Source organism: Triticum aestivum, chromosome 7A (genome assembly GCF_018294505.1).
Source record: "Triticum aestivum cultivar Chinese Spring chromosome 7A, IWGSC CS RefSeq v2.1, whole genome shotgun sequence".
In the NCBI taxonomy this organism is placed as follows: Eukaryota; Viridiplantae; Streptophyta; class Magnoliopsida; order Poales; family Poaceae; genus Triticum; species Triticum aestivum.
This window is the reverse complement of record NC_057812.1, coordinates 19,230,374-19,302,462: the sequence shown is the minus strand read 5'-3', so window position 1 is coordinate 19,302,462 and position 72,089 is coordinate 19,230,374. Positions and strand designations below refer to the sequence as shown.

The following is a 72,089-nucleotide window of genomic DNA, read 5'->3' as shown; positions in this document are numbered from 1 at the left end:
GGGTTTAACAGACAAAGATCTCAGACCGTCTAATACGGTGTTCCATGGTGTGGTGCCTGGCAAATCTGCATATCCTGTTGGTAAGATAGCCCTGGACGTGGCTTTTGGGGACGAGCACGACTCCCGGTCGGAAAAACTAACATTTGAGGTGGTGAAGATCCAGAGCCCATATCATGCCTTGTTTGGCCGGCCGGCTTACGCCAAGTTCATGGCGCGGCCTTGTTATATCTACTTGCAGCTCAAGATGCCGGGTTACAAGGGGACAATAACGGTTCATGGGAGCCGTAGGGTCGCTTTGGAATGTGAGGAAGGTGATGCGGCTTATGCAGAGTCGGTCTGTGCCACGGAGGAGTTGAAGTACTATAAGGACAATGTTGATCCAGCGGATATGACTCCTTTGAAGAAGCCAACTACAGAGCATGATTCGGATCTGAAGTTCAAATCGGCAGCTGAGACCAAGCTTGTTGACTTCGTGCCCGGCGATTCGTCCAAGCAGTTCACTGTCAGTGCCAATTTGGATCCCAAATAGGAAAGCGCGCTCATCGAGTTCATCCGTGAGAATCGGGACATCTTCGCATGGAAACCATCCGACATGCCAGGTGTACCGAGGGAACTCGCTGAGCACACTCTTAATGTGGATCCTAGGTATAAACCGGTGAAGCAATTCCTCCGCCGGTTTAACGAAGAAAGGCGAAAGGCCATTGGAGAGGAAGTGGCCAGGCTTTTGGCAGCTGGCTTTATCATTGAGGTGTTCCATCCAGAGTGGCTTGCTAATCCGGTGCTGGTTCTTAAGAAAAATGGCACTTGGCGTATGTGTGTGGATTACACAGATCTTAACAGGGCCTGTCCAGCGGATCCTTTTGCCCTCCCCCGCATTGACCAGATCATTGATGCCACGGCGGGTTGTGAGCGTTTGAGTTTTTTGGATGCATACTCTGGATATCATCAGATCAAAATGGCGGTTAAGGACCAGGAGAAAACAGCGTTTATTACTCCCTTTGGAGCCTTCTGCTATGTATCTATGCCCTTCGGACTCAAGAGTGCCCAAGCCACCTATCAACGGTGTGTACAGAATTGCCTGCATAAACAGATCGGCCGCAATGTGCACGCCTATGTGGATGATATTGTAGTAAAATCAAGGCAGAAGGAGACGCTGGTGGATGACTTGAAGGAAACCTTTGACAACTTGCGGGTTTACAAGATGATGCTTAATCCGGCCAAGTGTGTCTTTGGTGTTCCGGCAGGCAAGTTACTAGGTTTCCTGGTGTCTAATAGAGGAATTGAGGCTAATCCGGAGAAGATTACAGCTATCACCTCCCTGGCTAAACCGAAGTGCATCAATGATGTTCAGCGCTTGGCGGGCCGAATCGCCGCACTAAGCCGGTTTATCAGCCGCCTCGGAGAAAAGGCCATTCCTTTGTACCAAATGCTGAGGAAGACAGACCATTTCATTTGGAGTCCGACTGCTGATGAAGCATTTGAGGACTTGAAGCGGCAGTTAGCCAATCCGCCTGTCCTTGCAGCTCCGGTCGACAAGGAGCCACTATTATTATACGTAGCAGCCAATGCTCGGGCAGTTAGCGTGGCTATTGTGGTGGAACGCAAGGAGGCAGGCAAGGAGTATCCGGTTCAGCGGCCGGTTTATTATATCAGCGAAGTGCTTATTGAATCCAAGCAAAGGTATCCGCATTGGCAGAAGCTGGTCTATGGTGTTTTCATGGCCAGTCGGAAGTTGAAGCAGTATTTTCAAGGGCACCCCATCACAGTGGTCAGTTCAGCTCCCTTGGGTGACATCATACAGAACCGGGAGGCGACTGGCCGGATTGCCAAGTGGGCTATAGAGCTTGGGCCACACGGACTGAAGTATGTACCTCGGACGGCGGTGAAGTCTCAAGCACTTGTTGATTTCATCAATGATTGGACGGAGTTACAAGCACCAGAGGAGAAGCCGGATCACACATATTGGACTATTCATTTTGATGGATCCAGGCAACTGGAAGGCTCGGGGGCTGGAGTCGTATTAACTTCCCCACGAGGTGATAAGTTTTGTTATGTTCTCCGCTTAATGTTCCCTTGTACTAATAATGCAGCTGAGTACGAAGCCTTGCTCCATGGTCTCCGGATGGCTAAAGAGATGAACTTAAGCCGGGTTAAGTGCTTCGGTGACTCGGACCTCGTGGCTCAACAGGTGTCTGGCACTTGGGATTCTAAGGACCCGCTCATGGCTGCATATCGTCGGGAGGTGGATAATATTGCGGGTTGTTTCAAGGGTTATCAAGTGGATCATGTGGACCGTCGGAAGAATGAAGCGGCGGACGCTTTAAGCCGGTTGGGTTCTCAGCGCAAACCGGTCCCGCCTAATGTCTTTCTGGACGTGTTGCACAACCCGTCAGTCCAGCTCCCAGGTGAAGCGGATTTGGCTATTCCTGATCCAGAGGCTCAATTGGTGGCAGCACTGCATGCTATTCCGGATTGGACGGTTCCTTATCTTACGTACATGAACCGGGGGGAGTTACCAGAGGATGAGATTCTAGCCAGGCAGATAGTCCGGCGATCCAAGTCTATGACGATTGTTAATGGTGAATTGCATCATTGCAGTGTATCAGGGGCGTTTCAACGTTGTGTTTCTCCTGAGGAAGGCTGTGAAATATTAAGAGAAATCCATGAAGGGGATTGTGGACATCACGCCGGTTCAAAGTCTCTGGTAGCAAAGGCGTTTCGTCACGGGTTCTACTGGTTGACAGCGCATGCTGACGCGGAGGACTTGGTTAAACGGTGTGATGGATGTCAGAAATTTTCAAGGCGTGCTCATGTGCCGGCTCAAGAATTGAGGATGATCCCAATAACGTGGCCGTTTGCAACTTGGGGGCTGGATATGGTCGGACCTTTTAAAAGATCCAAGGATAAGAAAACCCACCTTTTGGTGGCAGTTGACAAATTTACCAAGTGGGTTGAAGCGGAGCCTGTCAGCAAGTGTGATGCAGCAACAGCGGTGCAGTTCATCAAAAAGGTGATTTTCCGGTTTGGTTTTCCACACAGTATCATTACTGACAATGGTACCAATTTATCCAAGGGCGCTATGAAGGAGTTCTGTGAACGTGAGCACATCCGACTTGACGTGTCGTCAGTGGCACACCCCCAGTCCAATGGACAGGCAGAACGAGCTAATCAGGAAATCTTGCGAGGCATCAAACCCCGGCTTATGGTCCCATTGCAAAGAACACCAGGATGTTGGGTTGAAGAGCTACCATCTGTGTTATGGAGTATCAATACTACGCCAAACCGGTCCACAGGATACACACCATTTTTCATGGTCTATGGAGCAGAGGCAGTTCTCCCTAGTGATATCCGGCACGATTCGCCTCGTGTGGCAGCTTATGTTGAAGCGGACAATGAGACAGCACGGCAAGACGCTTTGGACCTATTGGACGAGGAGCGTGATATAGCGGCTGCCCGTTCGGCGATTTACCAGCAAGATCTTCGTCGCTATCACAGTCGCCGGGTTAGAACCAGAACTTTTCAAGAAGGAGATTTGGTGCTTCGACTCATCCAAGATCAGACGGATATGCACAAGTTATCCCCACCTTGGGAGGGACCTTTCGTGGTCAGCAAGAATTTGCACAACGGGTCGTACTATCTGATTGATATTCGAGAGCATAAAGACTCACGTACATCAGAGGAGGAGACCAACAGGCCGTGGAATATAGCTCATCTTCGGCCTTACTACACTTGAGCCATCGGCTCTATCTATGTACATATCATGACAGTGTATATATTATCTTTGATATAATAAAACCGGAGCCTCAGCTAAAGCGGGGTCTCTGTCTTTCTTATCATGCGTGGTTACCTGGAGTGGTTCTGTTTTTAAAGCGGCCTCCGGTTTTCCCCTTGACATTTGCTTTTTATATATCACTTGGGGCCTTGGTCGTGTCCGAACCAACGCGACACCTTTTGATAGGCGACAGCCACCAGATCACTTGGGGACATGGTCACGTCTGAACCAGTCACGCCTCTTGATCGGCCTAAGGCCACAAAATCACTTGGGGGCTTGGTCGAACCCGAACCATTGCCACGCCTCTTGATCTGGCATATATGCCACGAATCATTTGGGGACCTGGCTGACTTGAATCATTGTCACTCCTATTGGGGGCTTGGTCCTGTCCGACCATGGTAACACCATCTGATCAGCTCAGTATAGCATATTTTTTGCAAATGGTTTTTATCATTGCCTTTGCTTCCATGTTATTTTCATGGTTTGTTTGTTCTTTGTTTTTGTTGGATTTCTTTTATGTCAGCAAACACCCTTTTTCCGGTTCAGCCGATGGATTTGATTCCCCTTTAATCCGGAGAAGTATGCCCGGTTTACCTTTTCTTTTACGGGAGCTGTTTTCTCCCCCCTTATTGACGGTAATGGTTTATAAAACCTCCGCTTCAAGCTTGGCTAAGCCAGCTTCATGCCCAGACATGGCAGGAAATATGAATTGAAGTTTTTCGAACAAAAGCTTCAGTACTTATGCGCGAAGGCATATTCAAGGCAGAAGTATTAACTATTCTATTACAAGGCAGCACGGTGCCCAAATAAGATCGTTGTTCTTTTGGAAAGATGCCAAAGACAGCTATCCAAACCGGCTTCCGGTTCAAGCCTGCTCCTCATCATCCGCCACTTCAGCTTCCTCGTCTCTACCCATTGGCTGGAAATCAACAGTGGTCCAGTCGATTCCCATTAAAGCTTGGAAAACAGCCTCTTCATGGATTAGGGAAGACGGTTCAATATCAGGAGCGTAAGTGTGCTTACGGATTGGAGGGATCAGATTCTCCGCTTCAAGAGTTGGGGCAGGCACTCGCTTGTTCTGGTCATTGTATTGTGCTTGATAATGCGTCAAGTCTGCCTCTTCAGCTAGCTGACAAGCCAGAGGGCGCACTGCACGGTTTATTGCCCTTAAATCCTCTTCGTTAAATTCAGAGCCATCTTCCTTCAGGCTGGGATAGCCTTGAGATGCTTCCACAGGGTCGAAATCTGGCACCCATGCCTTTGCCCGGATCAAAGCGTTAATAGCTCCGGTTCGAGCAGCAGATTTCTTCAGCTCCTCCATCCGGGCCGGAAGCATCGACAACCTGTTAAGAGTGTCCTGGATTAAAGAAGGTGCCGGGTTGTTATGAGAGGCTGTGGTGATGATCCGCTGGGCTCCGGTATATAATTGTTCCACTAAGGTGTAGGCAGCCTTCAGTTTCTTCCGCACATCATTTCCTAAGTGCCCAATGCGTGTGCCTACAACAATACAGGGACGGTCTCACACCGGATTTACATTACAGCAGGTTCAAATTATCACAGAAGTTAAAAGGAGCTTACCAAAGATTGCAGCGGTCATGGAGTGTATTTGCTGCTTTACGGCCGTAAGTTCATCCACCACCGGTTTAAGGGCAGCTTCAGCATTTTCCGCTCTTTTGGTTAAAGCGGCCTTCTCAGTGGCCCAATCAGCCCGCTCTTTCTTGAAGCCCTTCTTCAGCTGTTCAGCGGTGCTCAAGGCGCTGGTTAGTTCTTCCTTTGCCTTGTCTGTTTCAGCCTGTTGGGTTTTCAAGGCCTCCTGCAAATCGGCAATCCGGTCCTCCTTGATTCTCACCTCAGCCTGCATACAGACAGCATTTAGCTTTCAACAAACGGTCCAAAGAAATTGAAGTATCAACCACATAAACAAAGTTATACGCCTGATACTTGGGGGCTAATGCACCTTCAATTTTCATCAAGTTATTAGATTGCGAAGTCCCAAGCTCAATACAGGTATTCAACTTGGCACTTGGGGGCTAATGGCTATTTGATCAAATTATGTTCTAAGGATAGTTTTTCTGTCCGAGCCCCGGTCTAATTCTGCTAAGTTAAACCGGCCCTTGGGGGCTATATTAATGGATTTCAAAAGTGTTGAGGATCATATTCAAGTCCCGGTTTGACGAAAGCTACAAACCGACCCTTGGGGGCTAGGAGGATTGGTGCAAAGGCAGGCAGTAAAGAAGTAAGTTACCTCAAATTTATCCCTCATCATTTTTACCAGACCAGCTTCACAGTCACGGCTAGTATAAAGCCGGTTTAGATAGCCGGAATGAAGATCTTGGGCGCTCAGAGCAGCATATGTCTCCAGTTCAACATCCCATTTTTCTTTATTCAGAGCGGAAAAATCCTCTTTTATGGTATGCTTGGTTAAGGTGACAGGATTCCCGGGTTCAAAGCGGCCTACACCGGTAATCACAACATCATCATCTTTGGACTCGCCGGTTTGTGTTAGTGTGATCGGTTTGTCAACAGGACTGTGGGATTTCTCAATCCGGACGGAGCTGACAGGCGGGTCAGCAGAGACTGAAGTATTAATAGGCCTCTCTTCGGGAATAGCATCGTCTTGTAAAGGAGGATCATTGGGAATATCCTCAGGAGCAAATGCCTCAAGATCTGGCGTTTTGTCATGTTCTTGGGCTACATCCTCTTCGGCCGCTTTATCCAGGCGGGCTTTCTTGCTCGGTTTAGGTTTGGCCCTGAAAGAAAACCAAAGAGTCAAGGAAAAGCATAAGCCATTACACAGTGTACTGGAAGCATATGTTCAGCTTAGCTTACCCAAGAACCGTTTTTAACGGTGGCAGCTGAGTGGCCGACGATTCACCAGAAGATGAATGAGAAGTAACCTGATAATTGGAGTCGGATGGGTTAAGAGGTTGACGGAAGAAACCCGCTTTAGGATGTAAATCAACAAAAAGGTCAGAGACCTCGGAGCGGCGTTTTCGAACCGGACTGTTTGGTAAACCGGTGGAGGTAACTACCTGGCCACTGTGCCGGGTTGTGCGGCGAACTTCATGTTGCTGAATCTTCATATGAAATTTAGGATCCAAATAAGCAAGAGGATGAGAAAATTTAACTTTCCGGTTTGCCTGTCGAAGTTTTGGCAAAGGCAAGATTTCTGAATCGGAAGAGAGAATAGTTACCTCAACGAATTCCGCATTGCTGGCTTCAGCGTCATCCTGACAAGCATCATCATCAATAAGGCGTGTAAAAAATAAGCCAAGCGAGTCAAGTTCTACCTCAAGGTCCGGGTTACCCACATCATCATCAATAGCTGGATCAGATGAAGCGGTGGTTTTTCTCTTATGAGCTGGCTTCTTAATAACCTTGGTCTTGGGACGGATTGGCCGCCCTGCTTTCTCCGTTTTGTCTTGAGGAAGTTTCTTGCTCCAAAACGGATTATCGCCCTGGATCAGCAGTAATTAAATGTCAAACATATAAAGCAGTAACCGGTTCAACAATAGAGCAATTAAAATATTACCGCTGGCGGTTTGTTGGTGGTGCAGTAAGGAGGCAGACCGGTTTGAGCACAGAGGTGCTCCGGTTCATTCAGCATCTTTTTCACAGATTCTGTGACTTCGTCATCGGGGAGTTGGATTTTAGTGTGTCGGAGTGGGTCATCGACACTATCAGTATACTTGCACATCAAATTGGAGCGCCGGCTCAGAGGCAGTATGCTCCATGATATCCAACAGCGTGCAAGATCTATTCCCGTTAAGCCGTTGGCCATAAAAGCTCGGAGCTTGGACAGTTGCGGAGCGTATTTAATTCTTTCCTTGGCGCTTAGTCTTTGTGGAAAAGGGTGCGTGTTGCTGAGCCGTTCCGGACGGAAACCAGGCAAGGGATTTTCATTGTCAGGGGAGGTATCCTTGCAATAAAACCAAGTTGCATTCCACTCCTTGGGGTGAGTATGGAGTTTGACGTGGGGATAAGTGATTTCCTTCCTCTTCTGAATGGCCATACCGCCCAATTCAGTGTTGGGGCCATCGGTGAATTCAGTGCGACGGTTTAAATGAAAGAGGTCTCTAAACAATTCGACTGAAGGCTCCTCTTGAAAGTATACCTCAGAGAGCACTTGAAAGTGGCATAGATTGGTAACAGAGTTGGGGCCAATATCCTGTGGACGGAGCTGAAAATTGGCTAACACATCCCGGTAAAATTTAGAGCCGGGCGGTTTGAAGCCCCGGGCCAAGTGATCTGCGAAGACCACAACCTCTCCTTCCTGGGGGGTAGGTGGACATTCATTTCCAGGAACCCTCCAGTGGATCGTATCTTTACTGTCTAAAGCGCCGATCAAGACTAGATCGTCCAACTGTGATTCCGTGACGCGAGAAGGAACCCAATTGCACTCATACACTTGTTTGGCCATGGCGAGATCTACAAGAAATAGATGATCCGGTTCAAGAACACGCTGGGTAAAAGAAGGTGTTGATCTAAACTACGATAAACCGGTCTTCCACAATGCGGCATCATGTGGATTCTGGCGGTTCAACCAGGGGACTAATGGTATACACCGGTTTAGTAACTTTTTTCTATGATAAGTTAAACCGCCTGACCTAAGCATCGGAAGAAATTGAAGCTATGGACAACTAGGTATACAGAAACAGGTTTCACAAGATCTTATTACAGCCACGGATCTACAGCGAGCTCACAAAAACAGAAAATATTCCGAAGAGTAAGGCGGAACGGAAGTGAACCATTGAGCGGGTATGTGCGTGAGATCTATGGGCTTAGATAAGAAATAACAGGCGGATGCTTAAAGATTACTACTGAACACAGCGGGAGTTTACAGATTCATCCAAGAGTCGGAATACAAGTATGAGCAAGTGACGAACACAGCACGAACATGGAACCCTAAGAACAGATCTAGGTCAAGAAGAGGAGAAAGCTTACTGGGAACGGAGAAGATGCGGAACGATACCGCAGTGCTCTGGTGCGCTCAGGTTGATGCAGCGGCCCAAGACGAAGCAGAGGTCGACGGTGGCGGCGGAGCTCCAAGGCTGGCGACGCGAGGAAGACGAAGAAGAAGAGATGAGGGGAAAAGAAAGGAGATGACCATTCGGTCTTATTTATAAGGCAACAGAGTTAGGTCAAGCGCGCGGATCCAGGAGCTGCCGTTAAAAGAGGGCGTTATAAATGACAAATTTCATGATGACGTCATGCCGGTTTACAACAACCAGAAATGATGACAACATGGCGGTTTACCAATTACCAGAAGATGTCCAAGACACAAGATTTTGTGAAGGATTGACATGAACCAGTTCAAATCAATCTGGGGCCTAATGTTGGGGATATTACCACTAGGCGTAAACCGGCCTACTTGGGCCGGGTTAACTTCATTAGTGGTATAAGCAGATGAAGGCCCAAGGCCTATAGTCGGTTTAGAATCTGTAGCCGTAAACCGACCTGATGTATAACTTGTATTGTAAGTTAGGAATAGAGAGATACCAACCGGGATACGAGTATGAACCGGTTGGGACTCTATGAACCGACGGGCGTCACCCGTGTATATAAGGGGACGACCCGGCGGCGGTTCAAGACAGACAACGACAACTCGAGCCTGGGCGAAGCTTGTTGCTCCCTAGCCATCGAGACCATATCAATTCCATCACAACTAGACGTAGGCTTTACCTTCATCGAAGGGGCCGAACTAGTATAAAACCCTCGTGTCTTTGTGTCCGCTTTAACCCCTTCAAGTAAACCCGTGGCGATGGCTCCACGACTAAGTCCTTTCACTAGGACATCTGCCGTGACAAATCCACGACGGGTCAAACGCTACAGGGTTAGGCGGGACGGGGGCCCTGCGGGGTAGCAATGCCACCGGAGCATCGCACCGGGACCTCATACATGCGGGGTGGTGTGGTGGCATGTCCGAAGAGGCGGCACGCGTCTCCGGGGCGTGGCCCCCCTCACGGACGGCGATGACACGGTAGTATACGTTCTGCGGTAACGATGCGGCGTGAATATTATTAAATACTCGGAGCGCGATAAAATCAAGAGTTTTTTTGCACGATGTCAGCACATGTGCTATAGGAGCGATGGTATTTTTTCATAATTTTTGGCGATGAAGAAGTATCCGAAAAATTCCCTCTACGCGGATTGTCCTTCGCGCGTCTATGGCTGTGGCCGGCGGCCTCCGGGGGCTAGCATGCCGCCAAATCTTGCGTAGGCGGCCTCTCACAAGTCTGGAAGTGTTGTGGCAGTTGCAAACGCCCGGCACGCATGTCTGGTGTGTGCCCCCCCTCACGGACGGCGCCGCGGCCGGCACCTGGAGGGGGGAAACGGACGCGCCGGGTCTACACGGAGGGGATCTTGTTGTGGGTCTGGCCTGGATGTTGCTCCAAAGTGTTCCTATGGGGTGACCTAACACAACTGGGTGGGGAGGTCCGCTGGTCAAAGCCCGTCCGTGCAAAGTCAAAGGCCTAGATCTCGTGGTCAAACGCTACAGGGTCAGGCGGGACGGGGGCCCTGTGGGGGTAGCAATGCCACCGGAGCATTGCACCGGGCCCTCATACATGCGGGGTGGTGTGGTGAAATGTCCGAAGAGGCGGCACGCGTCTCCGGGGCGTGGCCCCCCTCACGGACGGCGCCGCCGCCGGCACCTGGAGGGGGGAAACAGATGCGTCGGGTCTACATGGAGGGGATCTTGTTGTGGGTCTGGCCCGGATGTTGCTCCAAAGTGTTCCTATGAGCTGACCTAACACAACCGGGTGGGGAGGTCCGCTGGTCAAAGCCTGTCCGTGCAAAGTCAAAGGGCTAGATCCCGTGGCCAAACGCTACAGGGTTAGGCGGGACGGGGGACCTGGGGGGTAGCAATGGCACCGGAGCGTCGTACCGGGACCTCATACATGCGAGGTGGTGTTGTGGCATGTCCGAAGAGGCGACACGTATCTCCGGGGTGTGCCCCCCATCACGGACGGTGCCACTGCCGGCACCTGGAGGGGGGGGGGGGAAACGGACGCGTCGGGTCTACACAGAGTGGATGTAGCTGTGGGTTTGGCCCGGATGTTGCTCCCGGGTGTCCCTATGGGTAGACCTAACACAACCGAGTGGAGAGATCCACTGGTCAGAGCCCATCCGTGGGAAGTCAAAGGGCTAGATCTCGTGATCAACCGCTCCTGGGTTAGTCGGGACGGGGGCCTTGGGGGGTAGCAATGCCACCGGAGCGTCGTACCGGCCCCTCATACATGCGGGGTGTTGTTGTGGCATGTCCGAAGAGGCGGCACGCATCTCGGGGTGTGGCACCCCTCATTGACGGCGGCGCCGCCGGCACCGGGAGGGAGGAAACGGATGCGTCGGGTTTACAGAGAGTGGATGTAGCTGTGGGTTTCGCCCGGATGTTGCTCCCAGGTGTCCCTCTGGGCTGACCTGACACAATCGGGTGGAGAGGTCCACTAGTCAAAGCCCGTCCGTCGGAAGTCAAAGGGCTAGATCTCGTGGTCAACCGCTCCAGGGTTAGGCGGGACGGGGTCCCTAGGGGGTAGCAATGCCACCGGAGTGTCGTACCGGGCCCTCATACAAGCAGGGTGGTGTTGTGGCATGTCCGAAGAGGTGGCACGCATCTTCGGGGTGTGGCCCCCCTAACGGACGGCGCCGCCGCCTGCACCGGGAGGGGGGAAACGGACGTGTCGGGTCTACACGGTGTGGACATGTAGCAGTGGGTTTGTCCCAGATGTTGCTCCCAGGTGTCCCTCTGTCGATGACCCCCTCCCCCTTCACTCACCTGACGAACTAAGCTACCCCCGCCCCCACCCCCACCCTCACCGAAGACGACCCCCTCCCCCTCTTCACTCACCTGACGAACTAAGCTCCAGATCGAGCACGCAATCGAGGGCGGCCATGGCGCTCCCATACCCGCGACCAGGCCACGGCCTTGGCGGACGAAGCTGCTCGAATTTGGCGCCTCCCCTCCCCTCCCCTCTGTGTGGTTCCGGGAGAGGAGAGGGCTGAGCGGTTTAAAAAAATAAAAAATCTATATGAAATAATAATACATAAAAAAGGAAAATTATAACTATAAAAAAATTTAAAATCTATATAAAATAAAAAAGAATAAATATATAACTATAAGAAAACATTAAAAAATTTATATAAAATAAAAAAGGAAAATAAAACTATTGCCGTCGGCATAGCTGAGGCCATACGGTAGGCGTTACGCGGATCAGTGACGTGGGTAATAAAAAAATAAAAAAATAAAAAAGTATGCCTATGGCTAAGCCGTCAGCATAGGTGCCACATGGCCTCCTCACGTATGCCGACGGCTTAGCCGTCGGCATAGGCTGCCTTATCCACCCGTGGGCGAACCCCCTCCACTCATTCCCCATCGCGCCCCCGACGCTACGCCGCTCCCCGCCGCCCCCACGCTGCGCCGCCGCTCCACCCGCGCCGCTCCCCGCCGCCCGCTCGACCAGCCACGCCGCTCCCCGCCGCCCGCTCGACCCGCGCCGCTCCCCGCCGCCTGCCGCCGCCGCCCGTGCCCCTCCCCCGCCCCTCGCCCCGACCCTCTCCGCCCCCTACTCGCTGCGCCGCCGTCCACCCGACCCCGCCCCGGCCTCCCAACCCCACGCCGACCCCACAACGCCGCCGTCCACCCGGCCCGCGCCGCCGCCGGCCGTAGGGCTCCCCACCCCTGGCTCGGCCTCCCGGAGCCCGCAGGCCGCCTCGACGAGCACTCCTGGGCGCGGCTTCGGCCGGCCCTGCTTCGACGAGCACTCCCGCCCCAGTGAGCTCCTCCCTCCACCGCCAGACGCCGCCGTGCCCCCTCCCAGCCCCAGTGAGCACCCGTTGTTCTCGTTGCTTGTGTTCATGGTGGCTGGATGAATAGATAGATGCTAGATAGATGGATGGATGCTAGATGAATATATAGATGGATGCTAGATGAATAGATAGATGGATGGATATTTAGATATATACTAGATAGTTTTGTGTAGTTTTATTAGGTATTTAGATACATACTAGATAGTGTTTACCAGGTTTGTGAATATAGATGAATTAGATGTTGGGCAAATTTGTGATAGATGGATGGCTATTGGTTAAGTTAGTGTTATGGTCATGTTGATTCATATATAAGAAGCAAATCGAGGCACTTGGTTTCTAAAATACTTAATAAAGATTTTTTTTTGCAATTTGACATTTTGTTTCATGTCGATTCATAATGTTGTGCCAAATGGTTAATGTGAGGTGAAGACCTAATTTTTTTCACTTGATGGAATTAATAGGATTTGTGGTGTTCCCATCTTCGTGGAGTGACCGTCGACGTTGGAGGTGTTGGTCCAGGATCGTCCCTCCTTTGATCGCCTACATCCTCTACATCGAAGGGTGAGCAGCAATTCCATGACCTCGTCCACTTTTTTTCCATGTCACTAGATTAAATTTTCACATCAAGTCGCGTAACCTAGGGCTCCCGTCTGAAAGGGTTGCATCGATAAATATGCATTCAATTGCATATTTATCACCGCAGCTCTTTCGGATTGTCCAGCGCTTTCCACAGACAACCCGAGGATGTGTAGATTGGGTTCGTTGTTCATGCTCTACCCCGTTCCGAGACAGGATTTCGGCGGCGCCTCCCTGTTGTTCTCCGGATGCACATTCTTTCGGCATTTTGCCGAGACGTGTATTTGGAGAACAACGGGGAGGTGCTGCCGAAATTTTGTCTCCGAATGGGGTAGAGCATGGACAACGTACTCAATCTACACATTCTCGTTTGGGATTAGGACCCATCTTTACCTATTAGAGATGTAGGTGGATTAAATGTCGATTCTCGTCAACCTTGTAAAAAATAAAATATTGATGTGAGTAATTTAAATGAATCCTTAATTTTGTTGTGTGGCTTCCAATAAAGCAAAGATGGCAGATAATCATTGGATGTATAGTGGGTTTTTCCGTCGGAATCAAGTAACAACAGAGTGGGTCAAGAAAACTGATGTGTTTTTGAAAGAGATATTCCATAGTCCAATGAGGATGGTGCCAGAATGCCCGTGTGCCAGATGTAAGAGACGTATCCGCAGAGATAAGAGTGAGATGACTAAGCACCTTCGCACGCATGGATTTATGCCCAACTTTAATATGCCGATAAACTTTTCCCAGCGGGACCGTGGTAGAGAGGATGTGATACGACAACGCGTCGCTGGTTATGAGGACGACGGGGTTAGAGACATGCTAGATGATGTCTTTGCTGCACAGCCGACACCTCCATCACATTCAACGAATGAACTGGAGGAGCCGGAGGAAACCGCAAAGGCCTTCCTGGAAATCTTGGCCTCGTCAAAGAAACCTCTCTATGAGGGTGCCAAGCTGTCTGTGCTGGATGCCATCTCGCAACTGATGGCAGTCAAGGCTGAGTACGGCTGTAGCCGAGGTTGCTTCGAAGCATTTCTGGGAGTATGGGCTAACAGCCTGCCTGAGGGCCATGAACTGCCGAAAACCATGTACGGTACGAAGAAAATCATGAAGGCGCTCTCGATGGACTATGAGAAAATACATGTTTGTCCAAAGAATTGCCTTTTGTTTAGGCATGAGTATGCGAATGACAAGTACTGTAGGAAGTGCGGTTCCTCTTGGTATATTGAGGTGGTCGATAAGCATGGTCAGAAGCAACAGCTAAAAATCCCTGTGAAGGTTCTTTGGTATCTTGATTTTATAAAAAGACTGCAGCGCCTTTTCATGACCGAGGAGTCTGCCAAAATGATGAAGTGGCACAAGGAAGGGAAAAGGTACAATCCAAAAAAAATTGTACATCCATCAGGAGGTGAAGCATGGAAGTCATTCGATATAGACTACCCGGAGGAAGCAGCCGAGGCTGGGAATGCCAGAATTGCTATAACAGGTGATGGGTTCAATCCATATGGTATGTCGTCTAATCCATACAGCTGTTGGCCCGTATTTGTTATTCCGCTGAATCTCCCTCCCGGCGCCATAATGCAACGCAAGACCATGTTCCTGTCGCTTATAATTTCGGGGCCTGAATATCCGGGGAAGAATTTGAGTGTGTTTATGCAGCCGTTGGTGGATGATTTGCACCATTCTTGGTACTTCCCGAGGTTGACATACGACCGACATCTGCAGAAAAATTTCTTGATGAAAGTTTGGCTACAATATTGCATGCATGACTTTCCCGGTTATGCCTTGTTCTGCGGATGGTGTACAAGTGGAAAGATGCCTTGCCCAGTGTGCATGCAGGCCTTGATTTTCATTTGGCTGAAGAAGGGTGGCAAGTATGTTGCATTTGACCTGCATCGACAGTTCCTCCCTCCAGACCATCCTGATAGGGAAGACAAGAAGAACTTCACAAAAGGCAAAGTTGTCCATGAAGTAAACGAGATTCCAACGTTTTCTGGTGCGGATGTGCTTGCTCAGCTGAAAGCTCTTAAGCCTGCCGGTGAGGGGAAAGGCAAAGGCAAAGGCAAAGCCACAGGCGAAGACGAGGGCGAGGGCAAAGGAAAAAGTAAAGGGAAATTTTTTGAAGGATATGGTGAGATGCACAACTGGACTCACATTACCCCCTTCACACAGCTTCCCTATTTTAAGGACCTCAAACTTCCATACAACATAGACGTGATGCACACCGAAAAGAATGTCGCAGAGTCCCTTTTTCACACGATCCTCAACATTCTTGATAAGACAAAGGATAATGTTGATGCTAGAGTTGATCAACAGAATATTTGTGATAGACCACGTCTACACATGCAGCCTCCCACAGGCAGTCGAAAATCTTGGTTCAAGCCAGATGCTGACTTCGTACTTAAAAAGGATCATAAGATGGAGACATTCAAGTGGCTGAAACACGTTGTGAAGTTCACTGATGGTTATGCGTCGAATATAAGTAAGGGGGTCAATCTTTCAACGGGCAGAGTGACCGGGCTCAAGAGTCATGACTATCATGTATGGATTGAGCGGATTATGCCGGTGATGGTTCGGGGCTATGTTCCCGAGCGTGTCTGGTGTGTGCTTGCGGAGTTAAGCCATTTCTTTCGCACGCTTTGTGCTAAAGAAGTATGTCCTGAGAAGATAAAAGAAATGCATAAGAAGGCGCCGGAGTTGATATGCAAGCTAGAGAAGATCTTCCCGCCAGGCTTCTTTACTCCGATGACACATCTCCTTTTGCACCTCCCGAACGAGGTATTGTTGGGGGGCCCTGTGCAGAATTGTTGGCAGTACGGCCCTGAGAGACATAACAAGCATCTGAGACAGAAATGTGGAAACAAAGCTAAGATTGAAGCTTCCATAGCTGAGGCAGTTATCCTAGAGGAGGTGGCAGACCTCAGGACAGCCTACTATCCGGACCATGTTCCCACGTTGCACAATAAGGTGTCTCGATACAATACAGAACAACCCAAGTATAAACCCAAGTTGCCTCTATTCATCGGGCAAGGTAGTAGGGCTGGATGCTCGAAATCTTATCTCATGCCACGAGATGAGTGGGAGGATGTCATGTTCTATATCTTGCACAACATCAAGGAAGTTGAGGATGAGTGGATGAGGTAATACCTTTGCACCATTCTTTTAGTCAATTCGTTATGTTCACTTTGCCTAGTTCTTATACCGCTTTTCTTATTGTAGTTGATTCGTTGAAGAAGAATGGACGGGAATGCTGCCTCCTTCTGAAGCGGAGGCACTTGCTCTTCTCCAAAAGGGTGCTGATGGAAGGAAAAATTTCGTTGTGTGGTTCATCGAGAAAGTAATTTTTCACACTTTCAATTAAACTTGTAGGGAAATGATCCGACCGAATCAATGGATGAAGAATTGAGATGGGTTTCCATGGGTTTTGATCCTGTCGTCATGACATGCGAAAAGTATGATGTGAATGGGTATCGCTTCCATACAGAGGAGCACCAGAATAGTCGGCCTGATCCCAAAACCATAAATACCGGAGTCTTCACTGAAGGAGATAATAAAGTAGATTACTACGGAAGGGTAGGAAAAATATACGAGCTTACATTCAAACGTGGCCGCGAACACCTAAGTCTCACTATGTTCAAATGCCAATGGTTCGACCCCAAAAAGGGTCTGAGACATACGCCTTCTGTTGGTTTAGTTGAAGTTAAACCATCAACCGTCTATGCCGGAGCTGATCTCTTTATCGCCGCTACCCAGGCCACACAAGTATATTATCTGCCTTACCCATGCCAGAAAGAGTACCTAAAGGGTTGGGAAGTTGTGTACAAGGTGTCGCCGCATGGTAAGCTACCGGACCCGAACGAATGATGATTACTACAACATAAACCCCATGACATACGAGGGAGTGTTCTATCAAGAGGAACATGATGATGTGGTCCAAAACAACGAGGATGATGACTTGGGTTATGTTGACCTGGACCCAAACGACGACGACGCACGGATTGATGGTGAGGCAGTTGTGAATCAAAGAGACATAATTATGCTTGAAAAGTTAAATGAAGACGCTGACGATGAGGAAGAGCCTCCACCTCCGTCAGACAACGAAGAAGATATGCGTGATAGTGATGATGAGACCGGTCCACAAATAGATTACAATAGTGATGATTCATATGGGTTCTAGAAAATGTAAGTTCTTTTAATGATCATTACAATAATATGCTTAATGTGCTCTTCTGGTATTAATGTTTTTCCTGTATGCTTGTTTAATTGATATCCTTACTAATTGTTTATTCTCTTCTCAATGCAGGTTTGCTAATCATGGGCAAGTCCAGCGGCGCTAGTTTCCTCAGTAAATTTAAAGGACTTACTCGGAGTGGACAAGCCCACAAGGTTCCCTCCCGACTACGCGAGGATGACACTTCACAGGGAGGTGGAGGGGTCGGGGGAGGAGACCCTAGAGGAGGAGGCGGTGGGGGGAGAGCCCCTAGAGGAGGAGGAGGTGGGGGGAGAGGCAACCGGGGCAAAAAACTCCGGGCCGTGTCTGAAATAGGAGGGTCTTCTTCGATGCCCTCCTATACAGAGGCACCTTCTGAGTCTGAGGAGGAGGAGTATGTTCCCGATGGCGAGGAGGAGGAGGCCAAGGAGGAGGGTGAGGAGGAGGAGGCCGAGGAGGAGGGTGAGGAGGAGGGCGAGGAGGGTGGAGGGGAGGTTGATCCCGCGTTGTGGGGTGACTTGCCACCGGGTTCTTCGCAGGGGTGGCTGCGTGGTAATGCCGGACTACCTACACCACCTTCTATCGAGGAGCACAAGTGGCTCATTGAACCTGTGGGGACAGAGTAAGTGCCTCTCAATCATATTTTCAACACATGACAACATTTTCTTATTGTACACATGGCAATCATTTGATTCTTTTGCATAAACTGGATCCTTCGCGGAAAGGGCCATAAACCGAACGGCCTTATCACTGTCCTGTTGAAGGAGTTTTGGCCTGGCCTATTCGGCCCGCGGCCAGACAGGGACCCGTAGCAGCGGGTTTTGGCCACGAGCTGGGCCCACTATGAAGCTTGCAGCAATGCGGAGTACGGGATGACCGCTAAGGCCGTGATCACCAAATTTTGGATAAGTTCTCTTCTGAATCACTTGTCTTCAGTTTCATTCATAGTTTATCATTGAATCACTCAACTCATGCCTTGTTTGCTTCTGGTTTATGCATGATTGCAGCAACTCTATAGAGTTCTTGACGAGCACAAGGCCAGAGCCGACGTGGTCTTGCTTGCGGCTGCGAAGAAGAAAGCTCGACAGTTGCAATACGAGGTGCGCTGGGTTGCCGTCTCGCAGTACTACCACTACTACCTGCACCAAAAGATGACAAAAACTCAAGCGCGGAAGCTACGACTTACCTTGAGCAAGGAGCAATTCATGATGGTAACTATTACTAACTTTTCATTGTTTCAAGAAGTCAACTATATGTTTCGTGCTCACATGTCATGCTTCCAAAATTTGCATAGGTTGTTCCTCGTTGGTGATATGGAAGGCATGATGGATGGGCGAGTTTGGTGGATAGGTGGCTCGGCGCCGATGCAGAGTTTGCTGCCAAGAGCATCAAGGCCCGGGCTAACCGTGGAGACGACGGGACACACGGCCAAGGAAACAGGAACCACTGGGGCTTCAAGGCCATGAAGGTATATCTATGTGCATGATGCATTTTTGTTCTTCTTTACGTCATGTTCTTATGTATGGCTGACTTCTATTTGACGTTGTAGGAGGACAAGTTGAAGAGGCCGCTCTCAGACATGGAGTCGTGGAAGCTGGCCCGCGAGCGGAGTCATCGCAAGGAGGGCGATAGCCAGTACTACGGCAAAACCGAGGAGCACCTGGGGTCTTACATTCATCACTATTAGGAGTTGCATCCGGATGTTCCTGTTGCTGAGGTTGCTCAGTCTCAGATCGACGACACGGCGGTGGTGGCCATCCAGGGGAAGAAGAATGGCCGGTATCCGTGTTTCGATGGCTTGATCACTCCTTCGATCTCGTACACACAGCTTCGGGCTACCAACCCAAGCCAGTTAGAGAGTACGGGGCGTTCACAGACTCCCTTAGCCCGCCAGCATGCTGTAAGTACTTCCTCTTTATCTTTTTCTATCTTGCATTCTTAGTTTATTTTCAGCATTGCTCACTTAGAAACAACCTAAATTATGTAGGCATATAAGGACTTTGTCGAGCATAGGAATCTCGAGGTGCGGGAGTACTTGAAACGAGTGAAGGCAAACGATGATTACAACCGTCAGATGATGACGGTTAGTTTTGCCCTCTTAAAACCAAGCTAAATTTTTGCACTTTCATTCCTTCTGATCTTCTAGTTTGCTTGTTTAACTAACATTCAGGCTATGTTGGCGTCTTGGACTAACCGCACGGATCCACCACAAATGGGACCCCCACCACCACCTGCGGGAGAACCCCCACACGTGCCCACGTTTGATGAATGGGTGGCACTAGGCAGTGATGGTCCGGTTAGTACATTTGCCTAACTACTAGCAAAGTAGTACTCGTTCATGAAACACTATCATATCATATTTACCGTTAGAATCTTTTCTGAAACATGTAGGGGACCGGTGGCTCGACTCCTGCTCCGTCGAGCCCAGTCACTCCGATCTGGCAGAGTGGTGGTGGTCGCGATGGCGGTTTTGGCGGAGGTGGTGGTGGTGTTTTTGGCGGAGGTGGTGCTTTTGGCGGAGGTGGTGGTTTTGGCGGAGGTGCTCTTGCTTGATGATTCCGTGCATGTGGCCATCGTGCCATGCCTTTCATATTCCTACTTTTATCATGTTTCATGTCTTGCACTACTTTTATGTTCATGAACTTCCGTCGGTGATGATCTTTAGATGATGTGATGAACTTGAGTATGTTTAGATGATGATGGTGAACTTGAGTATGTTTAGATGAACTTGAGTATGTTTACATGATGAATTGTCATATTTCTGCATAATTTCATATTGTTCTGTTTTGAAATGCTGTCAAATGAATTGGAAAAGAGAAAACAGGGAAAAAAAACTATGCCTACGGCAAAGCCGTCGGCATATATACGCCCAGGAGTTACCAGGGCTTGCCACGTGGCACATCTATGCCTACAGCAAAGCCGTAGGCATATATGAAAATCTATGCCGACGGCTTTGCCGTAGGCATAGCCCTGCTGCCAGGAGAAACCAGGAGCTGCCACGTGGCAGAGATATGCCGACGGCAAAGCCATCGGCATAGATTCATCTATGCCTACGGCTTTGCTGTAGGCATAGCCCTGCGACGTGGCATTGCGAGATTCGTCAGCGCTTTTGACGGCGCCGTCCGTTGCCGTCAGACGAAAAACACTACCGACGGCTGACGTCAGGCCGTCGGCATAGGCCCCTATGCCGACGGCTATACTATGCCGACGGTCTGACAAGACTACGCTGACGACATCTACGCCGACGGGGCTATGCCGACGGCAGCCGTAGGCATAGATCTATGCCGCCGTAGGCATAGATCTATGCCGCCGTAGGCATAGCCCGCGAGTCCGGTAGTGAGACCAGCATGCAGCAAGGGTCAATTGAGGCGAACGGAGAATAGAAGAACGGAATGGAAAAGAGATCGATCATCAACTACAACTAGACACTCATCTTTGCTGTTATAGAAGGCAATAAAGCAGAAGAGAATAGAAATGGATTGTACCAGTTGAGAATAAACTGAGCACACATCACACCAGTTTAAGGAGCCATCTTCCAGCATTTGTATGCAGTGGGCTGATCGAAGAATGCAGGTTGCGTCTCCTCATGATTCATGAGTTGATTGATAATGCCATCTTCTAGACCAGGTTGAGAAAGAGGTTGAGAAAGAGCAGAATCGACCAATCATCAAGCGTCGTTGTTGTCCGAATTGCAGGACCAGAAATTATAATTCCTTCAACAGTTGACACCATTGGGTTCGCCTCCTTAAATCCAAGTATGTGCTATGCCTATATATAATCAGGTGCAGCTTAAAAATATGTGGGCACATACTGAAGGGAACAAGATAGCTAGAAATCCGATCGACCAAATTTGGGAGAAACCAAATGTTAGCCAACAGAAAAAAGAAACAGAGCAAGATTTGAGCGTTACATGTGGCGGAACTGGCAACAGACTTGCTCGGATTCAGTCAGCACGAATTGTAAGTGTAAATCAGATCATCTTGGCTGTTACACACACAAAAAAAACGACAGAGTACAGATTAATTCGCACATCACAGAGCAAGATTTTAGCTGCTATGTACTACTAGTTGAGCGAAAGAGAATCAATTAGTTGACCTGATGTTTGTCATCACCACCGCATGGGATCGTGAGCTCTCATGCTTAGGCTGTTGCAGGCTTAGGCTGGAGAGATGATGATTCCTCCGTTGCTTCTTCCACTTGGACGAGGACGTCACCCAGGCCGTGGTGGCTCCGTTCCTCAGACAGTCGCAGCACGTGACTGTTGGGGTGTGCATCCACTTCGCTTTGCAGCATACCAAGCTTGGCCACTTGGGGTGTGCATCCACCAAGTGAAATCTTCTTGAGCTTTGGAAGGTGGTTGATACCAATAATTCCCGATCTCAACTTGCAATGAGTGATATCTATCATTTCGAGCTGGGGTGAGGTGCCTTCCTCGAATTCCACCTCTCTCACTTGCCACAGACCCTGAGTATCCAGTTTCTTGAGATTTGGGAATGCCCTCGTTTTGAACACGAACTTCTCCCCAGTATAAGACTTGTATCCAAGATGAAAGGTGCATGAGGTTGGGAAGTGGCCCTACTATTTCCACGATTTTACCTTCTTCCTTTATTGAGCTCTCCCATAAGTAAAGCTTGACCAAATGCATCAGATTGCCAACCCAGCCAGGAATCTCTCCAAGGCATCCATCCAACTTCAGACTCCTCAACAGGGGAGGAGGAGAGGAAACAACACGCAACCACTCGAGTGAACCACCCACTCCAAGAGAGCGCAGACACGTGAGCTTCTGAAGGGCATCACCGAGTACCTGGTATTTTTGCTTGGTGGCCCCTTCTGTTACCACGCTCAGTTTCCTCAGCTGCACAAGCTCACCTAGCTCTTTAACTGCCTTGCCACTAGTTCGGCTGATGTCCACAACCTCTAGTATTTGTAGCTCTTTCAGTTTGCTGATTCCTTTTGGCACCCTCACACCTCTTGACTCGGACCAACGGCTAGACCAGGACATGTGTAGCTCATCAATTACCTTGTTGTGCTCACTAGAATCAACCAAAGGTGTGAACAGTATGGGCAGACAAAGTGTGTGCACCAGGTCATAGTAACGGTAATGTTTTTTTCTAGTGCAATGGAGGCTACGTAGAGTCTTGATTTTACTAATCTCAGTTGGTAATTCTGCAATATAACTGTCTCTTATATCCAAAGTATGCAAGCCTTGTAATTTTTCGATGGATCTAGGAAGTTTATAGATATGTGAAAATCCATGAGGACCAGAAAAATTCACATACTTCAAGTGGCGCAACAATCCTATGTTGTTGATATCCTTTTGTGTGACTTTAAACCGTGCGTTCTCTAGATCCAAGGCTCTGACCATTCTCAAGTCAGCTAAACAAACTGAAGATGATGGCTCAAATGGTCTCTCCCCAAACATGGTTAATGACCGGACATGGCTCCAATCCATGCCTATATTTTGGCACTCGCTACCATGGTCTGCTACATGGCGAAAGGTCTCCTCTGTGACACTAGTGACATTTCCTTGTGCCAAGTACACAAAACTTTCATCTCTAGAAATTGAGATCATGACATCACGCACAATATCATGGACTCGACAACTCTTAACAACTCCATCTATGCTCAATTTTGAGGATTGAATCATGCTTCGGTTGATTAGCACGATGAAATAACTTATTCCAACATCCTCAATATTTACTCCACCTCTGCCTCTAACAAACCCCTCGGCTATCCATCTGTCTACCAAACAGCTGCTTTTGATGTCAAAATCCTCAGGAAAGATGCTTAGGTATAGAAAGCATGACTTGCGATGAGACGGCAAGCTGTTGTAGCTCAGAGTAACTATCCTCCTCATTGCTTCAAGGCTAGGGTTGATATCGAGCTCTGATGGGATTTGTTTACATATATTTTCCCACTCTGTTACCTTTTTGTTGGTAAGAATGCCTCCTATAGTGAGTACAGCGAGTGGTAGACCACCACACTTCTTTACAATTTTGTTGACCACTATCATCATTTCCTTGTCATTTTTCATGTCTTCCTGTGTTTTTCTACTCTTTCTTAGTAGCAAATTTGTGGCATCCTCAATTTGCAGGTGCTTAAGGTGGTAAATAAGTGATGCAGAGGTGCACTGTCCAGCCAAGCCCACATCTCGCGTTGTTACTATTATTCGGCTACCTTTATTGTTTCTAATGGGAAAAGCAAAATCTGTGATCCAATCCCATGCATTGATGGTCCGCAAATCATCAAGAATAATAAAGTACCTCTTCTGCTCTAGCTCTTTCATAAGGTACATGCCGAGATCATCTACTTGCACGGACTTCCCTTCAAGATCTTTCAAACATTTCTTCAATGAATCAGTACCCAAAAGTTGCCTAATCATGTCCTTGAGTATCTCTATCTTGGAAAAGGACTGTGAGACGGTGACCCTGCACAACAAGAAAATGTATTCTTATTGTCTTCCTTACTTTCATATGCCTTCCTTGCAAGAGTAGTCTTGCCTAAACCACCCATGCCAACAACACATATCACCTTGAAAAGACCATCTCCGGAGTTGACATCCACCATCTTAATCAACTCATCTTTAGGCTGAACAAAGCCTACAAGCTCTGCCTCTTCAATGTTGCTAGCTGAGTGGCTGCGAATATCTTCCATGTAGGAATTCACCTCATCAATGCTGCTGGAGGAATCGGTGGTGATCAAGTTATAGCGTGTGTTTCTGTTGCTCACTTCTTCAACTCTTGCTTTGAGGTAATGGATTTGGCTGGCAATCCGATGGCGATCTTTTAGCTTAAGCAGCTGTCGAGACCGGTTCTGACTTCCCACATGCACCATAAATTCATCAAGGCAATCCTCAATACCATAGGCAAGGTCCCTTACTTGCTTTGCCCAAACCTTCAGTAGCATGATTTTGTTCTTTGTTGCTTGAGTGGACAAAAGGAATGCATGCATAGTCTCTAGCTCGTCTTTGATGAACCTTCGAAGCATTGTTCATTAGAGCAAACTGTTGGTTCCATTCTATGGATTGTGAAATGCAATATTGCATCGGGAAGTTTGAATCTATATATGAAAGTAATTTTATCCCACGAAGGCGAAAGGATTGGTATGTATTTCCATTGGGAGGGAAAGAGCAATAGCACATTACAACAAATATCTCATTCACACAAACAAGACTGATCGCACGTGGAATGAGATCATGCAGGTCGTGCAAAACAAAAACCATTCTAAAATATAGGGTGTATATCTTTTTCTGTGTGCAGAATTTAGGAAAAGTCTTTGACCATAATTAAACTATCGTTATGGGATTCATGCATGTGATACAGAAGCCTAACTACAAGTAAGTTTTTTTGCCCTCCTTACATGCAAGTATCTTTGAAAATGAATATAACCACGTTATTGGTTTCTCTTTACATAAAGTGTATAATATACTATCCGCAAGGAGTTAATTGCACAGAGGTATCATAATTAGGGCAGTGCATGTGGATTGGTACCACTATCCATAATTTTTACATGTCAGTATCATATTTAGGCAGTCTGTTACGAAATAGTCTAAACCACGTATAATAGTGTATTGACGGTGTATCTAACCGCTGAGGCCCATTGTATCTAATCGCTGAGGCCCATCTGTCAGGTGCTTACGAGGCGTATTCTTTTGCGAAAAAGACACTTACTTTTTATTTAATCATGCATCTATTGAAATAGGGTCTGGCCAGAAGAAAAAACAAAAAAAATTATACGCGCGCGCCCGCAGACAGGTTACGAACTTGGGCGCGGACGTTCAAAAATGGCCGTCGCTTCCACTACACCACTGCATCCTTTGATAGAACGTAAACGCGTATGGCTTTTTATATATCTGTTTGTTTCTTTTTTTTCGTATATGTTGTTTTTCGTATCTCTTTTATCTTTTGAGATCTTGGATATTCGTCGTACCATATGCTACAACATACATTAAAAATGTTCAATATATATATGATGAACGTTTATAATACAAAAAGTTCATCTTATATTTTAAAAAATGTTAATATTCTACTTAAATAATATCATTGTATATTAAAAAATTCAATATATATTCGATGTGATGAACATGTTTTAAATATGATACAATTTTTTAATATACGATGAATCTTTCAACATATGATGCAATGAACATCTTTTTAATTATACGAGCGATGAACATTTGTAATATCGTATAACCTTTTTAAGTATCATATAAAATTTGATATGAAAATTTTAATATACAAATTTTTGTAATACATGGTGAAATTTTGTAAATAGGGAAACACAAACAAATATATATGTTCAGACAGACGACATATATGTTTTTATACAGTTTAAACATGTCCTAGCCTTTTTGACTCTTTCATTTTTTATATATGTTTTTTGATTCAGATTTATTTTATCTTTTCTCAGTCTTGGGTATTCTTCGTCCATACGCCGTGTGGGTGTCGTATATTGAAAAAATTATACACATAAATACACATCATATCTTATAATAAGATCATTGTATATATAACTGTTCATTGTATATTATAAAACAATGTTGAGTGTGTATTTAGAAAAAATATCGCATACTAAAATGTTCATTGTAAATAAAAAAAATGTTGATAGTGTTGAAAAAGGGTCCTATGTATATTGTATATTATATAATTATAGTCACTGCCTAAAATTGTATAATGTACAGTATACGTGGATATCGGAATTTTTTCAATATACTATAATTTTTTCAACATACTGCAAGTTTTTTAATATACATATAGTATTATATAATTATAGTACCTGCTCATAATGTTGACAATATACATAATGTATATTATCTGTATAAATACACATAGTATATTGTATACTAGATAGTTATACAGTATATACGCAGTGACTATAATTTTTGAATAGGATGCAGTGACTATAATTTTTGTATGCAGTATATTATATAATTATAGTCACTTCCCATAATGTTATCATTGCCCATAATGTGTGTAATGTTTCAATATACAATCCGCGCACTGCACGGCCCGAAAAAATACCTAAGATCTGAAAAATGATAAAAGAAATCCAAAAAGAAGACATATACAAAAAAAGGAACAGTCAAAAAGGCTCGGACGACATGGCATAGTAATGTATAAGAATATATGTGCCTTCTACTTTAACAAGTGTCGCGGTGGTCTGAACGCGTACGCTTCGAACGGGGCGGCTCTGGCTCGCGCGCACATATAGTTTTGGTGAATTTTTTTCTGGCCAGACCCATTTTTGTGCAAACAAGGATAGATGCGTGATTAAATAAAAAATTTGGATCTTTTCCGTAAGAGAACATGCCACGCCATCACCTGACAGGCAGACGCAATGGTTAGATAATCCGTCAAAACACTGTTATATGTGGTTTAGAATATTTTGCAACAGACTGCCACAACATGGTAGTGACATGTAAAAAATACACAAAGTGGTACCATCCACGTATAATTATAGTCACTTCCCATAATGTTATCATTGCCCATAATGTGTGTAATGTTTCAATATACAATCCGCGCACTGCACGGCCCGAAAAAATACCTAAGATCTGAAAAATGATAAAAGAAATCCAAAAAGAAGACATATACAAAAAAAGGAACAGTCAAAAAGGCTCGGACGACATGGCATAGTAATGTATAAGAATATATGTGCCTTCTACTTTAACAAGTGTCGCGGTGGTCTGAACGCGTACGCTTCAAACGGGGTGGCTCTGGCTCGCGCGCACATATAGTTTTGGTGAATTTTGCAACAGACTGCCACAATATGGTAGTGACATGTAAAAAATACACAAAGAGGTACTCCCTCCGGTCCTTTTTACTCTGCATATTAAGTTTGTCCGAAGTCAATCTCATCCAACTTTGACCAAGTTTATATAAAAAATTATAGACATTCACATAACAACACCAATATCATTTGATCCATCTTGAAATATATTTTCATATTTTATTTATTAGATATTATAGATGCTAATAATTTCTAATATAAATTTGGTCAAACTTAGCAAAATTTGACTTTCGTCAAATCCAATGTGCAGAGTAAAAAGGACCGGAGGGAGTACCAATCACTAGTAGAAAAAGGGCCATTAGTCCCAGTTCTAGAATCGGGACTAAAGCCCCCCCTAGTCCCGGTTCTTATACGAACCGGGACTGAAGGCCCTCCACGTGGAGGCTGTCTGGAGGTCCACCTTTAACACCAACCGGGACTAAAGGAAATATTACGAATTTTTTTATTTTTTTTTCGATTTTCAAATTTTTGAATTATTTTACAATTTAATCTCTAATCGCACCTCATCATTGCTCAATTTAACCTTTAATCTCTAATCACCCCTCATCATTCCAGATAATCTAACTTCCCGGCCGGTCACCCATCCTCTCACTACTCCAGCCTGAACACGCTTAACTTCCGGGTTCTATTCCCCATCGCTTCCAAGTCTGCACTTGTTGTTTTCCTGGCAATAGTAATATGTCAATCCTATTAACCCTTAGGAGTTTAGCTTTAGCATGAAGTCACACGTTTTACTTTTTGAGTTTGAAACTATTATTCTAAAAAACAATAATTATTTAGTAACACTAATATTTCTTGAGTAAGTAGTTTCACCATAGTTTGACTACATTTGACCAAAATTCAAAAAAATTGAAATAATTATTTAGTAACACTATTATTCTTGAATAATTATGTAGTAACACTAATACTTCTTGAATAAGTAGTTTAACCAGATTTAACCAAAATTCAAAAAAAACTGAAATTTGAGCATATCTTTTTTTTCCTTTTGGAATTTGAGGATTCTAAAAATTTGCAAACAGGCCGTAGGCGGTCAAAATCGGATGCGGATTTTCGTGCTGAACATTTTGATATATTATACATTTTTGTCCGACATCGTATGCAAAAGTTATAGCCGTTTTACTTTTTCATGACACTTTTTTGCAAAACATGTTCAAATTTAAGTTTTTTAATTCTCCTAACTAGTAGATGTAGTAATATAACTACATCTCGAAGGTTCTAAGATACTACCATTCTTAAAAGTGAACACTGAAGTAGGTGTTTATCTCTTTAACAAACAAACAATGATTATTTTTTCTGCTACGGAATGGATTATATAGGTTAAATGCTCAAAAGAAAATTGAAGCAAAGATATAAATCGATTGCAGCTTGAGAAACGTTATACTATCAGGTAAGCTTTGTATGTCCAGCAGGTAAATAACAGCGGAACGAATAGCAGGTGACTACAATGAACTAGAGTTTGGGATAACCAAATAACCAACTGCATGCAAGTCATCAAATGTGCGTCTAAAAGATAATTCCTTCCAATTATAAATTCAGTAGCACACAAACATAACTTCTTACCGACATTTTTTTGTAAATATAACTTCCTACAGCCATTGAGACAGATAGTTTGTGTGCATGTAAGAAAGTCTGACAAACATTATTAGAAATCTGCTGGAACCAAACAAAATTAGAGTGTACCAACAATTAATGGCATCAAAAGACGATGGCGCCTACAGTCGATGACACGAAGGAGAAACAACGGGAAAGAAAACTGAGGGTCCTACCATCATTAGCAACACCTCCTGTTAGAAGGGGGACAAACACCGTCAAACCCAAACTGAATCGACTGAAAAAGAACAGATGAAGATTTGATCGAAGAGGTACATGCACCATGGAAGCAAGGCGTTTCATGGCGAAAACCTGAGTGCAGCAAGCAGCAGGATCAATGGAGGCAAAGAAGAGATCGACCACCAACTAGAAACACATCTTCAACGCAGATCATCTTCACTGTTAAATGGCAAGAAAACAGAAGAGATGGGTACATTTCTAACTTGTAAGTGCCTTGTAATTAGCATGAACAGGAAGATAGATTGTACTTATGTACCTTGTAATTAGCTGACATGTCACTCCCTGTCGTCAGCACCAGCACGTGCGAGAAGAAATCCCATGGCTTCCAACTACCGCTTGGCAGTAGAGGATGGCTGTGAAGCCATCCTCAAACTGAACTTCCCTTGACATTATTCAGTAGCGATGCTCATACTCAAACTGAACTTGCCTTGACATTATTCTGTTAGAGAGAGAGAGAGAGAGAGAGAGAGAGCAACAAACATGGTCAGAAGCCCAAACTGAACTAGCGCTGCAGACATCAGATGCAAAGAAATACAAACCGAAATTCTACCTGTAGGTACCGCCGAAGACGTCAGGAGTCCTGGAAAATCATCAATGGATCTGGAGAAATAAGGGAGCAGCGTTGACCAATCGTCAAGCATTGTCGTCGTCGGAATTGCAAGACCAGAAATCATCCTCCACCAACGCAGAGCCTTCGACCTCTCTTATGTCATTGTGTTAGAAGAGAGAGAGGGATTTGATGGAATAGTTCGATGTATTGCTTGAGCTTGGTGGGCATATATATAGGAGTATATGATCTACTTGGAGTATAAGTCAAACCAGAATATTTCCTAGTCTAACCTATGTTTCCCAATACAATCACGTTACTTAACATCCCCCGCAGTCACAACGGTAGCGACGCAGACGGTGAGACTGGAGAAGAATCCGAAGGCAAGCCGACGGACACCTCCCCATAGTCATAACGGTCGACGCATCGGGGAGTCGTGACTGGAGTGGAAACCAACGAGGTTGCTCAAGCAGGCGGTAGCCCTTTGTGCCATTTGTCGATGTAGCCGAGAGCGTGGGTGGTGGAGCCGTGGTCGAGGTAGCCGTGCGAAGAATGCCGTGGTCGATGTTGAGTCGGGGTGGCTGGTGTCGAGGAAGTCGCCCTGGAGCCGCGGGCGCAAGGGGGCACTGAGTTAGCATGGACGCAGTGGTGTCGAAGTAGGGTGCGCCGAGAAGAAAATGATGTTGATGACGCGTCGCGTCGGGTGTGCCAAACCCGACGACACGCTGTAGACGAAGGCACGCGTCGGTGTTGCCAGCACCGGGCATGCATAGATGGACGAAGATGAAGTTGACGAAGCACCGCACCAGGCTTGCCAGGCCCGGGGACACGTCGTGGACGAAAGCACGCGGCGGTGTTGCCAGCACCGGGCATGCGTAGACTGGGACCTGCACGAGTTGTATGCCATGTCGAAGAGGCCAGCAGAGAACGACTCGACGACGGTTGCGGTGCCAATCGGCGCGGGGCCAATGTCGCCCGCGGTTGTCAGAGTAGATGAAGCGGTCGGGGTAGATGACAGCGACGCTGGCGACGAGCTAGTGCTGGACGAAGACGAAGAGGGTGGACGGGAGGCGGCGGCGGCTACGGAGGTAGCGGCAGCGACGGCCAAAGAAGAGAGGCAGCGGCAGCCTGACGGCGGCGGCGGCTAGGAGTGCGGCGGCGGTGCTCGAAGTAGGCGAAGAACCCTGACAGCGTGACGAAGACCGGCGCGGATGGTGGCGTTCCCGTGCCAAGGGAGACGGCGTGGTGCATACCACGGGAGGTCGACGCGCGATGACGGCGGAGTGGACCGCGGGCCGCGGCGCTACGGCCCGATGGGGCGACGCAGCGGCGGCAGGCGCGTTGGGGCGACGGCAGGGACCGCCTGCTGCGATGCTGAGGCCCGAAGGGGTGACGCAACTGCGGTTCGCGAGTCGGTGCAACCGCGGAGACGGCCTCGGGGCAGCGGTGGGGACCGCATATCGCGGCACTATGACCCGAAGGGGCGATGCAGCGGCGACGCACGAGTCGATGCAGCCGCGAGGAGAACCATGTGGCGGCGGCGCTGCGGGGAGGAGGGCGGATGGCTCGGGGAGGAGGGCAGCGAGGGCGGCACGGGCTCGGGGGGGAGGGCTCGGGGACGACACCGAGATCGGGGGCGGCACGGGCTCGGGGCGGCGCGGGCTTGGGGACGACGGCGAGCTCGAGGGGCGCGTGAGCTCGGGGAGGAGGGCTCGGGGACGACGGCGAGCTCCGAGGCGGCGCAGGCTTGAGGGCGGCGCGGGCTCGAGGGCGGCAAGGGCTCGGGGGCGGCGCGGGCTCGAGAAGCGGGCGGCGGCGGCGACGAGGAGCGGGCGGTGACGGCGACGGCGACCTCGGGGCGGCGACGGCGAGCACGGGCAGCCTGGCGGCGTCGTCGGGGCGGGATCGAAGAACTGAACCAAAATTTTCACAAGGGTGGCTTATATAGATGGAGCATTGGTCACGGTTCGTGGCACAAACTGTGACCAATGCCCCCCTTTAGTCCCGGTTGGTGCCACCAACTGAGACCAAAGGCCTCTTTTCAGTAGCCCAAAGGGCGGGAAGCAGCGGCCTTTGGTCCCGGTTGGTGGCATCAACCGGGACTAAAGACGGGCATTAGTCACGGTTTGTGCCACGAACCGTGACCAATGCACCCTTTAGTCCCGGTTGGTGCCACCAACTGGGACCAAAGGCCTCTTTTCAGCAGCCCAAAGGGCGGGAAGCAACGGCCTTTGGTCCCGGTTGGTGGCATCAACCGGGACTAAAGACGGGCATTGGTCACGGTTTGTGCCACGAACCGTGACCAATGCACCCTTTAGTCCCGGTTGGTGCCACCAACCGGGCCAAAGGCCTTGTGCGGCTGCAGCGTTGAAAGTTTAGTCCCACCTCGCTAGTTGAGAGGGGTGCGCAGTGGTTTATAAGCCCCACTGCCGCACCCCTCTCGAGCTTCTCACCATTGCAGGCTTACGCGCCTAATTGTCACTGCTATGCCTGTGGGCCTACTGGGCCTCCTGCGGGCCTGAATCCTGGCCCTTGGATGGATTTCTAGTCGTATTTAGGCCGTGGGGGCCCAGTAGGTGGCATTTTTTTTTGTTTTTTTTGTTGCTTTATTTATTTTATTTTCTTTTGTTTTTTGCTTTATTTTTTAATTCTTTATGCTTTTAGTTTTAGAAAAATTATAAACTTTTTGTTAATGCCATTAGTTTTCAAATTTGAAAACACTTTTTTTTGTTTTGTTTGTTGCTTTATTTATTTTATTTTGTTTCTACTTACAACAAAATACTTATTGTTGCTATTTTTTCCAGTTTTTTGTTTTGTTTTCTGCATTATTTATTTTCTTTTGTTTTTTGCTTTATTTGTTTATTCTTTTTTCTTTTAGTTTTAGAAAAATTATAAACTTTCTGTTAGTGCCATTAGTTTTCAAATTTGAAAACACTTTTTTAGTTTTTTTTGTTTTTTTTGTTGCTTTATTTATTTTATTTTGTGATTAACTTTACTATAAAAATAGGTTTTTCCTGTTTTTTGATTTGTTTTTTGCATTATTTATTTTCTTTTTTTTGCTTTAATTTTTAATTCTGTTTGCTTTTAGGTTAGCAAAATTATAAACTTTCTGTTAGTGCCATTAGTTTTAGAAAAATAATAAACTTTCTGTCAGTGCCATTAGTTTTCAAATTTGAATAGTTAAAATTTGAATTCTTTGAAATTTGTGTGAATCACAAGTTTGTGATTAACTTACTAAAAAAATGAGAATAGATGCGCTTATAGAGAAAATTCAACCTAAATTCATAGTAAATTTCTATGAATTTCAGAGATATTCACTATGAATTTAGGTTAAACTTTTCTCTATTAGGGCATATATTTTCACTTTGAGAGGAGCTCAACAAGGCAGAGAGGGAAGGGCTTATAAACCGGTGTGAGCCCCCTTCGGTTGGCGAGGTGGGACTAAACTCTGCCCGCAACGAGGACCAACCCTTTAGTCCCGGTTTGTGGCACAAACCGGGACTAATGGTCATGGGCCAGGGGCGAGGAGCAAAATTATAAACTTTCTGTTAGTGCCATTAGTTTTAGAAAAATTATAAACTTTCTGTTAGTGCCATTAGTTTTAAAATTTGAATAGTTAAAATTTGAATTCTTTGAAAATTGTTTGAATCACAAGTTTGTGATTAACTTTACTTTTTCCACTTTTTTTTTGTTTTTTGCATTATTTATTTTGTTTTATTTTTTGCATTTTTTAATTCTTTTTGCTTTTAGGTCAGAAAAATTATAAACTTTCTGTTAGTGCCATCAGTTTTAGAAAAAATTATAAACTTTGTGTTAGTGCGATTAGTTTTCTAATTTGAATAGTTAAAATTTGAATAATGGTATTACAAGGGCCGAACCATAAGACATTAAAGCATTTCAAATGAACTCTGAAAAAGTTGAAAGTTGGCATGGTATCATAATTTCACCCACATAGCATGTGCATGTACAAAACGGACAATGGTAGCATGTTCGTGTGTTACAAAGTTGGCATGGTATCATCATAATAGTTGCGGGAGAAAGTCTTCACTTTTTCTTCACTTGTGTCATTTGCTTATTGCGCCGTAACCATGGATAATCTTTATCCTTTATCAGGATGCTTGGGTCAGCCTTAACATTGAAGGGAGGAATTTCATGAAACTTTTCATAATCATCAGACGTGTCTGTCTTGCCGTCCACTCCCAGGATGTCCCTTTTTCCTGAAATAACTATGTGGCGCTTTGGCTCATCGTATGATGTATTCGCTTCCTTATCTTTTCTTTTTCTCGGTTTGGTAGAGATGTCCTTCACATAGATAACCTGTGCCACATCATTGGCTAGGATGAACGGTTCGTCAGTGTACCCAAGATTTTTCAGATCCACTGTTGTCATTCCGTACTGTGGGTCTACCTGTACCCCGCCGCCTGACAGATTAACCCATTTGCACTTAAACAAAGGGACCTTAAAATCAGGTCCGTAGTCAAGTTCTCATATGTGCACTATGTAACCATAATATGTGTCCTTTCCGCTCTCGGTTGCTGCATCAAAGTGGACACCGCTGTTTTGGTTGGTGCTCTTTTGATCTTGGGCGATCGTGTAAAATGTATTCCCATTTATCTCGTATCCTTTGTAAGTCAATACAGTCAAAGATGGTCCCCTGGACAACAAGTACAACTCATCAAAAACAGTGTTGTCACCTTTAAGACGTGTTTCCAACCAACTGCTGAAAGTCCTGATGTGTTCACATGTAATCCAGTCGTCGCACTACTCCTTGTGTTTGGAGCGCAGACTATTCTTGTGTTCATCGACATACGGGGTCACCAAGGTAGAGTTTTGTAGAACTGTGTAGTGTGCTTGAGACCAAGAATATCCGACCCTGCATATTATTGAGTCTCTTCCAAGAGTGTCTTTTCCAGTCAGTCTCCCCTCATACCGCGATTTAGGGAGATCTATCTGTTGGGGAACGTTGCAGAAAACAAAAAATTTCCTACGGTTTCACCAAGATCCATCTATGAATTCATCTAGCAACGAGTGATTGGATTGCATCTACATACCTTTGTAGATCACGCGCGGAAGCGTTCAAAGAACGGGGATGAGGAAGTTGTACTCGACGTGATCCAAATCACCGGAGATCCTAGCGCCGAACGGACGGCACCTCCGCGTTCAACACACGTACGGTCAGCGTAACGTCTCCTTCTTCTTGAGCCAGCAAGGGGGAAGGAGAGGTTGAGGAAGATGGCTCCAGCAGCAGCACGACGGCGTGGTGGTGATGGAGCTACAGTACTCCGGCAGGGCTTCGCCAAGCTCTATGGAGGAGGAGGAGGTGTTGAAGAGGGAGAGGGAGGTACCAAAGGCAAAGGTAAGAGACCCTCCCTCCCCCCCACTATATATAGGGGGGCCTAGGGGGGGCGCCGGCCCTAGGAGATGCAATCTCCTAGGGTGAGCAGCGGCCAAGGGGTGGGGGGCTTGCCCCCCAAGCAAGGGGGCGCCCCCCTTTAGGGTTTCCCCCAACCCTAGGCGCATGGGCCCTAGGGGGAAGTGGCGCCCAGCCCACTTTGGGCTGAATCCCTTCCCACTTCAGCCCATGGGGCCCTCCAGGATAGGTGGCCCCACCCGGTGGACCCCCGGGACCCTTCCGGTGGTCCCGGTGACCCCGAAACTTGTCTCGATGGCCGAAATAGCATTTCCTATATATAATTCTTTACCTCCGGACCATTCCGAAACTCCTCGTGACGTCCGGGATCTCATCCGGGACTCCGAACAACATTCGGGTTACTGCATATACATATCCCTACAACCCTAGTGTCACCGAACCTTAAGTGTGTAGACCCTACGGGTTGAGGAGACACGTAGACATGACCGGGACGGTTCTCCGGCCAATAACCAACAGCGGGATCTGGATATCCATGTTGGCTCCCACATGCTCCACGATGATCTCATCGAATGAACCACGATGTCGAGGATTCAAGCAACCTCGTATTCAATTCCCTTTGCTAGTCGGTATGTTACTTGCTCGAGATTCGATCGTCGGTATCCCAATACCTCGTTCAATCTCGTTACCGGCAAGTCACTTTACTCGTACCGTAATGCATGATCCCGTGACCAGACAGTTGGTCACTTTGAGCTCATAATGATGATGCATTACCGAGTGGGCCCTGTGATACCTCTCCATCATACGGAGTGACAAATCCCAGTCTTGATCCGTGTCAACCCAACAGACACTTTCGGAGATACCCGTAGTATAACTTTATTGTCACCCAGTTACGTTGTGACGTTTGGTACACCCAAAGCACTCCTATGGTATCCGGGAGTTACACGATCTCATGGTCTAAGGAAAGGATACTTGACATTGGAAAAACTCTAGCAAACGAACTATACGATCTTATGCTATGTTTAGGATTGGGTCTTCTCCATCACATCATTCTCCTAATGATGTGATCTCGTTATCAATGACATCCAATGTCCATAGTCAGGAAACCATGACTATCTGTTGATCAACCAGCTAGTCAACTAGAGGCTTACTAGGGACATGTTGGTGTCTATTATTCACACATGTATTACGATTTCCGGATAACACAATTATAGCATGAATAAAGACAATTATCATGAACAAGGAAATATAATAATAATGCTTTTATTATTGCCTCTAGGGCATATTTCCAACACTATCTTCTTAAGGCCAGGAATGAAGTCAACACAAAACCTGATAACATCTTCTGTTTGATGGCCCATGGAGATGCTTCCTTCTGGCCTAGCGCGGTTACGGACATATTTCTTTAGGAATCCCATGAACCTCTCAAAGGGGAACATATTGTGTAGAAATACGGGCCCCGGGATGACAATCTCGTCGACTAGATGAATTAGGACGTGCGTCATGATATTGAAGAAGGATGGTGGGAACACCAGCTCGAAACTGACAAGACATTGCGCCACATCACTCCTTAGCCTTGGTACAATTTCTGGATCGATCACCTTCTGAGAGATTGCATTGAGGAATGCACATAGCTTCACAATGGCTAATCGGACGTTTTTCGGTAGAAGCCCCCTCAATGCAACCGGAAGCAGTTGCATCATAATCACGTGGCAGTCATGAGACTTTAGGTTCTAAAACCTTTTCTCTGGCATATTTATTATTCCCTTTATATTCGACAAGAAGCCAGTCGTGACCTTCATACTGAGCAGGCATTCAAAGAAGATTTCTTTCTCTTCTTTCGTAAGAGCATAGCTGGCAGGACCTTTATACTGCTTCGGAGGCATCCGTCTTTTTCGTGCAAACGTTGCAGGTCCTCCCGTGCCTCAGGTGTATCTTTTGTCTTCCCATACATGCCCAAGAAGCCTAGCAGGTTCACGCAAAGGTTCTTCGTCACGTGCATCACGTCGATTGAAGAGCGGACCTCTAGGTCTTTCCAGTAGGGTAGGTCCCAAAATATAGATTTCTTCTTCCACATGGGTGCGTGTCCCTCAGCGTCATTCGGAACAGCTAGTCCACCGGGACCCTTTCCAAAGATTACGTGTAAATTATTGACCATAGCAAGTACGTGATCACCGGTACGCATGGCGGGCTTCTTCCGGTGATCTGCCTCACCTTTGAAATGCTTGCCTTTCTTTCGACATTGATGGTTGGTCGGAAGAAATCGACGATGGCCCAGGTACACATTCTTCCTGCATTTGTCCAGGTGTATGCGTTCAGTGTCATCTAAACAGTGCGTGCATGCGTGGTATCCTTTATTTGTCTGTCCTGAAAGGTTACTGAGAGCGGGCCAATCGTTGATGGTCACGAACAGCAACGCCTTAAGGTTAAATTCCTCCTGTTTGTGCTCATCCCACGTACGTACACCGTTTCCATTCCACAGCTGTAAAAGTTCTTCAACTAATGGCCTTAGGTACACATCAATGTCGTTGCCGGGTTGCTTAGGGCCTTGGATGAGAACTGACATCATAATGAACTTCCGATTCATGCACATCCAAAGAGGAAGGTTATACATACATAGAGTCACGGGCCAGGTGCTGTGATTGCTGCTCTGCTCCCCGAAAGGATTAATGCCATCCGCGCTTAAAGCAAACTATACATTCCATGGGTCCTTTGCAAACTCATCCCAGTACTTTCTCTCGATTTTTCTCCACTGCGACCCATCAGCGGGTGCTCTCAACTTCCCATCTTTCTTTCGGTTCTCACTATGCCATCGCATCAACTTGGCATGCTCTTCGTTTCTGAACAGACGTTTCAACCATGGTATTATAGGAGCATACCACATCACCTTCGCAGGAACCCTCTTCCTGGGGGGCTCACCGTCAACATCACCAGGGTCATCTCTTCTGATCTTATACCGCAATGCACCGCATACCAGGCATGCGTTCAGATCCTTGTATGCACCGCGGTAGAGGATGCAGTCATTAGGGCATGCATGTATCTTCTCCACCTCTAATCCTAGAGGGCATACGACCTTCTTTGTTGCGTATGTACTGTCGGGCAATTCGTTATCCTTTGGAAGCTTCTTCTTCAATATTTTCAGTAGCTTCTCAAATCCTTTGTCAGCAACAGCATTCTCTTCCTTCCACTGCAGCAATTCCAGTACGGTACCGAGCTTTGTGTTGCCATCTTCGCAATTGGGGTACAACCCTTTTTTGTGATCCTCTAACATGCGATCGAACTTCAGCTTCTCCTTTTGACTTTCGCATTGCGTCCTTGCATCGACAATGACCCGGCGGAGATCATCATCATCGGGCACATCGTCTGGTTTCTCTTGATCTTCAGCAGCTTCACACGTTGCAGCATCATTGGGCACATCATCTGGTTCCTCTTGATCTTCACCAGCTCCCCCCGTTGCAGCATCACCGTATTCAGGGGGCACATAGTTGTCATCGTACTCTTCTTCTTCGCTGTCTTCCATCATAACCCCTATTTCTCCGTGCCTCGTCCAAACATTATAGTGTGGCATGAAATCCTTGTAAAGCAGATGGGAGTGAAAGATTTTCCGGTTAGAGTAAGAACTCGTATTCCCACATTCAGTGCATGGACAACACATAAAACCATTCTGCTTGTTTGCCTCAGCCGTATCGAGAAACTCATGCACGCCCTTAATGTACTCGCAGGTGTGTCTGTCACCGTACATCCATTGCCGGTTCATCTGCGTGCATTATATATAATTAAGTGTCCAAATTAATAGAAGTTCATCATCACATTAAAACCAAAGTGCATACATAGTTCTCATCTAACAACATATAGCTCTCCAGAGCATCTAATTAATTAAACCATGCATTGAAACTATGTAAAACATTTCAATGCGAAAAAATGCGATCATAATCACAACCAAGGTAACAATTGATCCAATGGCATAATGATACCAAGCCTCGGTATGAATGGCATATTTTCGAATCTTTCTAATCTTCAAGCGCATTGCATCCATCTTGATCTTGTGATCATCGATGACATCCGCAACATGCAACTCCAATATCATCTTCTCCTCCTTAATTTTTTTTATTTTTTCCTTCAACAAATTGTTTTCTTCTTCAACTAAATTTAACCTCTCGACAATAGGGTCGGTTGGCATTTCCGATTCACATACATCCTACATAAATAAAATCTATGTCACGTTGGTCGGCATAATTTTCATAAACAATAAATGAACCAATAGTTATAAACATAATATATATACCACATCTGAATCATAGACAGGACGAGGGCCGACGGGGGCGGATACCAAAACCATCGCACTATATAAGATGCAATAATAAAAGTAAGAAAATAATACAAGTATCTATGTAAACATACAAGTAAGAATATTTTTCCTTTCAGAAAGAAGATAAGAACAAGAAGCTCACCACGGTGGTGCCGGCGATGAGCTCGGCGCGGGTGATCGACGGCGGTGAAGATGGGGACGGGGCGCTACGAACCGCTAAACCTAGAAAAATATTGTGGAAAATGGAGCTTGGAGGTCGAGCTTGGAGAGGAGAAAGCTTAAGTAGTGTGGCTCGGGCATTCCATCGAACACCTTGTATGCATAGGAGGTGAGCTAGAGCACCACCAAGCCCTCTCCCCCTCGGCCAGAAAAAAAACAGAGCAGTGTGCTCTGCTCTTACGCGAGGGGGTATATATAGGCACTTCATTGGTCCCGGTTGATGGCATGAACCGGGACTAAAGGGGAGCCTTTGGTCCCGGTTCAAGCCACTAACCGGGACCAATGGTGGTGGGCCAGGAGCGAGGCCCATTGGTCCCGGTTCATGCCACCAACCGGGACCAAAAGGTCCAGATGAACCGGGACCAATGGCCCACGTGGCCCGGTCGGCCCCCTGGGCTCACGAACCGGGACCAGTGCCCTCATTGGTCCCGGTTCTGGACTGAACCGGGACTATGGGCTGACCCGGCCTGGACCAAAGCCCTGTTTTCTACTAGTATCCACCTGCAACTTGTAGTCCCTTCTTTTCTTGAGCACAGTCAACACTCGAGCAAAATTAAGTTCCTTGTTACTCTAGTTTGTGCTCCCAACATCCAGAGCATCAGTCCAACGCCATCACACACTGATCACCGACCTGCGTGAAAGTGAACAACTCACATATTGGGTGTCACACATAAGAGTTACCTGAACTCAACATCACCGCTCCTTTCTTGACCGCCTTTCTGAGATTTGAAGGAATTTCACCATTGCTTGTAGTCATCCCGAGTCAAATTCGCAGTTGTCTCACCACATGTATGACCACCAGAGCCCTGACCCGTCTCCATGCCCAGTGCATACCGCACGCCTCGCCGCTATTACCGCGTCGAGCCTCCGCTGTCCCGGTCGAGTCTCAAGGGTCGCGAAACCACACCGCTCAACCCCCACTGCAGAGTACCACTGATCATCACCGACCGATGACGAGTTTCACGCTTCCATCAGACCACTGGGCTCCAGTCTGAATTATGTGTCCCTCGCTTTTCTCGCTGAATAGGCTTCCACTCTCTGAGCTCTTACGCCGTAGCCTCTCAATCAGCACCAAGTGAAGTCCTCCAGACTCCAGCTCCACCTTCAACATGACTTCATGGTAGATGATCAATCCACCCACGCGCCACATCAACTTCAAGCTCTGTGTATACACCATCTTAAATCAACCCCGCGCCATAGTCTTGTCGAAGCCGCACAAGCCTCGGGTATGTGCACCACGTGTTTCCACGCCCAGAAGTCGGTCACCATCAGCATCACGCTCCTATGTCGTCGTCGATGATCTGGCACCACCGTCTTCTGTACCAACCGACTTGCGTCGATCTGTCAGACCCAGCCGAACTTCCCCGACTGCAACCATCTGTAACTCCTCACAGTCCTCAACGCCTTCAAGCATCCCTATTGTGCCAACAAAATTTTCACCTTTGTCTGCCGTAACCCAAAGTTTTCAGTTCCGTCGAACGTCTCCACCTTAAACCTGGTACCCGCTGGCTCCATGGTTCTTTGTACAACCAACCTGTGAAAAAATACCGAGCACTCTTTCGGTGATCCCTAAGTACACCAAGTATACTAGTTGCAAATCCAACGGGATAGCAGGATAGCTTTTGGTCTTCACATGGAGTAGCTCCGTTGCACAACTTCAGATGCTAGCTTTGCTTGCCCAAGCCCTTGCCTTCTAACGATGGATGATTTTCTTTTGGAGTGTGCCTTGTTGTTTGCACGTCCGCGTCACGGCCACGAGGAGAACGCCTCTCCCCCAGGGACTCGGTCCCTTTTTATTTCCAAACAAATCTCCTTGCCTGGTGCACGGCTCCTGGACACACACATGCAAGCGTCCGGATCAACAGCACTTGTCCACGGCCTTTAGCACACGCAGCCCCTTGCCTGGGCCACGCCCCTACGGGCCGCGCACGCCCGCACACTTGGATCTCCTGCCTCATGTATTCCATGCTGGACCGTGCATCTTACGCCACCGCCGCTAGGATCGATTCCGTCGATTTCGTCGGCTTCGAGACGCCAAGAACACCTGCAGCTACACGATTCCTTCGCCGCCGCTTGCATGCAATCTGACCGCTGTACGCTCGCCCGATCGATCCTCTTGATCCATCGCCGCACGTAAGCTTGCTGCACATACACGTACCTCCTATTGATATGCTTTTTCCCATCTCGCTGAGAACCATGCCACAACCGGCTGCATCTCAGACTCGATACTTCCTCTAGATCAACAATCCACAACCTCCAAACAACCTAGCTCATGATACCACTCGTTAGAATAAATCCGAGGCATACCGTTGATCATCCGAGGACCAAGCAATCATATGAGCACGACACCGAGATTTGTTAATGAGGCTCACCGATATGGCTACATCCCCGGGGCTTGACTACGGGCGCTCCTCCCCGTGACACCGTCACAATACCGCACACCGGCCACCCGGGCGCCGGCACATGCCGCCGGCTCCCCCTTGCGCGCCTGTGATATTATGTTGGCATAGGTTACATCGTGTGTCTACCCCCACTATATATGAGAGACCTAGGATACAAGTGTCCTACTAGGACATGACTGCACATCCTATGTAAACACAGTACAACTCATAGTTCAATTGTAACCTATCTTGTACACAATATTCGACACAACTCTAACAATAGTGAACCTATATTATTGACATCTTTTTGTGTGATTCCAAAATGTGCATCCTTTAGATCCAAAGTTCTAAGCATCCTCAAGGCAGGTGAACAAAGTGAAGGTGATGGCTCCACCGGTCTTTCACCAAACACAGTTATTGACCAAACATGGCTCCAACCTATGCCTGTATTTTGGCACTTGCTAACATGGTATGCTACATGGCGAAAGTTTTCCTCCACGACACTGGTTACATCATCTCCCACTGAGTATACAAAATTTTCATCTCTGGCTATTGAGACCATGACATCACACATGATAGCATCGACTCAACAGCTCTTAATGTTCCCTTCTATATCCACTTTTGAGGATTGAATCATGCTACGGTTGATAAGCTTGGTAAAATAACTTATTCCAACTTCATATATGTGCATACTATCATTGGCTCTAACAAATCCCTCGGCTATCCATCTCTCTACTAGACGCCGCCTCCTTATTTCAGAATCCTCAGGAAAGATGCTTAAGTAGAGAAAACATGATTTGAGATGAGATGGTAGGTAGTTGTAACTCAGAGTAACTATCCTCCTCATTGCTTCAAGGGTAGGGTTGCTCTCGAGCTCCGAGGGAATCGGCTTATAAATACTTTCCCACTCCGTTAGTTTTTTGGTGACAAGCATGCCTCCAATATTGAGTAAAGCTAGCGGTAGACGACCACACTTCCTTACTATTTTGGTAACCACGGTCCTCACTTCCTTATCATTTTTCATGTTTTCTTGTGTTTTCCTACTCTTTCTTGGCAGCAAATTTGTGGCATCCTCTGTTTGCAGGTGCTTAAGGTGGTAGATCAGCGATTTGGAAGTGCACTGCCCAGGCAGGGCAAGATCTCGTGTTGTAACTATTATTCGGCTGCCTTTGTTGTTTCTACTAGGAAAAGAAATATCTTTGATCCACTTGCACGCATCTATGGTCCACAAGTCATCAAGAAAAACGAAGTACATCTTATTTGCTAACTCCTTTGTGAGATACTCGGAGAGGTGTTCTACTTGCACTGCCTTCCCTTCAAGATCTTTCAAGCATTTGCTCAGCGAGTCGATACCCAAAAGTTGCCTAATCATGTCCTTGAGCATCTCTAGATTGGAAAATGACTGTGAGACGGTAACTCATGTGCAACAAGAAAATTTATTCACAGTGTCTTCCTTGTAGCTTGGAAAATGACTGTGAGTTGTCTTGCCTAAACCACCCATGCCAACAACACATATCACCTTGCAAAGGCCATCTCTGGAGTTGACATCCACAATATTTATCAACTCTTGTTTAGCGTTAGCAAAGCCCACAAGCTCTGCCTCATCAATGTTGCTAGCTGAGTAGCTACGAATATCTTCCGTGTAGGAATTCATCTCGTCGACACTGTTAGAGGCACCGGTGGTGATCAAGTTATAGCGTGTGTTCCAGTTGCTCACTTCTTCAACCCTTGCTTTGAGATAATGGAGTTGGCTGGCAATGCGATGGCGGTCTTTTAGCTTAAGTAGTCGTTGAGACCGGCTCTGGCTTCCCACATGCACCATGAATTCAGCAAGGCAATCCTCAATACCATAGGCAAGGTCCCTTACTTGCTTCGCCCACACCTGCAATACCATACTTTTTTTCTTTGTTGCTTCAATGGACAGAAGGAATGCATGCATGGTCTCTAGCTCGTCTTTGATGAACCTTCAAAGCACATTTTATTATAGCTAATTCTTGGTGTCATTCTATGGATCGTGGAATGCAAGAGTGCATAGGGAAGTTTGTGAAATCTATAAACATAAGTAATTTATTTCACACGAAGGCAAAAGGATTGACAAATATATCCATCAGGAGGGAAGAACGAGAGCACATTAGAAACAAAGATTCATAAGATTTTATTTTTGAAACAGAGGAAACGAGCCCCTTTCATTAATTAAGGAGAAGCTATTACCGAGTTACCACCCCGACGAGCCCATCATAAAGCGAGAAATACAAAGCAATCACTCTCACGGCATAATTTACCCAGATTCATATATTTCTTATTGGTGAGTTGCATTTGATTGATCATATCTTAGTCTAACAAACAAGAGTGGATGAACTGGGAATGAGATCATGCATCTCATGGAAAACGAATTCCATCCTAAAATTCGTGTCTATCTTATGACAAGTATTTGATCAAAATTACACTATCGTTATGTAATTCGTGTGATACAAGAATAAGTACACGCAAGTACATTATCTATAATACCTAAATAGTTCATCCTCACTATTATATTTCTCTTGACATGCAGCCTATCCACATCAGCAACACTGCCACATTGTCATTTAGTTAGAGGCTTACATGGGGGACCCAGCACACTAGAAAACAGCCACGTTGGCTTCGGTTACTGCCAGTACGACCGGCGAGAGAGGCTGCCCATGGACGTCTTTGGCGATTCCCATCGCGTCCTTCACAAACGCAACGCCTCACCAGTTTTCCAAGGCAGCGGATTCCCCTTCCCCTTCATCTTCTCCAATCTCCATCAAATCCCACTACACAATTACTCTGTCGATTCAGTTTGCTCTTGACGATCTGGTATTTCACTCCGGACCGCATTCGATTGGGCAAGCGATGGCGAGGGCGTCCCCCCTTGCGACGAGATCGGCTGACGTCCCCACCCGGCGTCCGGCTTCCCCAGCATAGGGGCCCCCGCCCTAGAATAAGAGCGCCTCACGGCGGATGCCACTGCGCCGACATCGACCCGGTGAGAAGGCTCCCCGTGGAGCGGTCATCCCTGCTCAATAACGAGGCCACAGAATCAGGGACGGCGTGCTCCTTCCTGCAGGTGCTGCCAGGTATGTGGAGGATACTATGTACACGAGTCCTATGTGTACCTCGAGGTGGGTGGACGGCTATAGGTATTGTGGTGAAGCGACGAGCCGCTTCTCATCTGTTTTCCGGCGATCGCTGGAGTTGGTTGCGCGGCAAGGTCAGAGGAGAATGCGGCGGTGCCCCGCTGTCAACTAGAAAACATCCAGCTTTGCTCTGGTGCTTCTTGCGGCCCGACAAATATTCTGATGGTGCTGTCATGTTGACGTTTTTTCCCTGCTCCGACATGCACACTGGCGATGGCAGAGTAGGCGTGGTGTGGCCAAGCTTGGTTGAGCCAGATCTTCCTAGGGACCTGGTTATGAGCTCGATGCATATTTTGCAGGGTGCTTTTGTGTGGATGGCTTGGCCCGATTGTTCTCTGAGCCCGATTGTTCTTCGTACATTTGCCGTATGTACTGTATGTGCATGCCTGGGGACAATTCAAGTATGTTATATTACTTTTGAGGACGTGGGCATAGCCCAGTGGTTGGGGGCGCATGATTGTAAACCTAACGACCAGAGTTCGATCCACGTCGGGGACGAATTTCTGGAATTCTCATGAGGGATGCTTCTTCTATATCAATAAAACCGTGGGTGCTAGTGCCCATGGAGTTTCATTTTTTTTTATGTTATATTACTGTACGCTCATGGTGATGTGGTAATGAAATTGTGCAGTACTGTTCTGAAAGAAAAATATCTATGTTGTTGTTGAGGATGGTGATGCCTCCCTTTACCGGTTTGGTTGCAGCCCGCTGCCTCCCCTGCTTCTCTTAGCTGAACTGTGGGTGATTAACGCTCACATATAAGATGTAGTGTCCTCTATTAATTCCTTATGGAGAAGACAGTTATAGTGACGACCTAACCAAATCGATGCCACTGCACTACCGATCCTATCAGCATATACAAGCATCTTGTGAGCAGGGACATGAAGCCGTCGGAGTTCTCGCTTTGGTCGACGGCGGAGTGCGGGTGCCATGGATTAATTCCAGGTAATTCTGCAACTAACCTTGAATATATCTGACCAGTATTGTGTGCGCCGCCGATCGCCAGGTCACCATACGCTGTTGTTACCAGCTAGATCATCGTCACTGATTGCGTCCGCATCTGCATGCCTCCAGCTCGCCAGTATGTGCAGCCATTGCAACTCGGCTTAGGCATCCTCTCTTGGTCAGTAGTATTTGCTAGATTACTACTGTTAAATGTGAACTCACAAGTGCTCTTTATTCAATATGTTTCTCATATAAGAAAGTGATCTCACATGTAGTTTATTTTAGTATGCTTATGTGAGATGTGAACTCACAAATTCAATTACACATGAACAATATATTTGTGTGGAGCAAAAGATTCCTATCCTCTACGATTTTCTTGGATGATTTGTTAATTAAGATACCCCTATTTGCTTCAATCCATTATGTCTTGAGCAAGCAAATAGGTCGGACACTATGTGCCACTTTACTTAATTAAGGTGCCAGCCACTGCAGCCCATATATTGTTATTGTAGAAATCAGCCGAGCGTGAAGCAACAATGTTGATGTTTATCCATGCATGCCTGATTATTCATTCATTCCTGGTGTTTGCTTTGTTGTATGTCACAGAATAAAACCTAATACATTTTTTTGGCATATTGTATTGTTTCTTGATTGTGTTAGCCTCAAACTTTTTGCCTTGCTGTTATGTAACTTCACTCTTAGTTTGTTAGCCAATTAGGCGTCAATTACTCTGGAAATTCAGCTTCAATTGGTTGGGATCAGATGGAAGGTAAGATATATTTGCTCTTCAATGATTAGCTTAATCCACTTACTGCATGTAGAAAATTTCAAACATGGATTATCTTATGTTGTGTTTTAGGATGTAAACTATACTGGAGTTATACAGTCGTCAATCTGTAGCTTACCAAGGTCGGTAATGGAAGGAGCTTGGGGTGTTTCTAATCACAACAAGGTGAATTTTACTTTTTTTGAAACGCAAAGGTGAACTTTATTACATGCAGGTTGTTTCTTTTCATCTTTTTTTAGCACAGACCAGGTTTTTTATGGGTCAATCTGGAATTCGTCTTTGCATGCTAGATATTTTCTTACCTTCTTTTACATTCCTTTAGGTAACACACACATTAATATTAGATGGAGTGGTGATAACAAATGGGAGAACCACAAAGTGAAGCAAGACTAAGAGGACTAGCATGTTTGTGTATCATTTTTCCTATTATCCTTTGAATTAGATCGTCTTCCTGCTTTATTCATTTAATAGCTTCAATCCATTATATCTTGGGCAAGCAATGTGTTCTGACATGGTTGTTGCCTTTCAAAGCATCTTCATTTTGGAATCACCATTCTTACTATGTTTATATACATTAACATTTGACCATCGCACATAATTCACATTACCTATTGTGTCCACTGACTATTGCAATATTTTCATCTTATAATCATATATCTACTTGTAAACAAAGTTATTCGACTTATTGACTAAAAGTACCGCAGCAACGCGCGGGGTATCATCTAGTTTAGATAAAAGGCATACGCTCAACTTTATAAATAAAGCCACCAGGCAGAGTCACAGAGTAAATAAAGCCACCAGGCAGAGTCACAGAGTAAATAAAGCCACCAGGCAGAGTCACAGAGCAAGCACCAATACCAACAAAGTATCGCAGCAACAGCGAACAAAGTACGAATACATGGCTACCTAGCCAATCACGGCACGTAGGCCAGCATCGAAACCAAAAGGGAGGGGAGACTAAGCCATCATTCAGGAACGCCGTAGAAGGGAGGAAGCCGTAGACCGCATCTTGAATAACATATCATCAAAAGCCTCGAGGTCTGCCTCCTTAGTCAATAATCTCCACTGCTGCAAGAAGACACTAGATTTAAATAAGCAGCTCACAGGCTTAGCTGGAAAGATATGCTCAATAGTAAACTTGTTTCTAGTCATCCACAGCGACCAACAAATCGCCGCAAGACCAACCCAGGACACCCTTTTTGCCAGCCCAGATAAAACAGTGGTGCAGCACCGCAGGTCCTCGAAGGAAGAGGGATTCCAATTAATGTGAAGCCAATGTCGAATACAACTCCAAAGAAACTTGGCCAAAGAGCAGTGAAAGAAAATATGCTCGGTGTTTTCAATGGCCTCACATAAAACACATCTATCAGAGCCCGGGCCGTTCCTTTTCCGGATTTGATCAGCCGCGGGAAGCTTCCCACGAAAAGATTGCCACATAAAGATTTTGATCTTAGGAGGAATACGAGCCTTCCAAATACACTTTAATGTCGACGTATGTGAGCCGGATATAAGCTTAGCATAAGCAGATTTGACCGAAAACCGACCAGAAGAGGAGTGAGGCCAGACAACCGTATCTTCTTCATCCGAGAGCATAGGGAAGCAAGCAGTAAGATGTTGCCAGTCTTCCAACTCTGCAGGAGAAAACCGACCAGAAGAGGAGTGAGGCTAGGTCCCAATTATTAACCGAGAGCTCAAAGATAGAGATCTCTCGATCAGAGCAGTAAGAAAATAAAGCCGAAAATGCCACTGCGAGAGTGGAATCCCCAACCCACCAATCTAACCAGAAGCGAGTGGACTTACCTGTTGGAAATATGCCCTAGAGGCAATAATAAAAGGATTATTATTATATTTCCTTGTTCATGATAATTGTCTTTTATTCATGCTATAATTGTGTTATCCGGAATTCGTAATACATGTGTGAATACATAGACACCAATATGTCCCTAGTAAGCCTCTAGTTGACTAGCTCGTTGATCAACAGATAGTCATGGCTTCCTGACTATGGACATTGGATGTCATTGATAACAAGATCACATCATTAGGAGAATGATGTGATGGACAAGACCCAATCCTAAGCATAGCACAAGATCGTATAGTTTATTTGCTAGAGCTTTTCCAATGTCAAGTATCTTTTCCTTAGACCATGAGATCGTGTAACTCCCGGATACCGTAGGAGTGCTTTGGGTGTACCAAACATCACAACGTAACTGGGTGACTATAAAGGTATACTACGGGTATCTCCGAAAGTGTCTGTTGGGTTGACACGGATCGGGACTGGGATTTGTCACTCCGTATGACGGAGAGGTATCTCTGGGCCCACTCAGTAATGCATCATCATAATGAGCTCAAAGTGACCAAGTGTCTGGTCACAGGATCATGCATTACGGTACGAGTAAAGTGACTTGCAGGTAATGAGATTGAACGAGGTATTGGGATACCGACGATCGAATCTCGAGCAAGTAACGTACCGATTGACAAAGGGAATTGTATACGGGGTAGCTTGAATCCTCGACATCGTGGTTCATCCGATGAGATCATCGAGGAGCATGTGGGAGTCAACATGGGTATCCAGATCGCGCTGTTGGTTATTGGCCGGAGAGCCGTCTCGGTCATGTCTATGTGTCTCCCGAACCCGTAGGGTCTACACACTTAAGGTTCGGTGACGCTATGGTTGTAGAGATATGAGTATGCAGTAACCCAAAAGTTGTTCGGAGTCCCGGATGAGATCCCGGACGTCACGAGGAGTTCCGGAATGGTCCGGAGGTGAAGAATTATATATAGGAAGTGCAGTTTCGGCCATCGGGAGAGTTTCAGGGGTCACCGGTATTGTACCGGGGCCACCGGAAGGGTCCCGGGGGTCCACCGGGTGGGGCCACCTATCCCGGAGGGCCCCATGGGCTGAAGTGGGCGGAGAACCAGCCCCTAGTGGTCTGGTGCGCCCCCCCTTGGGCCCCCATGTGCCTAGGGTTGGGAACCCTAGGGGTGGGGCGCCACCCTTGCCTTGGGGGGCAAGGCATCCCCTTGGCCGCCGCCCCCCTAGGAGATTGGATCTCCTAGGGCCGGCACCCCCCCTAGGCACCCTATATATAGTAGGGGGGAGGGAGGGCTGTGCACCCATGCACCTGGCGCCTCCCTCTCCCACTCCAACACCTCCTCCTCCTCCGTAGAGCTTGGCGAAGCCCTGCCGGAGTACTGCCTCTCCACCACCACCACGCCGTCGTGTTGCTGCTGGAGCCATCTTCCTCAACCTCGCCCTCCCCCTTGCTGGATCAAGGCGCGGGAGACGTCATCCGTTCCGTACGTGTGTTGAACGCGGAGGTGCCGTCCGTTCGGCGCTAGGATCTCCGGTGATTTGGATCACGACGAGTACAACTCCCTCAACCCCATTCTCTTGAACGCTTCCGCTCGCGATCTACAAAGGTATGTAGATGCACTCCGATCACTCGTTGCTAGATGAACTCATAGATAGATCTTGGTGAAACCGTAGAAAACATTTTATTTTCCGCAACGTTCCCCAACAGTGGCATGATGAGCTAGGTCTATGCGTAGTTCTCTTTGCACGAGTAGAACACAATTTGTTGTGGGCGTAGATGTTGTCAACCTTCTTGCCACTACTAGTCTTATTTTGCTTCAGTGGTATTGTGGGATGAAGTGGCCCGGACCGATCTTACACGTACGCTTACGTGAGACAGGTTCCACCGACTGACATGCACTAGTTGCATAAGGTGGCTAGTGGGTGTCTGTCTCTCCCACTTTAGTTGGAGCGGATTCGACGAAAAGGGTCCTTATGAAGGGTAAATAGAAGTTGACAAATCACGTTGTGGCTTTAACGTAGGTAAGAAAACGTTCTTGCTAGAACCCTATTGCAGCCACGTAAAACTTGCAACAACAATTAGAGGATGTCTAACTTGTTTTTGCAGCAAGTGTTTTGTGATGTGATATGGACAAAGTTGTGATGAATGATGAATGATATATATGTGATGTATGAGATCATGTTCTTGTAATAGGAATCACGACTTGCATGTCGATGAGTATGACAACCAGCAAGAGCCATAGGAGTTGTCTTTATTTTTTGTATGACCTGCGTGTCATTGAGAAATGCCATGTAAATTACTTTACTTTATTGCTAAACGTGTTAGCCATAGTGGTAGAAGTAATAGTTGGCGAGCAACTTCATGGAGACACGATGATGGAGATCATGATGATGGAGATCATGGTGTCATGCCGGTGACAAGATGATCATGGAGCCCCAAGATGGAGATCAAAGGAGCTATATGATATTGGCCATATCATGTCACTATTATTTGATTGCATGTGATGTTTATCATGTTTTTGCATCTTGTTTACTTAGAACGACGGTAGTAAATAAGATGATCCCTCATAATAATTTCAAGAAAGTGTTCGCCCTAACTGTGCGTCATTGCGACACTTCGTTGTTTTGAAGCACACGTGATGATCGGGTGTGATAGATTCCAACGTTCACATACAATGGGTGTAAGATAGATTTACACATGCAAACACTTAGGTTAACTTGACGAGCCTAGCATGTACAGACATAGCCTCGGAACACAAGAGACCAAAAGGTCGAACATGAGTCGTATGAAAGATACGATCAACATGGAGATGTTCACCGATGATGACTAGTCAGTCTCACGTGATGTTCGGACACGGCCTAGTCGAGTCGGATCATGTTTCACTTAGATGACTAGAGGGATGTCTAATCTGATTGGGAGTTCATTAAATAATCTGATTAGATGAACTTAATTATCATGAACTTAGTCTAAAAATCTTTGCATAAATGTCTTGTAGATCAAATGGCCAACGCTCATGTCAACATGAACTTCAACGCGTTCCTAGAGAAAACCAAGCTAAAAGATGATGGCAGCAACTATTCGGACTGGGTCCGGAACCTGAGGATTATCCTCATAGCTGCCAAGAAAGATTATGTCCTAGAAGCACCGCTAGGTGATGCACCCGTCCCAGAGAACCAAGACGTTATGAACGCTTGGCAGTCACGTGCTGATGATTACTCCCTCGTTCAGTGCGGCATGCTTTACAGCTTAGAACCAGGGCTCCAAAAGCGGTTTGAGAAACACGGAGCATATGAGATGTTTGAAGAGCTGGAAATGGTTTTCCAAGCTCATGCCCGGGTCAAGAGATATGAAGTCTCCGACAAGTTCTTCAGCTGTAAGATGGAGGAAAATAGTTCTATCAATGAGCACATACTCAAAATGTCTGGGTTGCATAACCGCTTGACTCAGCTGGAAGTTAAACTCCCGGAAGAGGCGGTCATTGACAGAATCCTTCAGTCGCTCCCACCTAGCTACAAGAGCTTTGTGATGAACTACAATATGCAGGGGATGGAAAAGACCATTTCTGAAGTATTTGCAATGCTGAAATCAGTAGAGGTAGAAATCAAAAAGGAACATCAAGTGTTGATGGTTAATAAAACCACCAAGTTCAAGAAAGGCAAGGGTAAGAAGAACTTCAAGAAGGACAGCAAGGATGTTGCCGCACCCGGTAAGCCAGTTGCCGGGAAGAAGTCAAAGAATGGACCCAAGCCTGAGACTGAATGCTTTTATTGCAAAGGGAAGGGTCACTGGAAGCGAAACTGCCCCAAATACTTAGCGGACAAGAAGACCGGCAACACTAAAGGTATATGTGATATACAGGTAATTGATGTGTACCTTACCAGTGCTCGTAGTAGCTCCTGGGTATTTGATACCAGTGCCGTTGCTCATATTTGTAACTCAAAGCAGGAGCTGCGGAATAAGCGGAGACTGGCGAAGGACGAGGTGACGATGTGCGTCGGGAATGGTTCCAAGGTCGATGTGATCGCCGTCGGCACGCTACCTCTACATTTACCTACGGGATTAGTTTTAAACCTCAATAATTGTTATTTAGTGCCAAGTCTGAGCATGAACATTGTATCAGGATCTCGTTTAATACGAGATGGCTACTCATTTAAATCCGAGAATAATGGTTGTTCTATTTATATGAGAGATATGTTTTGTGGTCATGCTCCGATGGTCAATGGTTTATTCTTAATGAATCTCGAACGTGATGTTACACATATTCATAGTGTGAATACCAAAAGATGTAAAGTTGCTAACGATAGTCCCACATACTTGTGGCACTACCGCCTTGGTCACATTGGTGTCAAGCACATGAAGAAGCTCCATGCTGATGGACTTTTAGAGTCTCTCGATTATGAATCATTTGACACATGCGAACCATGCCTCATGGGCAAAATGACCAAGACTCCGTTCTCCGGAACAATGGAGCGAGTAACCAACTTATTGGAAATCATACATACTGATGTTTGCGGTCCAATGAGCGTTGAGGATCGCGGAGGATATCATTATGTTCTCACTCTCACTGATGACTTGAGTAGATATGGGTATGTCTACTTGATGAAACACAAGTCTGAGACCTTTGAAAAGTTCAAGGAATTTCAGAATGAGGTAGAGAATCAACGTGACCGAAAAATAAAGTTCTTACGATCAGATCGTGGAGGAGAATATTTAAGTCACTAATTTGGCACACACTTAAGGAAATGTGGAATCGTTTCACAACTCACGCCGCCTGGAACACCTCAACGTAACGGAGTGTCCGAACATCGTAATCGCACTCTATTGGATATGGTGCGATCCATGATGTCCCTTACTGATTTACCGCTATCTTTTTGGGGATACGCTCTAGAGACAGCCACATTCACTTTAAATAGGGCACCGTCTAAAACCGTTGAGACGACACCGTATGAATTATGGTTTGGGAAGAAACCTAAGCTGTCGTTTCTAAAAGTTTGGGGATGCGATGCTTATGTCAAGAAACTTCAACCTGAAAAGCTCGAACCCAAGTCGGAAAAATGCGTCTTCATAGGATACCCTAAGGAAACCATTGGGTATACCTTCTACCTTAGATCCGAAGGCAAGATCTTTGTTGCCAAGAACGGATCCTTTCTGGAAAAAGAGTTTCTCTCGAAAGGAGTAAGTGGGAGGAAAGTAGAACTCGATGAAGTACTACCTCTTGAACCGGAAAGTAGTGCATCTCAGGAAAATGCTCCTGTGGTGCCTACATCCACTGGAGAGGAAATTAATGATGATGATCAAGGTACTTCAAATCAAGTTGCTACAGAACTTCGTAGGTCCACAAGGACATGTTCCACACCCGAGTGGTATGGCAACCCTGTCCTGGAAATCATGTGGTTGGACAACGGTGAACCTTCGAACTATGAAGAAGCGATGGCGGGCCCAGATTCCAACAAATGGCTTGAAGCCATGCAATCCGAGATAGGATCCATGTATGAAAACAAAGTATGGACTTTGACAGACTTGCCCGATGATCGGCGAGCGATAGAAAACAAATGGATCTTTAAGAAGAAGACGGACGTGGATGGTAATGTTACCATCTATAAAGCTCGACTTGTCGCTAAAGGTTATCGGCGAGTTCAAGGGGTTGACTACGATGAGACTTTCTCTCCCGTAGCGAAGCTGAAGTCCGTCCGAATCATGTTAGCAATTGCTGCATACTATGATTATGAGATATGGCAAATGGACGTCAAAACGGCATTCCTTAACGGTTATCTTAAGGAAGAACTGTATATGATGCAGCCGGAAGGTTTTGTCGACCCTAAGAATGCTAACAAGGTATGCAAGCTCCAGCGATCCATTTATGCTCTGGTGCAAGCATCTCGGAGTTGGAACATTCGCTTTGATGAGATGATCAAAGCGTTTGGGTTTATGCAGACTTATGGAGAAGCCTGCGTTTACAATAAAGTGAGTGGGAGCTCTGTAGCATTTCTCATATTATATGTAGATGACATACTTTTGATGGGAAATAATATAGATCTTTTGGACAACATTAAGGCCTACTTGAATAAGAGTTTTTCAATGAAGGACCTTGGAGAAGCTGCTTATATATATTAGGCATCAAGATCTATATAGATAGATCAAGACGCCTCATAGGTCTTTCACAAAGCACATACCTTGATAAGATATTGAAGAAGTTCAATATGGATCAGTCTAAGAAGGGGTTCTTGCCTGTGTTGCAAGGTGTGAAATTGAGCTCAGCTCAATGTCCGACCACGGCAAAAGATATAAAAGAGATGAGTGTCATCCCCTATGCCTCAGCCATAGGGTCTATTATGTATGCCATGCTGTGTACCAGACCTGATGTAAACCTTGCCGTAAGTTTGGTAGGAAGGTACCAAAGTAATCCCGGCAAGAAACACTAGACAGTGGTCAAGAATATCCTGAAGTACCTGAAAAGGACTAAGGACATGTTTCTCGTTTATGGAGGTGACGAAGAGCTCGTCGTAAAGGGTTACGTCGATGCTAGCTTCGACACAGATCTGGATGACTCTAAGTCACAAACCGGATACGTGTATATGTTGAATGGAGGAGCAGTAAGCTAGTGCAGCTGCAAGCAGAGCGTCGTGGCGGGATCTACATGTGAAGCGGAGTACATGGCAGCCTCGGAGGCAGCACATGAAGAAATTTGGGTGAAGGAGTTCATCACCGACCTAGGAGTCATACCCAATGCGTCGGGGCCGATCAAACTCTTCTGTGACAACACTGGAGCTATTGCACTTGCCAAGGAGCCCAGGTTTCACAAGAAGACAAGGCACATCAAGCGTCGCTTCAACTCCATCCGTGAAAATGTTCAAGATGGAGACATAGAAATTTGCAAAGTGCATACGGATCTAAATGTTACAGATCCATTGACTAAACCTCTTCCGCGAGCAAAACATGCTGAACACTAGAACTCTATGGGTGTTCGATTCATCACAATGTAACTAGATTATTGACTCTAGTGCAAGTGGGAGACTGTTGGAAATATGCCCTAGAGGCAATAATAAAAGGATTATTATTATATTTCCTTGTTCATGATAATTGTCTTTTATTCATGCTATAATTGTGTTATCCGAAATCGTAATACATGTGTGAATACATAGACACCAATATGTCCATAGTAAGCCTCTAGTTGACTAGCTCGTTGATTAACAGATAGTCATGGTTTCCTGACTATGGACATTGGATGTCATTGATAACGAGATCACATTATTAGGAGAATGATGTGATGGACAAGACCCAATCCTAAGCATAGCACAAGATCGTATAGTTTGTTTGCTAGAGCTTTTCCAATGTCAAGTATCTTTTCCTTAGACCATGAGATTGTGTAACTCCCGGATACCGTAGGAGTGCTTTGGGTGTACCAAACGTCACAACGTAACTGGGTGACTATAAAGGTATACTACGGGTATCTCCCAAAGTGTCTGTTGGGTTGACACGGATCGAGACTGGGATTTGTCACTCCGTATAACGGAGAGGTGTCTCTGGGCCCACTCGGTAATGCATCATCATAATGAGCTCAAAGTGACCAAGTGTCTGGTCACAGGATCATGCATTACGGTACGAGTAAAGTGACTTGCTGGTAACGAGATTGAATGAGGTATTGGGATACCGACGATCGAATCTCGGGCAAGTAACGTACCGATTGACAAAGGGAATTGTATACGGGGTTGCTTGAATCCTTGACATCGTGGTTCATCCGATGAGATCATCGAGGAGCATGTGGGAGCCAACATGGGTATCCAGATCCCGCTGTTGGTTATTGGCCGGAGAGCCGTCTCGGTCATGTCTACATGTCTCCCGAACCTGTAGGGTCTACACACTTAAGGTCGCGGATGTCACGAGGAGTTCCGGAATGGTCCAGAGGTGATGAATTTATATATAGGAAGTGCAGTTTTGGCCATCAGGAGTGTTTCGGGGGTCACCGGTATTGTACCGGGGCAACCGAAAGGGTCCCGGGGGTCCACCGGGTGGGGCCACCTATCCCAGAGGGCCCCATGGGCTGAAGTGGGAGGGGAACCAGCCCCTAGTGGGCTGGTGCGCCCCCCCCCCTTGGGCCCCCATGCGCTTAGGGTAGGGAACCCTAGGGGTGGGGGCGCCACCCTTGCCTTGGGGGGCAAGGCGCCCCCTTGGCCGCCACCCCCCTAGGAGATTGGATCTCCTAGGGCCGGCACCCCCCCTAGGCACCCTATATATAGTGGGGGTAGGGAAGGCTGCGCACCCATGCCCCTGGCGCCTCCCTCTCCCACTCCAACACCTCCTCCTCCTCCGTAGAGCTTGGCGAAGCCCTACCGGAGTACTGCCTCTCCACCACCAGCACGCCGTCGTGTTGCTGCTAGAGCCATCTTCCTCAACATCTCCCTCCTCCTTACTGGATCAAGGTGCGGGAGACGTCATCCGTTCCGTACGTGTGTTGAACGCGGAGGTCCCGTCCGTTCGGCGCTAGGATCTCCGGTGATTTGGATCACGACGAGTACGACTCCCTCAACCCCGTTCTCTTGAACGCTTCCGCTCGCGATCTACAAAGGTATGTAGATGCACTCCGATCACTCGTTGCTAGATGAACTCATAGATAGATCTTGGTGAAACCGTAGATTTTTTTTATTTTCTGCAACGTTCCCCAACATTACCATTCCTAACTACAAACTTGACCAAGGACTGAAAAATCGGACGAACTTTAACGAGCCGAAGCCAGAACTGAGAACCACCCGTGGAAGAGGCAAACATAGGGCTCGAGGCCGGGAAGTACTTAGCCTTAAGAAAGGAAAGCCATAGGGGGCGGCCCTCGAGGAACATGATTTCCACCACCATTTTATAATGAGGCACTTGTTCATAACCGACGTATTAATGATCCCCAAACCCTCCATGTTCTTAGGCCTACATATTAATTTCCATTTCACCAGTCTATATTTGCGCTTGTTGTTGGAAGAATTCCAGTAAAATGCACCCCTGTGTTTGTCAAAACCCGCGTGGATCCCTCGAGAAAGGAGGTAGAAGCCCATCAAGAACATAGGGAGAGAAGATAAATATGCATTAGTGAGAGCAACCTTGCCCGCTTGGGTGTTATAACGACCTCTCCATGGTAGGACCCTATTACTCACCTTGGTGACAGCCGGAGCAAAATCCTTAGCCAATAGCTTATGGGGAGAAATCAGAAGGCCCAAATACTTGAAAGGGAAAGAACCTAGAGAACCGTTTAGGAGATGTGCGCCTCTCTGAGCCTCGGTATCAGTAACCCAAGTAACAATGACTTCACTCTTAGAAAAATTAATTTGAAGACCCGAGAGAGCTTCGAAACAGAGAAGCAAGAATTTCAAATGCGTAATACTGGCCTCGTTAAGCTCAACCATAATGATGGTATCGTCCACATATTGAACGTGAGTGATGCCACTGGGGATAAGGTGAGAGCTGACAGGAGTGATGTGGCCGGCAAGACCTGCCCGAGACAGAATATGGGAGAGGGCATCCGCGACAAAATTGAAGAGAAGGGGGGAAGCCGGGTCTCCTTGTCTTAGGCCCCAGCCGTTAGCAAAAAATTTACTGATATGCCCATTGACTGACACAACCATGTGTCCACCTGTGACCAGCTGCATAAGCCGGTGAACCACCGCACCATCAAAACCATTAGCAAGAAGGACTTGACGAAGGAAATTCCAGCTAACCGAATCGTATGCTTTCTCGAAATCGATCTTGAGAACCACAGCTTTAGTTCCCTTGATCCGCAGATCATGGACAATCTCATGCAGATAGAGCACGCCATCCAACATAAACCTACCTTTTCTGAACGCAGATTGAAAAGGGCTAATGGTATGATGAGCGATCGAAGAGAGCCTAGTAGCAAAGCCTTTAGCCGAAAGCTTCGCAAAGTTGTTGATCAAGGCAATAGGCCTAATTTGAGAAATCAAGTTTGCCCCTTTGACTTTAGGAATGAGAGTGAGCACCGCGTAATTCAGCCTAAAAATATCGACGGTCCCCAGCCAGAAACCTAGGATTATCCCCTGGACAAGGCCCCTTAGCTAAGGCCAAAACTGCCTAAAGAAGGGAATGGAGAAGCCATCAGGCCTAGAAGCCGCATTAGAGTTGGAAGATTGGATCGTCTCAAAAATCTCATCCTCAGAGAGAGGAATCAGCAAGTCCTCATTCTCAACACTCGATATCAGGTCCTGGGAAGGGCCAAAAAGAACTAGCCAGTCTAAAACCCACCTCAGGTTTAGCTGAGAGGAGAAAAAATTAACCACATGCCGCATAATCTCAGACTGATCAGAGACCCTGACACCATTGATAAGAAGGATGTCGATCAAACACCTACGACGCCTGCCATTAGCAATGGTGAAGAAGTACGATGTGGGTGAGTCACATTTTAAAGTCCAATTGATGGTGCCTCTTTGCCTCCAGTACAATTCCTCCTGATGGTGAAGCACCAAAAGGGCCTCTTCTAAATCATAACGCATCTGCCACTCAGCGTGGGAATGGCCCGGACCATCAGCACGAGCATCAAGGGAGCCTATTTGGGCAGCCAGCCGAACTTTGACATGCCTTGACTCGGCAGAATGATTCTTGGACCACCCACAAAGGAATGGGCCAATAGCTCCTGTGCGACGTTTTTGATGTGAATTTGCTTGAGTGCGACGTTGTTCGAGTGAATGGCTGTGAAGCGACACACTTGAGCGTGTAAATAGCTCCAATGCGACATGGCTCTGTTTAACCGTGAAATGAAAAACACGAGGGTTAGCGATTTGAGTTATGACACGCGGGACCCACCAGTTACTCGCATGCGGGTGGGACCCACAACTTATCCACACAAGCATGCCCGTGCTCATCAGCGTGGCCCGACCCGAGCCAGCCCGCCCCCCTCCATTGCTTACCCTGCCCCTTTCCTTTCCCACCTTCTTCTTCCTCTACTCCGGCAACGAAGCGCGCTGCCGGCGAGTGATGTCTAGCTCGACTTCAGCCACCTGCCAACCATGGACGCAGTATGGTCCACTGCCGTTGACAAGATGCCCCGATTGCCCACGCATGGAGCCTCTCAAGCGTTTGACTTGTGTGAGGGAAGAAAATGGCAACCGTGGGCGCGAGTTTGTGAAATGTTTGAGCAAGCCACAGCCGGGGCAGGTTAGATCTGTGTTCTTGACCAATTCTATGGTCTAATTTCTCCCGATTTCTTTCTTTTTCCCTCGAATTAGGGCGGTGGATCTGGGTGGTGGATCTAGGATTCATGCGCCGCCGGCCCCCTGTTTTCAGGTTCTGAAGAAATGTGGGCATTTTGAGTGGCTCGATGAATATGTTGAAAGGTTGAAATTGGAGGGATCAACCCCAACCCAAGAGCTCAATTTTGGGGGGCGGCTTGCCGTGGAACAAGCCCCCAATTTGGCGGACAGAGCCGATCCGATGATGCACAGTGCAGAACTGAAGTGTGAATTGAAGAAAATCGGCAAGCAACTAAAGCATCTGATCGATTTGAAGCAACAAGCAAATATGATGGCGGGAGCATTTTATGGTTGTGTCATTGCTATGGGTTTATTTTACTTGATGTTCATCAATCGCTAGAATTTGTTATAGTTTCAGTTAGTTAGTCAGCTAGTTTCAGGGGTGCCCAGTAGTTTGAGTTAGCCAGGGATCATTTGTTAGATGAACTTGAATTCGTGTGAAGCAAAACTTGCTTGAATTATTGTAATGATATTCTTAGGGGCCATATTCAGTGTTGATGCTCTGATTCCTCTGTTTTTGTTCTTCAGTTAACAGAGTACACACCCAAATTCAGTTTCTAGTAAAAAAACAAAACTGGGCTGCCGAATAGATGTTGGGCCGTGAGAAAATGGACCCTGAGAAAATAACCATGCCCAAAATAGAGACCAGCCCGCCCGCGTAGGGGCACCAGCCCACCCGCGTAGAGGCACCAGCCCACCTCTAACTTCGGCAAATAAAATGTTACTTATTTTTACTTTGGCCTTTTTCTTGCACTAAATTTTGTGATGGATCATTTTTTGATGCAATAGAACCAAATGTTAATTGTTTGTATGCGTGTCTACGGTTCCATGAACTAAATGAGTTGCATGAAGTAAATTAGTTTGCATTTCCTAGTGGCATGTCCATAGTGGGTTTGCATGGGGCTCCTAGTTGCATGTACATGGTTTGGCCAATATTTTGAAGATGGTGTGTGTGTGGGGAGATTGAGGTGTAGCAACCCGGGCTCGTAGCAACCCATAGCAATACACAAATAATAAGCAAGAACAACCCATAGCAATCTTCAAATAATAGCACGAAACACACAATATATATAGTAGCACAACTATTGCAACCCATAGTTCCACGATAACCTTACAACTCCATGATAGCCTTACAACTTAAAATACTAATACAACTTAAAAAAACTAATACGATAAGCTAGATAGATCGGGGGGCACCAAACGCGGGTTCTTCTTCGGGCTCTTCTTCTCCTTCTCCCGGGGAACAACGCCACCTCGCTCCTCCGGGCGCCGTCCTTCACTCCTCCCCGTTGTTGATGGGGTACGGGAGCGTGTGCATAACGCCGTTGTTGGGGAAGATGCTCTGGAAGTCGGTGAAGATATTGTAGGTGGTGAAAGCTATGAACTCACAACCAACCCAATACGCTCGCCCGAGGAGATGGAAAGCATCGAAAGGGTTAGTGAACGTGGCGAGGAGCCCAACCACAACGCCGTTGTGGTTGACCTCCTCAACATGGTACATCTGAGGAGAGCCGCGGGGGAGGTGGCGGAAGCCGGACGCAAGGAAGAACTCCGTTAACTCCCTTGCGCCCCTCCATCTCGAGATCGCCCAAACCCTAAGGGTTCTCTCTACATACACTCCGGCCGGGTAGAGCCTTTCCGGCACGGTTGGGGGGAAGCGGTAGGTGGGGGCGGTGTACTGCATGGTGGCGGGGTGGCTCGAGTGCTCGGTCGGGTTTGATGGAGAAGAATGAAGAAGAAGGGCAGAGGAGGCAGAGGATGGGGTATGATGGATGAGGAGGGAGAGGACGATAGTGCCCGGCTTAAATAGCCCAAGTGCGACGTTGTTTCACCCCGTCGAAACCCTAGAATTAATGGGCGGGCGGCGTTTGGTGGCGCCCCATGAAAGCATGTACACGAGCGTGGCCGTGGGAAACGGACTGCTACGCTCCTGTGCCACCGGTCGTGGGTCAAGGGGGACGGGCTCACGCACGCGTCTGTGCCGTCGTGGGTCAAGGGGACACGCCTTCCCCGGGTTCTCTGCGTGTGCCGCCCGTGCATGCATGCCGTTGCCCATTAATTTGCTCATCTTGCTAGGGCCTGGCTAGAGGGCAAGGTTTGGTCGATGGGAGACGTGACAATAATGTACGCCTTCTTTTGCCCATCTTGTAACGGGCAGCACGCCATTTGAACTGCATCGATACCCACATCGATACGGGCCCCATCGATACCATGCCAGTATTGCGTCGTCAAAGAGGAGCACGCCATGCACAGCGTGCACACCACGCCATGCAGCGTTGGCTTTTTGGTTGTCTTCATCGGGCTGCTGCATTGTGGCCGGGTGCATGCTTTGATGCGACGCTGCATCGGTTCTAATGGTAGGCATGCGACAGGTTACTGTGTTGATAGGGGTGGCGGAGCAGGGCTACGTCGAGGCATGCATGCAACGCACGGGCGCAGTCCTGCGGGTGGGCATGCATGCTGCGGGTGGGCACGCATGCAACGATGGAAAGGGCACTCCGTAGGCTTGGTCCATGCACCGCATCAACTCTTGCCGTTGGATTCAAATGAACGGTCCTGATGCTCCAACGAGAGAGGCTGATCCAAACCCCACCGCGTCAACCAATCAGCGCGTCTCATGCGGATCGCTGCACACTGTAGCTAACCCTAGCGCCTGATCTCAACCGTCCACGCACAACGATCGACGACCAGGTAGTGTGCGGGGTTTTGAGGGGTTTTGAGAGGGGTTTTGAGGGGTTTTGAGAGGTTTTGACTGATTAGGGTTGAGCATAACTAATTCAAAAAAAATCAAAAAAATATAAAACTTGCGCACATAGTCTTATTATGTCGTATAGTAACGAGAAAAAAATATAAATATGGTTTACATACATTTTTACGAAAAATCCTTCACAAAATTGTTATTCCTCAAACAATGTAGTATGGAGTTGAAGGGAGAGAGTAGTGGGCACCCGAGAGTAGGTGGAGTTTTGAAAATGAAAAGTGTGAAAACCTCACCAAAACTTCATTTTGGATTGACTAAGAAAGATCTGAACTTACTTTTCTCATTTTCATGTTTTAAACTTGTTTTATATATAATTTTCTATTAAACCTTGTTTTTTCAAAAAGAAAAGAAAAAATAGAAAATTAATTCAATAAATGGTGAGACTTTAGATTTACACTATATAGGTAGAATAGATGTGTAGAAAAATTATTTGGCTGGTTTAGACAAGGTGCCAAAAAAACTTGCTTAAATATGAGGCCGTTTACCCTACCTTTGGAGGTCATTTGAAACACACTTTTCATGACTATGAGTTCAACTTACCAAAAGGGCTCGGAATGATCAGCAAGCAAACATATTTCAGTTGAGGTACTTTAGATAGCACTAAAACATCAATAGCCCAAATTTAAATTTAAATTTGAATTTTATTTGGCTGGTTTAGACGGGCGGTTTAGACAAACAAGTTCGAATAGAAATATGGGGATACATAGTGACTACCAGTACGCACCAAGTTACAAATATTATTACATGTCCCAAATTTTCAAACTATTCTCTGTTCTACTTCTTCCTACCACGTTGTGTGCCCTTCTTCGCCTTAGCTCTTCTTATTTTTGGTTCTACTACACACACAAGTTCACTGATCATCTTGGTTTTCTTCACTGGTCTTTTCAACACCTCGCCAATACCCTCGTGATCAGTGTCTTCAGTCTCAATGTTGACAACAGTTTCAGTTTCTTTGGTGTGTACCTCAACATGGGTTTCTTCAGTCTGAACCTCGACACGCTCAGGTTCAGTTTCTTCAGTCTGAACCTCGACACGCTCAAATTCAATTTCTTCGGTGTGCACCTCCACATCAGTTTCTTCAGTCTAAATGTTGACTGCAGCAGGATTTTCTTCAGTCTGCTCAGGCTCAAGCACACTTCTCTTCTTTCTACCGCCATTGACTCTTGCTTTTTTGGTTGGCCAACACTGTTCAACAACAAGGGGCTGACTTGCTCGCTTTCTCCTGTGCAGAAAATCTTATAGATATACTAATTGGGAAAAAGCACCAAATCAAAACACAGACAAATAAACAAGAACATACTTTGGCTTATCAGGAGTGTAACGGCATTTGATAGATCCCACTCTGTGCCCAAGTTCCTGGCACAACTTGCATCTATTTTTGTTACCTTTTTGGGCCCTTTTTGGCTTTTCATCTTTCTTTCCCTTCTTACTACTCCCACCTTTCTCAAACCATGCCTTGAATCTACTCTGTTTAGGCCTGCCAGCCTTTATTTTCATCAAGGGAGGACACATGGAAAATTCAATGTCCACTTCAGGCCACTGAGACTGATCTGTAAGTGCTGGAATTGGAGTAGCATATGCAGCTTTGAATCTTGCTACCGAATAATTTTCATGCAGATATGGGTGCATGTTTATCTTCGGTTGGGATGCTAAGAAAAGAATGGCATGCTCACATGGTTTACCAGTGTGTTGCCACTCGAGGCAAGTGCAATCATGCAATTCAGTGTTAACAACATGTCTCTTTCCAGTTTTGTTATCTCTAACTTCAGCACCCCAAGATGAAGATTTTTCAACAAACAAATGTGAAAGACTTCTGCTCCTATTGACCACCTGTTGTACCACTGCTGGAAGCTTATCACCTTGCAGACAATCACCTATCCTTCTTCTCAATTCCCACAACCGCATGAGCATGATCCTAATTTGGTCAACCATGTCATGCACAGGCAAATCTTTTAACTCCTTCACCTTATTGTTGAAACTCTCTGCCAAATTGTTGTTGATGCGGTCACACTTGATGGCAGTGTTGAATGCTGACCTGTACCATAACAAAGAATGGTAGGTGTTCAGCCATGGACCAAACTCATCACATGCTGCCATTATCTTATCAAGATGATATTTGTGTGTCTGTCTAGTGTAAGATCTTGCTGCTGGCCACATGCGCCCAAATTCTTCTCCTCTAAATTTTTTGATCAAATTCATGCACAAATGACCGAAGCACTCCCTCTGCTCAGCATGTGGGAAAACATTTTTCACTGAATTTTCAAGCCCCTTACATGCATCTGTGTGTATAGCCAAAGGTGACACTGGCCCTAGGCATCTTTTCAACTGGATCATGAACCATGTCCATGAAGCCTCTGTTTCTGACTGAAACAAGCCAACAGCAATAGGAAACATCCAGTTGTGTCCATCTAGAGCATTGCATGCTGCCAACTGACAATTCCACTTGCCTGTCAAAAATGATGAGTCTATGCTCAAATATGGACGGCACCCTGCTTTGAAGCCATCTATGCAAGGCTTCAAAGCCATAAAAAACTTGGAGAACTTGACTTCACCTTTGGCTGATACCTCTGTATCTATCTCCACAACACTACCAGGTGACCTCTTTTCCACCTCTGCTTTGAAGTTGTAAAGCATCCTAAATGTATTTGCCCAATCACCATATAAGTTTTTCATTGTCCTTTGTTTTGCCTTCCACACTGTGGTATATTTCAGTTTAATGGGGTACATCTTTTCCAAGTCTACTTTGAGTTTCTTGGCAGTAGTGTTTGGTGTTTTGGCTAAAATTGGGGTGATCTTTTCTGCAACCCAAAGTTGTGATGTCATGGTTGATACTCTCTGTGAACTTGTAATACAAGTATGTTGATTGGGGATTTGGTTAACCCTGACAGTACTTCCATCAGGTTGCAGTCTAGCAGATATGTACCACTTGCAAGGCTTGACACTACCATCAAATCCTCTGCACCTCGCATAAAACTTCTTTCTATCAGTCCAAACAGTCTTGGCATCAAACTCATGTTTCACTGCATAATTCTTGAAACACATCCTAAACTCCTTCATGCTTGGGAAGAACTTGCCTACTTCAATGACAGGGTTTTCTTTGTCATACACATGCACCAGCTCATCATCATGTGCATCATCTACTTCATCTGCAGCTTGTTTCATCAATTGTCCATCTACATCTTCATCAACATTAGCAGGCAAACTAGATTCTCCCCTCTCCTGCTTATCTCTGTCATCGACTGGAATGCCAAAAAGTTTGGCCATCTCACTGTCAGGCATTGGTGCAATGACCAAATCAGTAGGTTCATCTAATTCAACTACATTCCAATCAACAGTTGCTGCAGTTTCAGTTTCAATTCCAGTCACCTGTCCCTCTTTGGCTATTACTGTAAGTTCAGTACACATGGGAATCAATGGCCTCTGTGTAGCCCAATCATCATCTACCATCTGCGCAGCCAATTGTGATGGCACATATCCAACCTTCGAAAAAATATTCAGATCAACCAGCTCAGCAAAAAAATTAGCTCGTTTGCTTGTCCAGCCGTTTTGCCGATCGATTTCATCAACAATCTGTTCACCATCTTCCATTCTCACATACTCTCCTTTCCAATCATCAAACCGCAACAGTGATACTTCTTGCTCTGGACCCCAAACAACATTCTCCCCAATTTTTTCCACCCATTTCTTCACTGCCTTCTCTCCCATGTTCTATAGAACTTGTGGATCAATCTCTGTAAACTCAACCTCCCATTTAACAATTGTGTCTCTCTCAATGTTCTGAATGCTACCATCAACTAATTTTGCCTTTGATGGAAAGAAATTGACCGTCAATTCGAAGGTCCGAGCGGCAGCATCCCCTCTGTCAGTGGCGGACAGTGTGAGCCCGTGAGAAAGAGCAGACTAGGCCCTAATTGCATGCAAAATTGGATCAGAGAGAGGAGCATTACCTATTCGAAGTTGAATCTGGGGGCTCCATCTCAGTATGCCCACGGGCTCCCCTCACAACCTATCGATTCAACAAGCGAAAACAGAGGAAACGAGCTGAGATCTACGGGGCCGAGAGAGGAACGGGAGGGGGACTAGGGTTTTCACTCACCATTTTTTGAGGACGAAGGCTCCGCCGCCGTTGAGAACGAGGGCTCCGCCACCGCCGTTGAGAACGCAAGATCCGCCGCCACCGGAGAAGAAGGGGGAAGGGGGCAGAGTGGCGGGTCCGGCACGGTCGGGCGGCAGGGCACGGTCAGCTGTTTTGAGGAGCAATTAAGTTGGACCCACATGTCCTAACATAAACGGGCTTGGTTGACGACCAATTTAACCACATTTAACACCCCATGTGGCCCTGGGCTATTTACCTGCTTAAATGTGTCGCACCACAGCCATTCGCTCGAACAACGTCGCACTCAAGCAAATTCACATCAAACATGTCGCACAGGAGCTATTTGCCCCAAAGGAATCTATGAAGAAAGTAGGAGCACTGATGACAGTCGTCCATCGGGCCAAAGGAAGGTCGATTAGAAGATAAGAAAGTAGAAATCTTTTGCGCTATCAGGTCAACAAAGCCCTCTACCATGATCCAAGACGCATCGAACTGGAACCGAGGGAAGGAGACAGAATGAGTCCCGTCATCAAGAATCACGGGGGAGCGATCAGAGCCCACGATGGACAGGGCCCTGAGGACTGCTCGGGGAAACAAAGTATCCCGCCTAGAACCGAAGAAGACACGATCCAGGACATACCGAATGGGGTTAGATTGGCGGTTCATCCAAGTGAATCGGGCACCGACCCTAGGAATTTCACGAATAGCCATGTCGCGAATGAAAGCATTAAACGCGTCGGCAAGCGCCCATGAGAAATTAGATGAACTTTTGTCTGTAGGGGAGCGCAACAGATTGAAATCCCCCCCCCAATAAGTAAAGGTAGGTCACAGGACTCTACTTTATTTCGAAGTTCATCCAAAAAAAATATAAGAAAGAGAATTAATGGCCAGCCGGACCATATACCACCATGATTTCCAATAAAGAATTGAGGGAGCGATGAGATACCACCATACTAGCCCAGAAAATCCCATGGTCAAAAGCAACAAAATCAAATAAGTCTTTTTGTGCCAATAAGGATGCCACCAGAATGGCCGGACGAAGCCACATAATTCCAATCAAACCTATCAATCCTAGTGACAGCGGATAGCTCATTCGGAGAGAAGGAAGGTTTGAGAGTTTCAACAAGACCAATAATATCGACATTCTCAGAATGAACCATGTCTTTGAGCTGGTCCCGGCACCCGCTAGCACCGAAACCCCTAATGTTCCAGAATAAGGCCTTCATCTATGGGATAGGTTATTAATGCAAAGACTCGACCGGCATGGAGCCACGTAGGATTTAGATCGTTTACCAGCCCCACTCCTAGGCACAGCCGAGGGCGCCCGAACGCTATCAGGTCCCTCCACACCCCCATCGGCCACAACCAGTGGGGCTACAGATCCTGACACAACCTCCTTGGCTTTAGCGATGTTCGCCTGAGCAATTTCATTTGTCCTGATAATATCTAGCAATCAAGAGGGGGAACCGAAACTAGGATCACAAGTAATTCCTACGTCCTCTAAAATATGTAAAAGATGATCATTGGACTAAGAATGGAGCACTAAACGAACGGGGGAAAGGACAGGAGGACAGGGGAAGGGGAGCATGGGGGCGAACCTGAAGGGGGCAGATCCCTGGCCGTAGCGCGCCACGTCGCCTGATCGGCAACACGCTCACCACTGTTGGAGATGCGACCGCTCTTGCGGGCAGTGGAGGCAGGCGAGCACAACGGCGCTGGATGAGCACGGCTGGGAGAAGCCGCGGCAGAAGACGGGCCCGAGGCAGCACCCAAGTCAGGATCCAGCCTATGGCACAACCCTGTCGCAGACTGCTTGGAATCACCAGACGCCCTGCTGCGAGCGGATAACTTTTTGACAGATGACTTCTTCTTCTTCATCATGGCCAAGGGGCCGGCCGGGGGCAAATCTTCGATACCCGAGAGGGAGGGGGAGGCGGGACGAGATGGAAGATTAGAGCACACCGCAGAGAAAGGGGTGCCCTTCACCCCACCAGAAGCCGCAGCCCTCCCCCCACCAAAAGCAGGTAGCGAATCCTTGGCACCCCCCTAGCCGGGGCATTCTCCTTTAGCAGAGCCCGATCTTTAGGCGAAAGCCCATCCCACTCTAATTGGGTAAAATGATGATCATTGCCATGAAGAGAATCATCCTGAAGACCATCATCGTCCTTGCCCTTGTCATCATTGCCCGAGGCAGGTTGCGGGGGAGGAGGAGGAGGCGATACCGGAGTCGTGTCTCCCGCGACCCGAACCCTAAGCCAGAAGCCTCCGGCTGAGGGGAAGACGTCGATGGAGCCGTGGATACACTGAGGATCCACACACCACACCCGTAGACGCACTGGCCGCAGGATAGCCAGAGAATCCAGATCAACCTCGATGGGCTTTTCGACGAGAACACCAAAGGCCATGATGAAAGCAGTGGAACGGAGAGTAGGAGGAACATCATCAACTAGGACACAAGCTTCAGACAGAGAGGAGATCGCTTTCGATCCATTAGACACAGCCTTGACAGAAATGACCAATTGGTTGAGGGGTAGCATGAAGCTGGTGCGGGAGGAGATCATCCGAAGGCTTTCCTTGGAGGGGAACGTCGTAGCAAACTCAAATTCCGACAACTGGCGAATTGCCAATCCCAGCCACCATCGTCCCAATGTCAGAGCTCATCAAGAAGAATCTGGGGGGTAATGCGCTTGGACTGGAAAGTAATGATACTGGAGTTGGAGAGCGCTGGGATTGGAACAACAACAGGGACCTCACGGTCTAGGGCGAAAAAGGAACAGCCAGGGAGACCAAGACCATAGTGAACAAAGCCTGGGGGTTTGGAGCGACTCTGGCAATCGACCGTAAGATGGCTGTCTTCTCTGCAGATAAGACAAAACTGAGGATTTTGACAGTGAGATTGGAAATGACCAGGGCGGTGACAATGGAAGCAGGTGAGAGTTGGATTGGCAACATGGGACTGGGCAGGAATGCGTGCAGATCCAAGAGGAGGTGGTGGAAGGATGTCATCACCAGCAGGATCAGACGCGGATCCGGTGCCCCGACCAACAGCAGCGCCAGCGGGGTGGTGGGCCGGCGCCCCTGAAGCACCACGAGGCACGAACCACCCCCCCCCCCAGGAGCCGTCGGAGCCGGCAAGGGGCCACCCCCCTGGGGCGCATCACCATGAAGAGGGGGCGGCGGATTCGGGCCAGAAGAACCAGCCCTACTGGCCGCGGCCGCCATCTCCCATGGATCTGCAGAGACCGCTGTAGAACCAGCCAGAGGCATCGAGGGCCCAGCCGCCACCGAACCAGAGCCAAGCGGGGGGGGGGGGGGGCGCCCTTCGCCGATGCCACCCCCGTAGCCAGACCATGCGCCACCTAGAGCTTGGAGCGCAGCACGGCCTCATACACCAGATCCGCCTCTTCCTCGTCCGAGCCCTCCCTCATCCGCTTCTGGCCGGAGATGGCCTAGCTGGAGGACCCGCGCGAGCGGTCCATCGAAACCACCGCCGCAAATGAGAGAGAAAGGGGAGGAGGAGTAGATCTAGAGAAGACGCGAATGGGAGAGCGGCGACGGCGCAGGTCAGAGGAGGACGCAGGAAACCCTAAAAATGGGGGATCCGAGCCCTTCCGCACCCATAAGTACCCGGACCGCGCCAGTCCGGGGCCAATTGAATGGGCCGAGCAGGGAGTGGGCCTGGGCCACCCGCGGCCCAGGCACCAAAAGAGGGAGGGGGAAAACTGACACGCAGTCAAGGGGAAGCACAACCCTAGGCCCAACAAGCACACCAGACGGCTCGGGGGCCCGCGGCCCAGGGACAGGACCCTCCACAGACACCAGCGCCAGATCTAGGGTTGCCGACGCCGCCGCCGCCATCGACAAAGACAACACCGGACCCCTAGATGGAGCGCATGCAGGGGAGGATGCCGGAGTGGAGGGGAGAGAGCGGAACCAGCACCACCACTCCGCCCCCGCCAGGGCCCAAGAGCCCCCGAGCCGGAGACGGAGCAGCAGCACGGCGACACCCACGAGACACGCGCCGCCAGCCGTCCACCTCTAGCGCGAAGAAGGCAGGCCGCCGGCGCCCACCAGGCGCAAACATCCGGCAGCAGCCCGGAGCCGAGACGACGGGGAGACTGCACACAAGCACCGGACGGGGAGGGGAAGGGGGAATTGGAGTCCGAGCCCGAGTCCTCAGAGACGAGCGCCCAAAACCTGTTGGACGGGGGAGGAGCGGGGAGGACGGAGCGAGGCGAGGCCGGCGGGGCGGAGGAGGGGGCGGGGGACGAAGCCAAAGGAGAGCGGAGGGAGGGTGCCAGAGAAGAGGGGGGAGAGGTGAGCCCGGCGTCGTCGCCGCCAGGGGGAGGAGGGGAGAGGGGAGAGCCATCTCAAATTTTCTTCACATAAGTATACATACCAGATGTCTTTGCGGACGCCAATGAGGAGGCTCATCTCAGCAGCAGCGGCAGAGGTGGCTGGATGCATCTCTGTCCGGTTCTTCTCCTCTTCTCTTTCTCGATTTACAAACGCTCTCTTTTGCTTAAGTGGTTAGAACAACGAGTATTGATTTGCAGCTCACACAGGTAGGTTGGTGCGTTTATGTAGCTGATCCATCAAGCTCAGAATTTGTGACTGTGGACCGAGTCCTCTTAACGTAGCACTCTACTAATGAATGAGCCTGTTCAATAATACACATATCCTTTTTTTTAGGTTATAATACACATATCCTAATCCCACTTAATGCAGTAAGGGTCAATGGACATGGACCGCAACATACGAGCGTCCTATGTTTTATTTTTCCGTCGGAAATTCTTTCGATGAATTCTCATGGCTCATGTTGCCCTGCGTGTCTACATACTGTATATGCCCCACGCAAAAATAAGGACACATAACTGCACCAAAGCTGTGAAGCAAATACGTACGCGGTACGCGTGCCGGCCGAGGATGACATATTAAACAGCAAAAATAAGCTTGTTAGCCTACGTGGAGCCAATTAACATGACCTTGTCTTATTACTCCCTCCGTCTCATAATATAAGAACGTTTTTGACACTAAGAACAGAGGGAGTAAATGAAAACAATGATTAAATTTGTTTTTCTGTTATTCTTTCTCTGTTGGTGTGGTGAGATCATGTTATCACATTATCACAAAGCTAGAAAGTGCGCTTGTACCTTTTCTCTATTGGAGTGCAAGAAGATGTCACAACCTAGAATAAGAAAACTCTCATGCAAGCAGCCACTGATTTTTTTCAACACATAAGTACATAATAACTGATTTTTTATAGAAAAGGATGTATACCCCTAGGCTTTGCATCAGAACGATGCATCCAGCCATAGTATTAAAAAGCGGTCTCAAGTATGATGTCTGGTACAAGGTCGCAGAAATGTAAAGTAATGCAGCAAATCTCGGCATAACCGGCATAAATATAACTAGACGACTAAACACCTATGCTATTGTTGGACCACCACCCAAATCGATTGTAAGTATATCGTGC

At 47.2% G+C, this 72,089-nt stretch overlaps 2 long non-coding RNA genes and 1 pseudogene across 2 annotated transcripts; 1 reads left to right on the top strand and 2 right to left on the bottom strand.

Annotated features, from left to right (window-relative positions):
* Positions 1–21,451: 21,451 nt before the first annotated feature.
* On the bottom strand, positions 21,452–71,059 carry LOC123152837 (putative disease resistance RPP13-like protein 3; annotated as a pseudogene).
* On the top strand, positions 46,625–47,284 carry LOC123152278 (uncharacterized). Its single transcript, XR_006476089.1, has 3 exons — positions 46,625–46,678; positions 46,769–46,861; positions 47,019–47,284. It is a non-coding gene; the product is annotated as an uncharacterized lncRNA (long non-coding RNA).
* On the bottom strand, positions 66,236–66,660 carry LOC123152277 (uncharacterized). Its single transcript, XR_006476088.1, has 3 exons — positions 66,614–66,660; positions 66,465–66,523; positions 66,236–66,376 (listed from the first exon to the last, which is right to left on the bottom strand). It is a non-coding gene; the product is annotated as an uncharacterized lncRNA (long non-coding RNA).
* Positions 71,060–72,089: the final 1,030 nt, after the last annotated feature.